Genomic DNA, 72,089 nt, shown 5'->3' with positions numbered 1-72,089 from the left:
GATACCTGCCTTGTGTTTCCTTAATATGCTGTATAAACATCACATGAAATATTTATGGGATATACAAATTTCAGCATAATGCTACCAAAGGCAAAAGAGATAAGAGACCAAAAACTTGAATTTCAAACATAAACCATGATACAGTTTAAAAAAAAATAAAGAAGTAAAATTTGTTCTTAAAGTGTGAAATAAATTGGAAGAGCAAGAAGATATTTTTCTTTCTGCCATGCTAGAAGCATTTGGGGGCATTTATTTTTAGAACAGCATGCATACATGATTCATTTCACAGTACAATATTCAAATATATGCCTGTATGCTTAATGAACAGTTCACTAATAAAACTATGCAGATTAACAACAGTATGGTAAGCACTGATATAGGGGAAATTCCATTGAGACCTAGAGGTCAGGGCATTTAAATAGAGATTATCCTCCATTCAGCTGTGTTTACCCTTCATCTAAGCCATATACAATTGTGTGTTACGTACAATACTGCAGCCTCAAAATTCCATTTATCCTGGAGGAAGGAAATGTCTGGTTCACAGGAACACAAAGTGTTATTATTGAGATGCCATGTTAAGGTCATGATACCATAGTTAAGGTTGTGTTCCACGTCAACAGAATTCACCTAGAAGGGCAGGCAATCCCCTGTAGGAGAGGTAGAATATTAAGGGCTCAAGACTGCATATGCCATAGGATAACTCAGAGACTAAGCAAAGAGAAAACACAGTCCTGTGATTAAAGCATAGCACTAGCATTGAGGAGACGGGGGTTCTTTTCCAATCTCTGCAACAGACTTCCTTGCACAACTCATTCTGACATCCTGATGCTTCAGTTTCTCTATCTGTAAGTTTTGTACCTTTTACAAATGTTGTAACCCTTAACTGATTTTATGTTCTTTGCCAGACATTGCAAAACATTATAGAGAACATGTGGCAGATTATGAAGTTCAAGAAATACCTTTCATATATAAACTCAGACAAATATATAGCTAGAATGTCCCATATAATAATTAAGCAATAAAGTTGAATGGGGGATATTGGATATCACCATGTATTCTTGCCTTTAGGGAGTTGTGTGACACAAGACAAAATGTCTAATCCTTCAAAGTGTGATTACTTCATGATAACCACACCCTACTGAGCTGCCTTATTGCTGTTATAAAAAGTCTTTATTATATTAAGTCCTTTTATTCTGGGAGAAGATGTATTTGGCACTTTAGAATGTTAAATAGCAGTTTTCATCAGAGCTGTGGGGTTCACAAAAGATTAATCTACCCCTTTGGAATATTCATGAATCAATAAGAATGTTCCTTAAATCCAAGCAATTTTACCATTCAAATAACCTAGGTACTGTATATTCTGATGAAAGGCAGTTTAACTTATCCCTTACAAAAGCTATTATTTTTAATGTATCTATTTTTAAGAGGGAGAGGTGAACAGGGGTTCAATGTTTCATTCAAATTATTCTGGTTCCTGTTATACAAAGAACATACTTCTGTTGAAACAGTCTAGTATAAACTTTGCTTCTCTTAGAAATGCCAAAATATTAATCAAGTACCAGTTTCCAGAGAAGACCATTGCTAGTGCAAATCAAATGAACATTCTTTAATTATAATTGTGTGCTGAAAAAATGGGGATTAGAAACTCTGGCTCTTTGGTGTAGAGTTAGGCTGAGTAGTTTTGTAAATTACTTATTCATTAGTTCTCTACTTTTGTTCTCAAAGTCCACTTCCCTAAAATTGGCTTTATGCCTGCATGACTGAAAGTAATGTATCATATTAATATTACCATGTTAACACAATAAAAAGCTAATTAGAAATCCAGCAAATACATGCTAATCCAGATAGCTGCTGCTCATTAACTGGGCAAGATACCTCTGTTACTCTGCATTCATTTTGACAGACAATTTTGAAAAAGTATACTTCATTCTGCTCCCTTTTCTGCCCACATCATCCAGTTTGGGTTCTTATTTCTTTCCCCCTAGCCCCAAATATGTGGACAATGTAAACAAAAGAAATATATCCAAGGACACCCTCTCCTCATATTCATATTAAATGGTGATTGTGGCACAAACCTGTTTGGAAACTCCTATCTAAGCTTTACTTTTATGACAGTGATTCTCCATAGCCTCACCTCTCCCCCAGTTATCTGCAGAGTACTTGCCGATGGTCTGCAAAATGAAAGATTTTGAGAACCAAGAAGTGGGGAATCAAGGTTCCACAGAATGGAATAGCTGGGGAACCATTGCTTTAAGGAAAGGAATCTTGACTACAGATTGTTCCAAAAATTTTGTAACAGTCAATCTCACAGAGATGCCACAGAAGGAAGACTGAAGGGCCAAAAGACTCATGATGTTTCCAGGAAATTACCATCTTGAATGAAAAAGATTTTAGGCGTGGGGCAGGGACAGCTTCCCAATCATGTGAATCACCAGGATCCATGGAAAGAATCAGGAGATGGCCAATGGAAGGGCTGCTTTTCTCTGCTACTTCTTCCTCTCTGGCAGCATGGAGCACTATTGGAATTGGGTTGTGTAGGGAACCATAGGCTAAATTTCAAAAGGCTGTGAAGGAGAAACATCCACCTCCAGTCATGGAAGGGACTCCAGAGGAATCAATGCTGCATGTGATATCAACACAGTAATCCCGGGGGCTGCCTAGGCACGATACGAAAAGCAGCTATTGCCAGACTCCATCCACTCCCACCCAACCGAACAGAGCACATTCCCCATGGTTCTCCTGTAGAAAGGCTTCCACTTTATAGAGAAGGAAATGGCCAAACCCACAGACTTGGAAAACTCTCCCTTCCAGGTCCTTTAAGGGAATCCTTCCCAAGCTGGTTACCCTCTGCTCATGTAAGTGGAAGGGATAATCTGGATCCACCTGTCTGATTCTGTTATTTCTGAACTTCCTTTCTTGTTATTCCTTCAGAGAGAAAGGAAAGCTAAGCAGGAGATGGAGCTGTTCTGAAGGCTTTCATCTGGTTTCCAGGGAAACAAATTCTTCAGTTATGTTCATGTTCAGCACATCTGGATCATTTGGAATCTGGCTGTCAGTGATGAATGAGTCATAGGAAAAATGAATGGGAAAACAATTTAAAGGATTAATAGGAAAGACTATAGAAATCTTTTAAAAAAAATTACAGCTATGGTTTTTGTTTGTTTTGTTTTAATTCCTTTGGGTGATTTTTGTGTATTCGTGGGCCTCACGACAGTCATGTAAGTCAAATGCACTAAGAGAAGTTAAACGTTATAGCTGTAGAAAACTTACTAGATTTATTATTTCCCATTAATGTACAGGATTTAGGATTTCCAGGATGTAATGATGGATGACTTACAGGACCACTATCCAAGCTCCAGGAGAAAATATAGCAGGAAGAGAAACACAAACTGTACATGAGTGTAAGCGTATAGGGATTTATATGCATTAACTACCATGCTCTAATCAGAAACAAGTTGCTGTTTGTGAGGATGGAAGCCCTGGTTGCATAAAAGGATACAACTGTGGTTCTAGGAGTAAATGAGTGTGGGGGGGGAAAGACTGCTGCATAGTCAGTTGGTCTAATATAAGGATTACTCACATGAGTAAGCTATACATTATGGTGATTTTAGCAATAGCTATTTATGTTGAATAGCACCTGACTCCTTTCCATTCTGGACCTCATCCAAAGCCCATTGAAGATTAAATGGAATCTGAGGTCATGTTATTCTTTTTCTCAGGAAATTGGTAAGCTTCTGAGAGGGGGTGCTAAATGCTCCTACTAATTGTTGGCACTAAAGCTGAATGCCTCGAGAGAGATTTTCGTAAAAAGGAGACCCAAGAGTCAGGCTCCTAAATCAATTATTAGGCACCACCTAACGTCTGGTGCTCAGAACTATTGAAAATCAGGTAGGTGTCTAAAAATGGATTTAGGGAGTTAACTTTAGGTCCCTATTTTTGAAAATCTTGACCCGACTGTAGGTGACAGAACATTGCCATGCTCCATCTCCATAGTACAGCAAAGGGAGTTCAGATCTAAAGTGTGTAAATAATGCTTACCCCTAGTATTTTAGAATTTATCATCCTGACCATTTGAACCCAAATTATTATCTATTATTTTTTAGGACCCAAATTCTGCTAGGTGCAGCACGCTAAAAAGACAGCCCCCACACTGAAAAACTCAGTCTACAGCAGATATGTTAAAATCATTGCTTTTGGTCTGCAACATAACTTTGCATAGATGTGACATAACTATGCTGATATACCCTGTTGCATGAACAGTGTTGGGAATTGCTTTCTCCAGTGGGAGCAATCATTGAACAAATGTCACACTGAAGTGAAGGATCTTAAAAAATGTTACTTGTGTGCTCACATACTATATATTTCTTTTATTAAAGGCAGGAGTAGTATGTACCGCTTTAAGTCATACCAATATATCATGGTAATGCTGGTTGAAGAGATGAAATACAGCACAAGAGACCAATCCCTTTTTTCTCTCCTTTTGATAGCATAGATTTTAGCCTTTCATAGGGTTTTTTCCCCTTGTGTCTGTCCTTTTTCTCAAAGTTTAACATACATTCCCATTGGGGATTCCTTGTCACATTTCCCTTCCCATGATTTGGGGAATTTTCCCCTCATTTATTTTATTTTTGTGACTCCCAAGGTCATGGTGGGCTTGAAATATTCTAGGAAAAGTGGTGAAAGCTAACAAGGGAATAAGTGATAGTGTGTTCTATCCAAAACTCTTCATGTCTGCACAATTAGGTGGATACCTTACAACAATAGCTTCTTTCTCACTGTATTTTGATCAAAAGTGGAAATTAAAAAAATGATTCATAACATACAAAAACCATCAACAAAATTTGAGTACTGTTTGTTTCTAGAATTAGGTGAAACTATGGATGAGAAAAGGTTTTTTTTTTCTGAACCAGTTTGACCATTGATATTAATATTGTATAGCATAATTATCAATTGATGCATATTGTTGCATAAATATTACATCAACTACTCCATATTGTCATATTAGGGATGGATTGAGCTCCACGGAAATCAGAAGGAATTTTTCATTAGACTTCAGTAAGACCTGTTTTGGACCATAGTGAATATCTGATTTCATTAGTAGCAGGTGTGTCTTGAATGAGTTAGTAGATTGGATAATAGGATTGGAAAGTTGTTAATATATTCCTTCTGGAAATTTTTTTTACCAAGGCTCTTGATACCAACAGTCAGACTTGCTGAGACATATCCCATTCAGAGGTATAGATCAGTAGGACCAAAGAGTTAGATTTTTTTTCTGACTTATTTTCACTCAAAAAAAAAAAAATGTATGGAGCCTTTATATTGGAAACAAGAGCTTTCCAAAAAATAAAAATAAAAAGCTAGTCAGAAAAAATAGTGTTGGGTTGGTAATTAGGATGATGAGAACCACAGAGATTAATCTAAAACAAAATAAATAATAAATTGCTGGGTAAATGTGGCTTTAGTCATCTTAATAAATCATTACATTTAGATAGATTTATAAGGATGAACAAAACATTATGGAGAAATGGGGCATGTTGACGGGGGAGTGAAATTTGATCTTAATAGTCTAAAAAATTACAAAACCTTTTCGAACACTTTGTAAGTGGTAAGATGGTGATATTTAAAGGTGGAGAACAAACAGAATGGATAGTGCTTGTGGCTGGGTTAATACTCATATGATCACTCCTTATAGGAAGGCTAAAGAACTCACTTGAGCAACTACTACTCATGCTTTATTAATCATTTTCTAAGTCACAACAAATAAAAGCATGTCACCAACACCATGTTATAATAATTGGGCCAAGAAATTTACCCTAACTGAACTCAACTGTGGGAAAGTGGATAGAAGTTTATGAAATGTTTTAAATACATAACAATAAATGGTGCAAAAGGGAGACAAAGATAGAATTGGTCTAAACAAAAAGGCTTTCTGATATAATTCAAGAACTGTGTTAAGATTATGCCTGGTAAACAAGAGAAATGTGGGACCAAAATTGGTATGTCAGAAATCAGGCTTATCAGTAAACAAAATAATGAGAGAATGGGCTATGTCACCCATCACTCTCCTTTTGGGCTTCTCAAAAACAAGAGACTTTGGGGTGAAAATTCAGATGGATGAATGTGAACACTGGCCGACCAAAAGACGAGAAAAGAAGGAGTGAGTTTCCCCATCATGACTGCCACCCTCACCATCTCCTGGGATCCTGAGATCCACCATAACAAGGCTGGGCCTTTGCCATCCTAATCCCGAGAAATGTCCTGGCCAGACCAGCAGGAGACAGGGTCCCAGCTGGCACCTTCACCTCCTCCAGCTAGATCCCAACCACCACCCAGGATGTGTGATTTTGTCACCTCACTGCCTTTGTGTCTCCCTTTCATTCCCCACCTTATATATTCTCTTACCTATATGTCTCCTTTTGCCTTTTGTCTAATAAGAGTCTGGCTTGTCCAGCCAACACCTACATGTTTTGCAACACTGCCATAAGCCTGCTACCATAAGCCTGCCCGAGCCCAGAGCCCCCTCCCATACCGTAAACCCCTCATTCCTGGCCCCACCCTGCAGCCCTCAGCCCCTCCCATACCCTAAACCCCTCATCCCCAGCTCCACTAAGTCATGGGCATCAACAATCAATTTTCTTCAACTTAGTCGCCAGAAAAAAAGTTTGAAAACCACTGCTCTAAATAGCTCAATGTTGATACAACTTTGCCAGGTCTTGGAGTGGCTAACAACACTGGTTGCCATGCCTGTATTTTTCCAGCAGTGAAGTTGTGAGTGAAAGTCAACACCTACGATTGAAAATGCAGAGAGAGAGAGAGAGATTGATTAAGAAAACAGGATCAGACTTCAACAACTGCTCCAGCCCCTTTCAACCAACTTCTCTTTTCCCATAAAAGGACAGTTACTACACAAGAGACTGTCAAAGAAGGAGGGCTTTCCTTCTAAAGACTCCTTACAGCCAAAGGGAATGGGAACAAGGTATGTTAAAATAAAAAAAAAATTATGCAATACTTTACATTTCAAGCAGTTTAACTGTTTTTCCTTCCTTTTCCGCATCTTTAGTTAAAAGATTGTTAATGGTGTTTGTGCCATGGTACTAAGCAGGCTGAGGTCTCTGTATACCAAACCCTGTTTAAAATTGGTTAATATTGGGCAGTGAGAGGGCCAAGTTGACACCTTTGACTCTTTGGGTCCATATATTCCACTGAAATTAATACAATTGTGTAGGCAAAGTATCCTGAGTATGAAGGGAAGCTTCCTAGGATTTTAAATTGTTGATCGAGTCAGCCCCATGAGATCATAGGCGACTTCAGGGTGTAACAAACCTCCTTTATTTAAAAGAAAATACAAAACTATACTCTCACATATCCTTTTACAGAAGACTGCAGAGGATAATCACCATAGATTAAAGCAGTTAAGAAACTGCAGTTTTTATCACTGGAACATTGTACATTTCAAAAGATGGGGATCCACTATAGATACAAAATCAAATTATAGCTTTAAGGCATGGCCTGTGTTGGGGAGGAGTGGTTGCAGAGGGGCCATCCTGGGGAGGGAACCACAGGAAGAAATCAGCCATCATTTCTTCTGTAGCTCTGGGGAAGTACAAAATGTAATGATCCTTCCACCGCTGATGGAAAGGTTTCAGGTCATACTCTTCCTCCAGCCATCCACCTGCTGTGTCTTGGCCAGTGCAGAAGTGGATGGGGCCATAGCTCTGCATACTATTACCCCACCATTCCTTGCTTGGGAACAATTCTGGCACTTGAAGGAAACGGAGCCATTCTGGCTAGCTCTCTTTGCAGGGCCTCAAGAAAAGGAGAAGATTCTGTGTATGCTCTCTCATTGCCCCTGTTCAGCCGTGCAAGGCCAGAATTTGGATCATTTTGTATATGGCAGCATGCTAGAAAATTTATGCATGTAGAGCATCTAGCTCTATTGGGTCGTACTGTCATTTGGCCACATGTGCCATTGAAAATGTCAGCAATCATACTTCTCAGTTCTTCTGGTCTCAACACATATCCCAAACTCAAGGCACTATTCTAAATTCTCAGAAATGTCCAGCTGAGTAATAATTTTCATTTTTGTTTTAAGTTTCCTTCATGTGTTAGTGATTCACATTAGGCATCTGACATGAACATTTAAAACTCTAGCCATCTAATTTGCAGTTGCATAGCGAGATGGATTTTGACAATCCCTGCCCGCCCTTCCCTTTTCGGTAACTATCTCCAAAACACTCACCAGATGATTTAGAGACCTATAAAAAGCTATCATATAGCGTATACATTCCTAGAACACAGAACTACTTTTTAATCCTTTTCAATTTTCTTCCTGATGTCACTCCCTTGATCATTTTGCTGATGCATTAGAGACCACGGTGGGCATCTACCTAATCTCTCAAGCAAGAGACTAACACTCAGCTTTGAGCTATGAGATAAACTAGGGTTAAAACTGGGAACTAAATATCACTGTCCATTGAGGTGATTCAGTTTCTCAGCTTTAATACAAATCTCATGCGAAAATGCTACTCAGCTCCATGCAATTTCTGTGGCTCTTTTATAGAAGTATAGGAATGAAGAAAGAGTTTAATTTTCATTCTAAAAGGGAAAAAGTGACGCTCTAACCAGAAGGATGTGGAGGTTTGGTACAGTCTGCATGAATCTGGTTTAGCAATTTGTGAGCATGTTTTAAGAGTGTGCTAATGTGGCTTAGTGGTTTATACTTTCATCACTACTCACCTTTGAGATTTTTCTGTCCTTTTACAAAATCTGGCAGCTCATAAACAAACAAAGCTGCACCAGATTTGTATTTAAAAAACAAATCGTAAAATCATCAACCAAGTGGAAAAATGTGCATGTTTATCATGCATCAATATTTACTTTAAAATTCTGATCTATAAAAGGGCCAGTGCTTCATAGCATCCATGTCACTGAGCTGCTTTATAAGGAACCTGTGTGTTTGTTATGTGTAACAGAAGCTGCAATGATTCATATCCATTTTTCTAAAATAGTGAAATAAAAATGTGCATATGTGTACTGTACCATTGTATTTCTCTCTAGGAAAGGCATTATTTACTCAGTGCCTTTACAAACTAGGAAGAGAAGATTTTTGCATAAATCCTATTAGTTGGGGTGAGGGTTTTCTGGAGGGGTTTCTTTGGATATAAAACAATCAATCAGAATGTAGTCATACTTCTCACCATTTTCGTGCCCTGATTATCAAAAACATGTAATTTACAGATAAAATAACCTTTTCTAAATAAGCCCTGCAATAAGATGGGAGAAATCCTGCCTACCTCCATTGCTGCGAGCTCCCTCTTGACTCAGAAGAGGTGTGGTTCCACTGTTCAGGTTTTGGAAGGGACACTCACTACCTCCTTAGCATGAAGGCCAGCATTATGGAGGCTATTTCCACTCTCTGTGCACAGGAGTAGTTTAAATGTTTTTTTTTTTGGTCAAAAACTGGCATTTATTACGTTTACCCAGTGTCTAGCACAATGCGTCCCAAACCAATTGTGGCCTTCACTTGCTATTACAGTAACTCCTCACTTAAGTTGTAGTTATGTTCCTGAAAAATGTGACTTTAAGAGAAACGATGTTAAGCGAATCCAATTTCCCCATAAGAATTAATGTAAAAAGTGGAGGGTTAAGTTCCAGGGAAAATACATACACATACACACACACACACTAACTATACGTTTTAAACAAACAATTTAATACTGTTCACAGCTATGATGATTGTGAAGCTTGGTTGAGGTGGTGAAGTTAGAGGGTGGGATATTTCCCATGGAATGCCTTGCTGCTAAAATCAGTGGTTCTCAAACTTTTGTCCTGGTGACCCCTTTCACATAGCAAGCCTCTGAGTGCAACCCCTCCATATAAATTAAAAATACTTTTTTATATATTTAACACCATTATAAATGCTGGAGGCAAAGCAGGGTTTGGGGTGGAGGCTGACAGCTCACGACCCCCCCCATGTAATAACCTTGTGACCCCCGAGGGGTCCAGACCCCCAGTTTGAGAACCCCAGTGCTAAATAATTAAGTAGCACTCGGCTGAGCCCTCAAGGGTTAACACATTGTTGTTAATGTAGCCTCTACAAGGCAGCAGGAATGAAGGGGAGGGGAGATAGCATAGCAGACAGACAGAGACAGACACACACCTTGTGTGTGGGAGAGAGAGAAATGCACACTGCCCCTTTAAGTAAGCTGACCCACTCTTAAGTGCATTGTCATTTTTAAGTGGATCAGGAAGTTGAGACAGCAGCTGCTGTCCCAGGCTTCCCCTGTCTCTCTCCATCTGTGTCCCCACCCTGCTCTATATGGAGAAGAAGTGGTAAGCGGGGTGTAGGAGCAGGGGGGAGGGGGGCACCCTGACATTAGGACCCCTCCCCCCCCGCATAGCAAGCAGGAGGCTCGGGGAACAGCCCCAAGGCAGAGGGCAGGAGCAGCACATGGCAGTGCGGGGAGGGACAGCTGTAATTGCTAGCCTGCTGGCAGCTGCTGCACAGGGAACTTAGGGGAGCAGGGGGAGCTGATGTGGGGGCTGCTGGTCCACCCTTGTTCCAAGCCCCCACCAGCTAGCTGCAACAGGCTGCTCTTCCTGCAAGCAGTGGACAAAGCAGGCGGCTGCCAAAGACATTAGAAGGGAGCATTGCACAACTTTAAACGAGCATGTTCCCTAATTGATCAACAACGTAACAACGTTAACCGGGACAACTTTAAGTGAGGAGTTACTGTACAACATAAAGGTAAAATAGGGTGGGTGTAGGTGTAGGATCAGGTTGTCTGTCACTACATGGATACTCCAGTGTTCTATCCGTGTCTCCTCCATGAAGAGAGGAAGGGTGTGCAGGTCAGATTTCTACTACGTTATTGCTCTGCAGCCTGCAAGATGTATTCCTTCAGCTTTTCCCTGTGGAGGTTCCCAGTGCCTGGCTGAGTTACTTGCACCAGGAGCTGTGGAAATGATTTTGGCCATAGCACTTTTATGAGTTGTACCTACAGTGGAGAACTTTATGGCTGAAACTATTTCTAATCCTTACTATTGCCTTCCTTAGCTATTTTACATGCACATTTAATCTCATTTGGAACTGGCTTGTGCTCTCTTGTGTACTGGCCGTGAGCTGATCTTTCTGCATAGCAGAGGAATGGGAACATTGGCCTGGACAGAAGTCTCCCATTCAACTCTTCCACAAATTAAATGTTGGTATGTTGGCCATTTAACAGTGAAGTAAGTGAGTTCTACAGGAGACCAAGATTCAGGATCCCTTCCACTATGGATTATTACTCACAGCTTTACAACTCAAGATATATCCATCTATCTATAGATATATAGAGGGTGTGGAGGCGGAGAGGGAGGCAGAGAATCAGAATAAAGTATTTTTGGGAGTAGTCTCAGTTTAAAAGAAGACAAAGAATTGTTTTACCTCAGACTTTTTTAGAAACACCAACTAATAAAACATTTTACACTACACAGAAAACTCTAGCAGCTTCCCTACTTTTTATTGGTTGCTCTCATATATGTGACAAAGATCCCATGCCCCTCTATATGCCTCAAGATAATTTCAACATTTTATATAGCTGTTTTCAGAATCTCTTTTTGATGTACAGCAGTTTTATTTCTGTCTAAAATATGCATTACTCAAACAAAGGTTACAAAATGCTGACAAAAGATGACCTTCTCTCACACAGGCACTGAATAGCTGCAAAGCCTTACTTGCTCTATAAGGAAGAAAATGCAAGTCAGTTCACTAGATTAACTATGGTAAGTAAATAAAATGTATATAAGGCCTTTGCCAAGTGCAAGGAGTCACTTAACAGCAGTGAATATTTGAAAATTATTGGATTTCTGTAGCCACAGGAACTCTAATTTTTGCTTTTATGTTTTCAGGACTAAAGTTGGACTTTACTTTGTTTTTAATTGTGTGAGAGTTACATTTGGCATCAGTTATGATTAATTTATTTTCAGTCATCCCAAAGATACATCTATTGTGCATCACCTCTTGGTAGGTTACACCTGCTCTTAGAAGTTGATCTGAAGCCACCCCTAATTGATCACTTATTCATACAGGAGTCTATTACTCAACTACAGAATACATAGCACAGATTTGACATGTGGATGAACACAAGTGCTATCCAGAGATGAAGCATAAAAGGAAAACTGTAGAGGAGCCAGAACAAGAAGAAGAAAAAAAAAACTGAGTATTGTGTTGGCTGTGCAATCGCAATCCACATTATTATGGTGAATTGACGGTTCCATATGCTTTCAAGATGTCACTGAAAGATGTTAAAAAGTTAGTCCGATGGATTTTACTGGTGGGAAGTATTATGTAATATCTGAAACAGGCACGTTTTCGGGTCTGCAAAATGCAATATAGAATATTTGACTGCAGTCTGTAATTTCAAATACCACCACAAGTAGTAAAGAGTGTTTAACAAGAGAGAAATGGAATTTCTATTTTTCTCCCTTTTAAAACTTACTGTTGATGTAAGAAAGCAGTATGTGCCTTTCCGAAATCTCTAAAAAAGCTTTAGAGGGCATCGTAGAAGGTGGAATTTAAGCACCCAAAGTGACTATTTTGTGACCACAGTAGAGTTTATTTTTGGCTTAAATGCTTACAAAAGGCAGAAGAGATTCAGGTAGGCTTTTAGTGTACATTGGATATTGCATCTCACTTCTTCCGGGTCCAAATTTCCATTATATAACTTAAAAAGTCAGCCTAGGATTCTGACATTATCATTGGAAAAGAGGTGAGTGCTGAGAAGAAGTTGAGGAAAGGCAAAAAAGATCTCTTTTCAAATTATTTTATCGTGATCTGTAAATGCTCAGGATTCCTACCTAAACAAAACACTCATAAACTTTATGTTTCCTGACAGCTGCAAGAACAAGAATCTAAAATGGCAGTAGCCAATACTATGCGACATCAAACTATGTAATTTACTTCCTAGAGAAATTAAACATCCTATCGTGTCTTAGCTGTCAGGCAACAATACTATTACATTTTCTGTAGCAGATTATTACATCATCTGACACCCCAGGATACAAACCACAATAGCTGGCTTGAAAGTGTAATATGTACTGCTGTTCTGGTTTGCTTTTCATTTAATTCATTGCAGGGATTGTGTTTTATTTCCAGTGACCGCACTTGCCATCAGTCACTGTGGTTGTGGCTCACAGATCCAAAATGATGTCATGCAGCAGGAAGAGAAATGATGTATTGTGGTTTAATGATTTAATATCATAATAGGTTAGGCCACTATGTGTTACATATGTAATAGGCTCTACACTGGCTTTTCTTAGCCAAAATATCCTTTTTCTTTACCAACATTAACTGGCTTGCCAACATGTGGTTTTGAAGTTACTTTGATGTTTAGTCAAACCCAAATGTATTTAAAAGGTGCAAACACAAAGAAGATCTTGGAATAGTTTACAGTGGTATAAGGGGATACAAAATGGAGTAAGGGGGATGAAACTAAACAAAACACAGTTCAAGGAAAAAACTGATTGATGGTGAGATTTGTATGAAGATATCCTAAGGGAAACTCTGGAGCTTCAATAATTTAAAAACAGGTTGGACAAAACACTAGATATGACACAGTACTGCAGTGACAGGGAAACTGATTCAGGCCTCAGTCCTGCAAATGCTTACACACAGGCTTAACTTCAAACATTTGAGTTGTCCTGTTGACTTCAGGGGAACTGCGCATTTGAGTAAATTTGAGCCTCAGAGTAAGAATTTGCAGAATTGGTGCCTAGAGGACCTAACAGGCCTTTTCCATCTCTAATTTGTAAGGGTGGAGTTTTCAAAAGTATCTAAGAGAGCTAGGTGACCAAGTCATTGAAATTCAATGGAAGTGCCTAACTCCCACAACTGTTTTAGGAAATTCCATTCTAAGGTATTTTACTTTACTGTCCATCACAGTTCAGAAATTGAATACCAAGGAAAATATACACACAGGACCTTCCAGTGCAAATCACCTAAGGTCATCTCAACAGTGCAGACTAACACTGGCTGCACAAATTTTCTGTGGTTCCTTCTGTGCAACCATTATATGCCTTTCTTACTTAAGTAACACTTCTTCATATCTTTTGGGCCCAAGAGATTGGACAGAAAAGCTCACGGAGCTTCCCATCAAACCCAATCTAGCATTGTCCTTTGTCCATTAGGGTAGATCCTGTAACCACAGGTCAGCCTGCCCCCCATCAGGGCCAGCTTTAGGCCGATTTCCCCAAATCGGGCCACACGCCTAAGAGGGCCCCACGCACTAAAGAAGAGTGCCTAACTTAGGTGCCTTTTTAATTTTTTTACTCACCCGGCAGCAGTCCAGGTCTTTGGCGGCACTTTGACGGTGGGTCCTTCACTCGCTTTGGGTCTTCGGTGGCATTTCGGCGGCGGGTCCTTCAGTGCCCCAGAAGACCCAGAGTGAGTGAAAGACCCGCTGCCGAAGTGCCGCCGAAGACCCGGACCGCCACCCGGTATTTTCGAATTGGGCCCTGCACTTCCTAAAGCCAGCCCTGCCCCTCATCTGATCACTGAAACCATCTCAAAAGGTATCGCCATTTTCTGATGGCCTAACATGTATGAGGAGGTAAGGCCAGATGTCTCTGTCCTCCCAAAAAGGAGCATCAGTCAGATAGGTGTGCATCAGATTTCACCAGATGTTTCTGCAAAAACAATTGATCATAGCCTGAATCTACCATTCCTTGAACCTCAGCCCTATTAGCTAAGGCATCAATCACATACTCTTCAGGTACAGGAGGGAAAGTATGCACCCATATAAAAGGGTACCACAGATCCACACTCCAAGCAGGCACAGAAACAACAGGTGTGGCCTTCATTCCACAAGAAAAAAAATCATTGGTTTTCCTATCCCAAATGCAATGCTAACCTGTTTTTAGGTCTCTGCCATATGGACACTATTACCACACCCAGACTTCCCTGGAGAATTCAACCCAGTCCTTGGCCTATCCCCCAGTGGGATCCCATAAGCTCTCAACACGGGGTTGTGTGGAGTCTCAATCTGGAGAATTGCCTGGTCTACTAATCATCTATGACATGGAAGCCTTAAGCCTCTCATTGTCCCTTCACCATCTGGCTTGAATGCCCTGACCCTCAGTTTCCCAGACAGGATTACAGTCCTGCACATATGGAACTTTTGAAGTTCTCCACCAGTATTAAATGGCTACTAGCTACCTCCACAAAGGAAAATACCCACTCTTTACATTCAGCCAACAGTATTAAAGAAATTCCACTTTCAACTGCTTGTGCAGATATCCCAGAGCTGCAGTGTCCTACTTGAGGTAGATAGCTTGGAATGAACCTGTCTGCTCTGAACCACAGTCAATAGCCCACCTCAGAGAACCCCAGCAATCCAAAATGGCTGCTTTGAGAAGTGAGTGGAAGACATTCAATCCTGCCTGGTAGGCCACTTAAGGCTCCTCTGTCAGGCATACACAATCCTAAGGGTCACTAACCTTGGGTCTACTGGTGTGATCTTGTCTTGAGAATTGCATCAGTCATCTTCTTCCCCCCTTTGTCCAGGGGTGCTGGAACAATTTGTGTAGGGGGGGGTGCTGAGAGCCATTGAACCAAACTGTAAACCCTGTATATGATGGAAACAACTTCAAGCCAGGGGGTGCGGCTTCACCCTTAGCACACCTAGTCCCAGCATCTATACCTTTGTCTACTTCCTTGCTGTCCCCTTACCTCCCACCCCAGCATGGGGCATCTTCCCCAAGCATAGTGTGATAGACCCAGACCAGTTGGGAACAGCAGAGTAGCAGAAGGGAGATATACTGGCCACCAGATAAGTAGTTTTCTGTTCCCTGAGTGACCAGAGCAGGGGCTGCTCCAGGCTAATAGACCACCTGACTCCAATTAACCTGCTAAGAGTCAGGTGAGGCAATTAAGCACCTGACTCTAATTAAGGCCCCTCTGATGCTATAAAAGGGCTCACTCCAGTCAAGCCAGGGGAGAGCTAGGGAGCCAGAGAACAGGACGTGTGAGAGGGAGGGACACTGGGAGTAAGAAGCTGAGAGTGAGTAGGTGTACTGCTGGAGGACTGAGAAGTACAAGCGTTATCAGACATCAGGAGGAAGGTCTGGGGGTGAGGACAAAGAAGGTGTTGGGAGGAGGCCATGGGGAAGTAGTCCAGGGAGTTGTAGGTGTCGTGCAACTGTACCAGGAGGCACTCTAAACAGCTGCAGTCCACATGGCCCTGGGCTGGAACCTGGAGTAGGGGGCAGGCCTGGATTCCCCCCATACCTCTCAACTCCTGATCAAACACAGGAGGAATTGACCTAGACTATAGCTTCTACCAGAGGGGAAGGTCTCTGGACTGTTTCCTGACCCACAGGGTGAATCTGTGAAGCGAGCAAATCCGCCAATAAGCGCAGGACCCACCAAGGTAGAGGAGGAACTTTGTCACAACAGGAACAGTTTGTCTTCTCCTGTCCTCCAGTGCCCTACTGTTACTGATGTTGCTGCTGGCATCATTGTATAAATCATTGTAGCACATTTCTTCTGCTGTTTCATCACTCATATCATCAACTTATTTGGTTTCTACATAGGTATGAAATCCCACAACTCCTTCACATTTTATGTAAACTGGTGGGATGAGTCAGAAGCAACAAACACTACAGGAATCAGAAAGAGCAAATCTTTAATCAGCCAAAAATCAAAATCCAAGTGAACCTGAAGCAAAACAAACAAGAAAAAGATTCCCAAAACTGTGATTCGCCCAGCTCTCCACACCTGGCTATCATTTCTGCCCCTTCGGTATCTCCAGCAGCCGATACCCAAAGCATTAAATCCAGTTGCATTGCCCCCCGCCTCCCTGCACCAACCAAACACCCGCTCAAGAAAAGAGGAAAGTGTAACCGGATTAGCCTGGAGTACTGTGGACCACGGTAGTGCCCCCACAACCCGTCACATAGATGCAGAAATTGCCACAGAAAAATGTGATTAGCAGCAGAATTCAAAAAATTTAGAAGGGGTTTGACTGACAGTTGGCTTTTTAGATCATTGTCCATAAAGGGATTTTTAATGCATTCCCTTCAGTTACCAAACCCAAACAATGATGAATGGTGGGAAACTATAGCCATAAGCTTGGCCCAAAGGAATCCATCAGTGAACACAGTGCCTCACTTATGGCAAGCAACACACTGCACGCTTGAATCACAGTACTAATGCTCTGATTTTTTTTTTTTTTTTGCTCTTATTCCATTTATTCTTTAATAGCCATCGGTACTGAAACGGATGTTTGCAAAAGCGAGTGAGTTGATTAATAGGTATTTTATACATCTGGTATTTTCTCATAAAAGACTGGTAAACTTATTTCAATTATCATACCACCAACAAGGATGCAATCTGTTCACAATGGCTGTTTACGAATGGCTGCTTTGGGTAATGGCTGTTGTTTTACCATGGGAAATGAAATATAATATTATTAAACAGAGATATGCAGAATGATGTGTCAACTTATCCATCTCCCTGATGTTTATAGGCTTCATTTTTTATAATGTTTATTTTATTTTATGAGACCAAACGTTAAAGTATTTCTTATTTGAAAGGATCTCATTTCTTTTATTTTTGTTTTAATGCCCTTGAATATTAACATCCACAAATTCATATGCAATCAGTGCAGGAAACCTGCAGTAGGTACTTTATTAATTCAATTTAGATAAACATGCTATAATGAAAGAGATATTGAAGCAAAACATTTATCTTCGTACTAGGAGGTAAGCTGCTCCTGGCCAGAGCGCTATGCATTTTCTTCTTTAACACCCCACATGTGACAATTTCATGAAAAGGGTGTTCTGTTTTTTTTATAAACTCATAACTAGTCTCATAATTTCTGTGTACGTTAGGGTTGTGAGAGGTTTATATGTATGGATGTGAGGGAAGAGATGAACTTTCTAAGCATTTTATACAGCTTTGATAATTGCAAAGAACATTTGGGTCATATGTAAGAGAGATAAAGAAAATATAATGTAATATGAAATCTTATCAGTTGATTTAAAAAAAAACACTAAATTTCCTTTTTGGAAACAGAAATATGAACTATCCTCCTCCCCAATCTATCACACCATGCCATGCCATAATATCCCATTATGCAAAATAATTTTCAAGGCTAAAAATGTCAGGACACTGCAATATGCCCTTTGCATGTCACTTTGTTCCAATTACCATATACTTAATTCAGTAAGAATAAAAATTTGAGATGTTCTTCAAGTTCAAAATTGGTAAAAATGGATGGGGGGGAAATGCCTTAAATATATGCCTAAAAAATGACGCCGACACATTTTGTAAGACCAAAAAATTGAAGAGTAGCGATCAGAGTAAACGCGCACAGAGAACCCAGCCAACATAGTTTCCAATAAACACAAAATGGATGATCCTGCTGGGGAAAAAACACTCACTGCCTGGCAACAGAAACGTCAATATTACTAAACAGCTGACACTAGTTTATATTTACAAGCTATTAAGAGTATAAGATTCCTTTCATTCCTCCTCACATTTCAGGGGATTGGTGGTGGGTTTTTTTTTTTTTTTCGGTGCTCATTTTCCCCAACCTAGCAAGTACACTCCAGACTAAGTAATTACACTCTGTCTACCTTCTGCAATTTCTTCCTTTCTTGCACCCTAAAACTATGAGTAGCTTTACACTGTACTGTGAAACAACAACTTCATTTCACCCCAGACACAGTGGCATTTCCTCAGCAATTTAAGTAATCCCTGTTCATGGCCTGTATTTCACCTGATTATATTTGTGAAATGCTTTTGGAGATCCTTCATGATTCCACTGAATATTTAATTTCTTGTTAGGTCTTAGGTTCTCACTAACAGCTTGATGCATAAGTAGCAGCAGAGGGCCAATATTTTTCAAAGTCTCTGCTGACTTTGGGTAGCTAAGATGAGACAACCCTAAGAGGGACCTATTTTGGAGACAATGGTCAACACCCAGCCTCTGGAATCAGTCCTCTTTAAAGTGTATTAAGGACCCAAAATTACTGATACTTCTGAAAATTTTGCAAACTCCTCCTTGTAGTTGGATCTTTGAGGTTGCATGAAGTTCCACTGACCTCACTGGCACTCCATGCAACAACAAAGGTTCAGCCACAACGAGTAACTTGCAAGGTTGGGGCCTAGAAATGTAAGTCATCCATTCTCTAGGCAATACTAAATTTTATTGCTTCTGTTTTTGATAAGAGATGAATGTGAGTGTAATACTGAAACGGGGGCGGGAAAGTGAGGAACAACTTTTAAACTTTAAAACAGGCAAAGAATTGAATTCATTAAATCTATTGGATATAACAATTTAATGGAAGGGAAAAATACTAATTAAATTATTAAAATCTAGATTGCACATAGTAATTAAAAAGATGGTTGCTATGCAACGAAACAAGATTTCTATGAACACTGTGCAAAAATATATTTGTTAAGTATGCTGGTATTTTGCCTTGACCTTTTTCAGGCATACACCTGCCCAGACTGTCTACAAATATGTTTTGGAGAATGATAATATTAACTGTACTTGGTGAATAAAAACAAAAATCAGCTATTTGATTGGGTGTAATGATTTTTATTATATTAAAAAGGTTAGGAATAAGGAGTTCATATGCTTTTTTTAAAATGTAATTTATACGGTGATGCCATCAGTTGTAAAGGATTCATTACCATCACAAATAAAGGGCCTGATCCTGCAGGCCCTCTGTGCATAAGGCCATGAGCTAAATATGGTAAGTTGTAAAGGTTTTAAGCAACAGTAATTGGCTGTCTTAGATATTAGACATGAGGCTGTTTGTTCAATATACCTGGTGTCATTAGCAGCTTTCACTTTTTCCATGGACACCAACCCAGATGATGCCTTACCTATACGCATGCTAAAATTTGCATGGTAGAGTTTCTTCTGCAATCAGCTTACCACTGGGTATAGCAGAGAGTGGGCTGTCAGGGAAGTGGTTACCATACCCAGCTTCTCTACTTCAGCCCTGATGCAGTTTAAAGCCATCTGAAGGCTATTCTCAGTTAGCAGTTCTCAAACAGGGGCATGTGTACCCCTGGGGGTATGCAGAGGTCTTCCAGGGGGTACATCAACTCATCTAGATATTTGCCTAGTTTTACAACAGGCTACGTAAAATGCACTAATGAAGTCTGTACAAACTAAAATTTCATACAATGACTTGTTTATACTGCTCTATAGACTATACACTGAAATGTATGCACAATATTCATATTCTAATTTATTTTATTTTATAATTATATGATAGAAAGGAGAAAGTAAGCAATTTTTCAATAATACTGTGCTGTGACACTTTTGTATTTTTATGTCTGGTTTTGTAAGCAAGTAGTTTTTAAGTGAGGTGAAACTTCGGGGTACACAAGACAAATTAGACTCCTGAAAGGGGCACAGTAGTCTGGAAAGGTTGAGAACTGCTGTTCTTAGTGGCGCCAGCCAGCTACAGTCCTGTAGGGATGATACCTAGGTGGGCATTGCTGGAATGCTTTTCACTAGAGCTGGTGAGGAATTTTTGGTCAGAACGATTACCCAAAATTTTCAATTTTCCATTGGGATAAATTAAATGACAGCTCCCCAGATGCCAACATGAAAAGCTCTCATCAATTTCACTTTAAAAAAATAAAATCGACAAGAGGCAGCAGCCAGCTAGAAAATTCAATTTTGGTTCTCCCAAAACCAATTTTTTTTTGGAAATCCCTTTTGGAGGGGTGTGGGGAAAATCACCATTCTGCCTGTGTCTCAATTCAGGATGATTTTTTCTTATAAAAATATTATTATTATTATTGCTAGAAGAGATTTCTGTTTTCCGACAGATCTTCTATACACTTCAGCTTTCATTGTCCATGACATGACCCTCTCCTCCAGGGACTGCAGGAAAGGAACCATAAGAGCCAACTCTGTGGTGCTCTGTGATGACTCAATGATCACCACAAACTCCACTGGCCCTACACATACTGGGGACTTCACCATGCTGGAGGCATGTCCATCAGGAACTGTGGTGAGGTTTCTGCACCTGTGAATATGCAAATGTGCGTAAGCTACACATGCACAGGTGGAGCCTAGGTTTAAGCTCCACTGAAACCTACTTTTGTCCTCCATTAGATATACGCTATTGACGGTGAGCATTCTTATCCTTTTACACCTGTGTGTATACACCCAGAGACATGATGAAATGTTTGACTAAAAACGAGATTCATTTATGATTAAATTTATCTACTCAAATAACCTGTCTTACCATAACAGAAAACATATGTATTTTTTTCCTCCCTGATTCTATCATCATATGTTTCTTCACCTGGGGTCTTGGCCTAAATATCATCATTATAATTGTTGGTCACAATATCTGTGGTTCAGGATTTTCTCACATGGTGTCTGTGGAAATGGCTGCAGAACTTGCATACACAACTCAGGCATTCACGTTTTCTCTGATGTATTTGTAAAGATTCTGGATGGATGTTTGGGTATCACTGTGATGAGGACATATTGATCATCTTACTTTTTGATTCATGGTATAAGAGGTTACCAAATGGCAATTGTAATTAGTTAGCTCCTTTGAAAAAAATATTATAGGTTCTATATTTCTTTGGTAAATATAAGGATCTATTAAAATAGAGGTAGGGTGTATTTTAGGGGCTCATTTCTCTCATCTAGAGGGACTCAGTCCTGTCAACATCAATCAAAGTGGCAGTACACACTGAATTTCTGTAAGAAAAAGATTCATCTAGTAGACAAGGATATCCCCAGGCTGCGAGTAAATGCGGCTGTGTAAACTGCACATGCCATATGTTCCAATAAAAAGAAAGGTTGGGAGAATTGTGAGAAGAAAGAGACCAAAATTATATTTAATACAAAAAAATTCCCTGAGACAGTCAAAGAAGTTATCTTTGCCCACCAGGGGCATTGAATTATGGATTCTCTAGCTGTTCTCTGCTAATTTGATTATACCCTGCTTAATGTTTACATCTAAATGCAGTCTTTTCAGTGGATTAGGTCTATACTAAACATTAATCTTATTATAGGAGGTAATTTAAATTGCATTGTGACAGAAGACAGACACACCAACACAAACGCATCCTAAAGGCCTCTTGATGTCACCAACAGCCAAATATAAATATCTAACCAATTCTATACTATTTTATTAGATGATGTATTGTTAGGATAATGATTATTGCATTCAGCAACACAGCATGACCACCAGGGAACCTAGTTTTCTATAATAAAAAAACAAAATTCTCCAATAAAAAAAATAACCGTAAAAATCTGAGTTTTTCCATGATTAAAATGAAATGCTGAACTTTAGTTTCCCTAGCCACAATATACATTGGTATCAGTTGAACACAATATTTTAATGATATATTAACTATTTTTAAGCAAATTTGAAGCCTACCAATGCCATGAATCATCATAAAATAAAATTAATATAATTGCAAGTTGTATTTCTTACATATACAAATACTTCTGTATATAGTCTATATTTTCAGAAATTTTTTTTAAATGCACAAAAAATAAAGTGAAAATTACTTTTATATTAACATTACTCACTTTCTAAGTTAGCCCTGGTTGTTAAAATAGAGTTGAAGCATTCCAGCCACATTTTCTTCTTTCAGACATTGGCGCTGATCACAGAAAAGAACCCCAAATTTGCTGGAACATCTTTTGTTGTCAGCACCGGGCAGCTTCAGCTGAAATCTGAGCCCACCGGCCAGCGCTGTCAAGGTGAACTGCACTGCTCAAGGCTCAGGCTGTCAACTCTGGTTCGGTTAATACGGATAGCCAGAAAATGGAGGCTGGGATGAATGGGGTCCTCCTATATACATTTTTATTTTTTCACAAAATGTAAAAACTGAAGTTACTCTGTAAAAACGCAACTCCTGTGTTTTTCTGCATTTTTTCGTGGCAAACATATTTCCAGGATCCCTGATGATCACCAAAAACCTGAGGGTTACACTTGAGGATACATTGCAAAGCTAACCCCTTCTGCACTCCATTTCATACTAACAATTGGGCTTCTAGCCATTGAATATGGTAGAACAAGTTGCTGTAAATTTCCAGTATGGAAGATGAGGTACAAAAATACCACTCTAACTCACAAAATGTTAATATTACTTCATAGGCCCTGATTAATTCAGTTATACCAACTAATCTTCTGTAGTGAGTAATACAGTAGATAATCCAGATTCAGAAATAATTACCATGAATCTGAATATTAATTGTACTGCTGTGAGGCCCCTTATTTCCTTATACATAAACTGCCTCTCTAAGCTTCACTTATGGTCTTTCGTTTTCTTTTTCTCCACTTGGGCCTACATAGTCTCACTTTATTTTTCTTACTGAAGACAAAGAGTTGGGTCCAAAGCCCAGTGAAGAAGTCAAAGAGACTCCCATTGACTTCAATGGGCTTTGGATTAGGCCCAAGTTTACTATAAAAGGCAAATAAACATTATAATATGGCAATATATTTCACAATTAACTGTATACTTAATATATGAAGATATACCTATCTCATAGAACTGGAAGGGACCTTGAAAGGTCATCAAGTCCAAGCCTTCACTAGCAGGAACAATTTTTTTGCCCCAGATCCCTAAATGGCCCCCTCAAGGATTGAACTCACAACCCTGGGTTTAGCGGGCCAATGCTCAAACCACTGAGCTATCCCTCCCCCCAGATACTTAAAATCTTATTATTGTTTATCCTTTGAACAAAACTTCCTTAATTAAACAATTGATAGCGTGAGTCTGAAAGAAATTAGTTCTTGCCATCATGCAAGGAGGTGCTATACCAACTATAACTGGGCAGCCTGAATCATAGAGAACTACACACTAGATACACATTGATCTGAATGACAGCTGGTCACATACTGAACTACTTTGAGTACCTCCTATTTTCCCATTCTGTACACATACACATAAAGACAGTGATAGGAAAGAACTGCTAGTGTAAGCTCCGTGGGGCAGAAAACATCTCTGTTGTGCGTCAGAAGAGCACCTAGCACTGTGGGGCTCTGAGACAGGATTACAGCCTCTAAGCACTACAACAATATTACTACCACCACTAAGAAGGAGATTATACTTTCTGCTAGTATAGTCAATCTTTTATGGGCTTTAGAATTTACAAAGACACCTGAAGCTGCAACTAAATGCAGAACACAAGGTTAAGTAAATTGTACATTCCTCACTTCTTCTGGTAGAATGGAGACTATTCTACAAATATAAAATGGGCATAATAATATTTCCCTACCTCACAGATGTGTTGTGAGGATTGCTAAAATCAAATTTGTAAAACTCTTTGAGATACTTGAATGATAGGCAAAATAGCACATAATATTACTAGTGTTATTATTAGACCCAGCATGATAACAAATTAGATTAATACTTTGTATTTATAACAGCACCTTCCAGTCAAAGATCTGAAGCAATTTAAAAGCATTAAATTTATTATACACAACACATTTGTGAGGTAGGGAAAGTGTTATTATCTGCAGTGAACAAGACACAAAGAAGTTAAGGGTCACATTTTTTAAAGTGTCCTAACAATTTTGTTCCTCTCTGTTTCCTGGTGCTACATTTTATATACCTTTGGCTTGATTTTCACAGACACTAAGGGGTGCAGAGCCCTTTGGCTTTATTTGAAGTTGTAGGTGTTCAGTGCTACTGGAAAATCAGGTTCACAGTGTCTGAAGGTGGGCAATCAAAACAGAGCTATCCAAAATTGGAGAGCACTTTTGAAATCCTTTCCAATATCACATGCTGAGTCAGTGGCAGAGATACAATGGAGTCCTGCTAATCCTCAGACAGCCCTGCTTGCAGAATTCATAAACAGATAAAGAATCGAAGTTCCTGTCCAGTTTTGAAGAAAACAATTCTCGTTTTCATCAGTAACTTAACAACAAATACTACATCCCTGGAAAGACTGTGATGCTATTTTGTTTTCTTCTACTTAGTCTACTTAGTGTTAATCTAGTAATGAAATTGGTGTTTTACCTCAACTTTGTGAACTGGAGCGCCTGTTAAAAAAAGAGAGAGAGGTTTTCAGCAAAAGGGGCATAAAGTGGAAATCTGGGTGCATTCATTGGTAGTTCTTGGAAAGCAAACTGCTTTGATATTGCACAAAACCAACTAAGAAATAGTTCAACCTGTAATAACTGAAGAGTGTGAAGAAAACTTCAGAATTAATTCAAATGCTAAGTTACAAGATTGTTTTGGCACGCAGTATTCAACACTAAAAGTTGTCTGGAACAGCTTATGAAGAAGGGAGAGCATTTCTGTTTTGGTACCAAGTATCAGAGGGGTAGTCATGCTAGTCTGTATCCACAAAAACAATGAGGAGTCCTTTGGCACCTTAAAGACTGACAGATTTATTTGGGCATAAGCTTTCATGGGTAAAGAGGAAGTGGGTTTTTTACCCACGAAAGCTTATACCCAAATAAATCTGTCAGTCTTTAAGGTGCCAAATGACTCCTAATTGTTTTTCTGTTTTGGTGACTCTCTGGTATGTAAAGTCAAGTATCTTTATTTTACCAGGGAGATGGAGGTCAGGGGCAGGACAAAAGTGGGGAGGATCTATGACCCAGCTTGCAAATGATGACTTGAATACAAGATTTATCCAAATGCTAATTCAAGTTAATTAGTCCTTTGGGGAAAGGTTGGCTGCCTGGAATTTTATCCCTAGAGTTGAAACAGTACAAATCATAAATTAAAGTTTTTCAATATTTCAATATTGAAATTTCTTTTTCAGCAGCCATTCTGCTCTCAACTTCAGAGATGCTTCGAGTTCCATTATTTTTGCTGCTCTTTTTGACCTGAGCAATTATCTGAAAATTCAGAGTCTTGTAGGTTGTTCCAATTAGGGGGAGAAACTTAGAGTAAGGTATTTTTTGATGCAATCTTCTTTATTTACAAAGATTTTACATGAAGTCCTGTTTCCCTGAACATAGTAGAAATCAAACAGCAAAAGGCAGTTTCTTTGCTCACTGTGCCAAAACCTGCCTTTCCAGCCAGCTTTCTCTCAGAGCTACAGCACTATCGCTTCTGTTACTGTCTGCCTGGCTTTCTGGCTGCCTCCTGCTCCCTACTCCTGGGGGAATTTTGCACTACTGCGTGCATGTAAAATTAATGAGCCATGCATATTTTTAATTTTTTGCACAGAATTTTTTTGGCTGAGTGGGGGTACAGAGCCACATAGGGACAGGGGAAGGAGGTGCAGGGCTACAGGGGATGGGGGGGAATGGATGTCTGAGTGGGGGTGGAGGGACACATGGACAGGTGGTGCAAGGACACACAGGGGTGCAGGAATACACGGGGAAAGGGGCAGATGTGCCTGACTGAATGGGAGAGGCTAGGGGTCAGCCCGGTTCTGTATGGTGGAAACTCCCTAACAATCCTCCCTGCCCCCCAAAAAACCTGTTCCATACTTTCCCCATGCATACCCAACAACCCTCCAAGTTCACACCCAGGCTCCTTCCCAGTAATTTACTTCCCTCTCCCTCAGCTCCTCTGTTACCCCTGACTCCCCCAAACCTTTGCAATGCTTCTGATGGGTGTGGGAAATACGGTTCTGTATTGTAGTTTAAATGAATTATTACCCAGAGATCTGTATTAATATACCTAGTAAAGAATCTATTTGTCAAAAAACATTTCCTGAATCTTTTTTGTTATCTGTATTGTTACAGACCTACTTGCTGAAGTAAATGACCAAGAATAATTGAAACTGGTATGATTATACTGTGTTATTTTGACAAGTAAAATATGCAGAATTTTAAAGTATTGTACACAGAATTTTTAATTTTTTGTCACAGAATTCCCGCAGGAGTAGCTTCCCCAACACACATACTCCCATCAATCCAAACCCTAAACTCGTCATTTAAAACCTCATGGGCCATATGATTCAGCTTCTACTCAAGCTTTTACATGTGCTTTTCCTTTGGGTGCTACTACTTTGCGTTAGCCTTTTCTTTACAATGGCTTCTTTACATTTATCCTGAATGAAAGATTATGATTATGCTTGATGCACAAGAGTAAGATTTAACTGATCCCATAACATTGTTCTGTATTTGCACTAGCATCCACTAGGTACTAGACACTTTCCAAAAACTTCAAAATGGTCCCTGTTCTGAGAAGCTCACAATCTACAACAAATGAGAAGAAGTCAGAGAAAGGGGAATAACAACAGTCCATTTATATATAAGTGAACTTGATTCACTGCAGGCAGCATGGCAGAAGTGGGACTCAAATGTAGACAGTGTGGGGGCCTTCTGGATAAGCTCAGGGTAAGAGGGTCATGCCACACATAGGGACTAGATATGTCAGTAAGACCCTGTCCACTTTGCTTTTACTGCAGTCACATGCTAATCCCCCTTTCCTTGCAACTGGGCAGAGGGAGGGGACAAAGCTGGGAGCATGGGTAGTGGCTCTCATTGTAAGATAGTCTGACCAATTTTAGGACAGCAAGATGAGGGTCCCTGCAGGAAGGAGTTCCAACCCGGCTTTTCTTCCCTGTGTCCACAGACACCACCCTCTCGCATGGCACCAATACCGAGTGGTACTTTCACAACCTTGTAAATTAGTTAGTCCATAAGATTATGTCCCCCTGGGATACGGGCAGTTTCCTAGTGGTTGAACATGGTTAATTTACCTACATATAAAACGTAAATTTCTACAGGATGAAACCTCAACATGTGGAACATTTAATTTGGCACATCTTAAGAGAGATTTGGGAGTGTAGTGAAAGTGAATTGCCTAATATGTGTTTAAAGTAGATAGTAAGGAGCTAGCTAAAATCCTTAAGCAGGCAAATAACATGGCATCTGGGTTACAATTATTTTTGTTTTGTAATTCCATCATGAATTTGTAGGAAACTGTTACTAACCTTCTGTAACTGTTGTTCTCCAGGATGTATTGCACATGTCCATTCCACTCTAGGAATGTGAGCACCTTGCACAGAGTTGTCGGAGATTTTTCCCTTAGCAATACCTGCCAAGGCAGTCAGAGAACCCCTTTGGTGTCTCCCACAGCTACACCCAGGTATAAAGAGTGGAGCTGTCCCCAAACCCCCTCAGTTCCTTCCTTCCAGAAAGACTCCAATACAGTAACTCCTCACTTAAAGTCATCCCGGTTAACGTTGTTTCGTTGTTATGTTGCTCATCAATTAGAGAACATGCTCATTTAAAGTTGTGTAATGCTCCCTTCTAACGTCGTTTGGCAGCCGCCTGCTTTGTCTACTACTTGTAGGAAGAGCAACCCGTTGCAGCTAGCTGGTGGGGGCTTGGAACCAGGATGGATCAGCAGCCCCCACATCAGCTCCCCGCTCCCCTTAGTTCCCTGTGCAGCAGCTGCGTCCCTCCCCTCACTTCCATGTGCTGCTCCTGCCCTCTGCCTTGGAGCTGCTCCCCGAGACTCCTGCTTGCTGTGCCTGGGGGGACGGAGGCTAATGTCAGGGTGTCCCTCTCCCTCCTGCTCCTGCACCTCTCTTATCCCACCTTTCATAGAGCAGGGATCAGGATGGAGGGAGCTTGCAGCAGCTGAGGTTTCAGCAAGCTGATCTAATTAACAAGGCAGTGTACTTAAGAGAAATGCGCATATCTCCCTCCATTCTTGCTGCCTTGCAGAGTGAGAGAGTTAACCTTTGAGGGCTCAACAAATTGCTAGTTCATCATTTAGCAGTAAGAGAAATATCCCACCCTCTGACTCCACCGCAACCAAGTTTCACAGTCATCATCACTGTGTACCAGTATTAAATTGTTTGTTTAAAACCTATAGAGAGAGAGAGAGAGAGTGTGTGTGTGTATATTATAGTCTTTTGTCCAGTGAAAAAAATGTCCCTGGAACCTAACCCCCCGCCCCTCGCCCTTTTAAATTAATTCTTATGGGGAAATTGGATTCGCTTAACATTGTTTCGCTTAAAGTCGCATTTTTCAGGAACATAACTACAACGTTAAGTAAGGAGTTACTGTACAGAAGGGAGGGTTAGTAATGATTTCTTCAAGTGATTGCACATGTCCACAAGCAGTTCAAAATGGAGAAGGGCTTGGAGTTTACTTAAACAGGGATTGTAGGACCACCCATCCAAATCCTGCATCCTCTAGTCAGAAAGGTTGTGAAAGCTGCCTGTGAATCTGGATGAATGAGGCAACACTGTATCTTGGGAGCATTTCCAGCCAATTGGTAACATAGAAATACAGCTCAAAATCCAGGAACAGATCCTTTGTGTGGAGACTGGATGATCCTTTATTCTGTCCGAAACCAGAATGAACAGTTGTGAGAGACTTAAATGAACTAGCCCAAATCCAGGTAAAAAGCTTAAAGCTCTTCTAACATCAAGAGAGTGAAACTTTACTTTACTGTTAACTGAATGAGGCTTTGGAAAGAAAGAAAGTAAATTGCTTAGTTAATGTGGAAATGGAAACCACTTTAGTCAGAAACTTTGGGTGAGGCTGAAGTTAAACCTTATCTCTAAAGAAGATCATATAAGGAGGTTCTGATACTAAGATTAGCAATTTCCCTGCTCTTCTGGCCAAAGCAACAGCAACCAAGAAAAGCACATTCACAGAAAGATATTATAGAGAACAGGCTCAAATGAGGAACTCATCAACTATGCTAGAACTAAATGTAAGTTTAATGGGGGAAGTGGGCTATGTATCTCTAGATAGCTGTCCAAAACTTTCAGAAACCTGATGGTCATAGGATTTTTTTTTTTTGGGGGGGGGGGGGGAAATAGCATTTAGCCATGGCCGGGTGGAAAGCTGAGATAGGTGGACTCTGATGGAACTAATAGCTATTGTTTGTTGTTTTATAAACAAGAGATATTCACCATATATTGAACTAGGAGCTCAAGATGGGTAAATGCCTTTCTGTATGGACCAAATGGAATCTTTTCTATTTAGCACAGTAAGTAGTCCTAGTTAAAGGCTTTCTACTATGCAGAAGAACTTCCTGCACTCCCTTAGAACAACAAAGATCTGCCTCTTGACTCATTCAGATCAGGGGGTGCACTCCTAAGAAATGTGCACATACTTGGTACCCAGTCTGAGTGGGAAGGATCCATACTATGCAGAAGAACTTCCTGCACTCCTTTAGAACAACAAAGATCTGGCTCTTGACTCATTCAGACCAGGGGGTGCACTCCTAAGAAATGTGCACATACTTGGTACCCAGTCTGAGTAGGAAGGATCCAATGGGCAAAACAGACTCCATGAGCAGATATTTGCATCGGTCTGCCCTTTCTTTTGGTGGGGTTTGAACCCCCTACAAATGTGATAGTTATCACTCACATGTTCCTCCCCCAGACACTTAAGGCAGCTGGGGTGATGGTCATTCACTGGCATAGACTTGTTACATGAGTAATAGAACTTGAAGTCAGGAGAACGAAGCATGATTCTGCTACTGGTACTGGTACCCAAATGGGAACCAGGGAATCCACACTACCAAATACTAATCTAAAGTTACTCATATCTAAACTAGCCTCAAACTAACACAAAAGGTACTCTTTACACTAAAGAGTGTAGGACTTACAAACACAAGGATAGCAGCTCCAACACCATCAGAGGTGGTAGGAAGGAACTGAGGGTGGTCGGGATAGCTCTGCATTTTATGCCTGTATGCATTGGCATGAAGCAAACGAGGCCCTCACACCATCTGGATGAGTATTGCTGAGGGAAAAATCTCCAACAACTGTGCATGAGGCATGCATACACCTACAGTGGAATGAACATGTGAAATCACTTGAAGAAATTATGCTTCTCACTTCTTCAGATCCAACCTTTGCACTGTAATTTACAACAAAAGTTTCTGTTTTAATAAGGCCTGTGTCCCTTACAGAAATGCTCTACATAAGGTTGAGCTTTCTGCAGAAATCTTGCTTTATATTTACATATATATAAATCAAGTGAAAATTGTCTTCTTTCCTATTAGCACCTCTGCAGGAGACAAATAAAAATATCTCTTCTTTGTATCTACTCACTGATTCAATTAAACTTAAGGGAAAGTCATGTCAGAAAAATTGTCTGCAGCTTGAGAAAAATAAATTAAGAGAAACCACAAGTGTGCAGAAGTGGGTTTCCATGCAACTGATATCACTTGTACAAAGAGCTAATCTTGTTGTCCTTACAATTACATCTTGCAGTCTTTACTCAGACAAAATATTGCCTTGATTCAACAAGTTTTGCCTGAATAAGGGCTGCTCAGAGTATTTAACTGAGGGCTATGAACCCTTGAAGGATACTATATATTACATTCTGTGGCTTCAGTCGTATCCAAAAAACGTCACCCCACACCCCAGCAGACTCAGAAGGGGGGAGGCACTGTCTGAGCCAGCCAGCAGGGGAAGAAAACCTGGGACCCCTTTAGGGAATATACTTTTTCCAACCCTTGAGGCCTGGAATAGCAGAGAGTTGAGGACTGCTTGGTTGGGTAGAAAGGTCCAGTATAAGACTATTTGGCTCCACCAAAGGGAAGATTTGTAAGTCCTTTCCCCGGCCCAAAGGGTGCCATTCTGTGCTTAGAAGAAAATCCCCAAGCCTTTGGACCATGCTGTGAGTATCATGCTAGTCACCTTTTGGGGTCTGGGAAGTAATTTTTCCATCACTACCATATTATCCTGGGCATGCAGGTTTTTTCCACCTTCCTTTCCGAAAGACATGGGGGGTAGATTAGATTGTTAAGATTCATTTTTGTTGCAACTTGGCAGGTCAATAAGGGCTCCAGGTCACTAATAAATTGGGATTGGACACAGATTAGGAGATGGAGGAGAATGGGGTTGGTGCGCCTAAAAGAGGAGGGGAATCGGGTTAGAGCTCCTAACATCTGGTACAGAGAGGTGACAATGCCATCTTTCACACCCCCTTAACCCTCATAACCAGGGGAGGGTGGTTAAGTCCCAGCTACAGTTCTGGGAACAGGTGGAATAGATGGGTGGGGAGCTGACAGCAGCCCTCCCTATGTTGAACTGTTTACAAAGTAAGGATGGTCTGCACTGGATGAGTCATTGCTTGATACTTCCCAGATGTGTTAAGTAAAAAAAAGTTACAGCCCAGTTAAACCACATTGCTCATGTCCTGTCTGTCTTACTCTGGTGGTCCAGGACAACTATCTATATAACTTTGTATGTGTATTATTATATGTGATTATAGTTGCAATGACACAGCAATTAGAGGGGATGTGTGACAATTAGAGACAATGGGGGGCGGGGTGGAGACAGAGAGGGAATATCTTCCTATTGAGCCACAGTTGGCTCTTTTATATGTATTTTACCCCCATGTGATTTCAATGGAATTACTCTTGATGCAAACAACAGTAGAATCAAGCCCACTGCGTTCTCTCATGTATCATCAGACCAGCCATGATGATAGAGCTGGAAAAGCACAAAAGTCATGCTTTGTTTCAAGTGAACTTATTTCTTGACATTTCCCCCACAGCATGCAAGTTTCCAATTTTCAAATCCTATATCATTCTAGATATTCACAACAATGTTTGTTCTGGTTCATTAGGACACTGCAGTAACTTCAGAAGAAAAGTTGCTTTTCTAGGCATTCCCTGGCACAATTTTTATACACTTTGTCTCTGTTATTAGCATATTGACTACCACAGCTTCATTACCTATAAAATTGGATAAAGATTTTGGAAATGGAATTAAAAAAAGCAGTTTAAAATTATAAGGAGCTTCAGTTTTTTAGATAATGAAGACTTGGACGATCTCATCTTGCACGTTTCCTGACTTAAGTTCAATACCTAGATTATGAAACCACCAATCTTGGCTGGTTAATGGAGTTTAGAGTTATGAAACAGAATAAGTCCTGTGATTAAAACAGGGACTATAAAAATCATAGAACTGCTGGTTCTGCACCATGAACTTGTATTTCTATCAGACTCCAGGTTTATATTCTCAGTTTACCACCTTGACTTTATATCTCCTTGAGACAAATGTTTTCTCATGACCTTTAATTATTATAATCACAGTGAAATTTCAGAAATGGATATCAGTAGCCATCTTATTAAAATAAATTCTCTTGGGTAATTGCTCCATTATTATTTCTCTTTATCACTTTTTTCCCCTATAACTGAGGTGGCCATGTATTCAAATTCTATGCAGATAATGTGACTTTTTTCCATTAAAAATAAAACACCCTACACTATATAGGGATTTTCCTGCTTATTTAGGCCAATTCCATAGTCTCTGTAATTGAACTATTTAGAATTCAACTCCTGGTGTTTGTGCATGTCAGTGACGAGGGAATGGAGTGGACTACAGGTTTTCAAATGTAGTTCTGATTACCTGACATTAAATAATGAAGAGGTTTTCTGTGTTATCCAACTGCTCCCCAGTGTTCATGGAAATGAATCAAGATGATATCGCGCAGTGAATTTAAATAAAGTTTTATATTGCCTTTTATTGTCCAAGTGGGAGTCATAAAGCAGCTGATGGAATGAAGGATGTGGGATGCATTGGAAGACTTTAGGATATAGTGAAAGATTAGTGATATGGTGATTTGTTTTAGCAGCTAAGATAAAGTAAGTGTACGTCGAGATTTTTAACTAAGCATTATCCTTTCACTTCAGCTTTGATTGCATCTCTTTCTTGCTATTGGCCTCTCAGCACCAGCTCCTCATAGATTCATAGATTCTAGGACTGGAAGGGACCTCGAGAGGTCATTGAGTCCAGTCCCCTGCCCGCATGACAGGACCAAATACTGTCTAGACTAACCCTGATAGACATTTATCTAACCTACTCTTAAATATCTCCAGAGATGGAGATTCCACAACCTCCCTAAGCAATTTATTCCAGTGTTTAACCACCCTGATAGTTAGGAACTTTTTCCTAATGTCCAACCTAGACCTCCCTTGCTGCAGTTTAAGCCCATTGCTTCTTGTTCTATCCTTAGAGGCTAAGGTGAACAAGTTTTCTCTCTCCTCCTTATGGCACCTTTTTAGATACCTGAAAACTGCTATCATGTCCCCTCTCAGTCTTCTCTTTTCCAAACTAAACAAACCCAATTCTTTTGGCCTTCCTTCATAGGTCATGTTCTCAAGACCTTTAATTATTCTTGTGGCTCTTCTCTGGACCCTCTCCAATTTCTCCACATCTTTCTTGAAATGCGGTGCCCAGAACTGGACACAATACTGCAGCTGAGGCCTAACCAGAGCAGAGTACAGCAGAAGAATGACTTCTCGTGTCTTGCTCGCAACACACCTGTTAATACATCCCAGAATCACGTTTGCTTTTTTTGCAACAGCATCACACTGTTGACTCATATTTAGCTTGCAGTCCACTATAACCCCTAGATCCCTTTCTGCCGTACTCCTTCCTAGACAGTCTCATAGAAGAAGCGCAATACAGCAGGTGTCCATATGACTTCTTCTCCTCGACCATAATGTTGATGGTATATCTGCTAACCTGCACAACGCTGCCTAAATTGCCAGTCTATTGTTCCTCTACCTCAGGAGGCTGATACCCTCTCACCCGAGACTGTTAATTACAAACTGCTGCCCTATCTTAAAAACTGTTATTGCTGGGCACAGTGTTTATCGCCTTGATTAATTTCAATGGGACTGTTCAGAGGAGTAGTACTGCACCACTGCACGTAGGTGGTTGCAGGTGAACTCCCTGTATGTGGCTGGCATGACAGCTTATCCTTTAAATGCAATTGAATACTCTGTCATGTATTTTACAAGACCTTTCTTGATATTCAGTATTTTAAACGTCACTGAAAGGGTTGCTTGGAAAAAACAGTCAATGTTTTTGTTTCACTTCATTCCGATAGAAAATAATCGTTTAATGTCATTTCCTGTTTAGAACTTGGCCACTGCTTACGAGTTTTACCTTCCAAGCACAAAAAATAACCTATTAACATAAGCAAATAAAACAGAGTTGAACAAAATTGCTGACGAAGCGGATCAGCACTAGTGGTGACAGAATGAACATATACTGTATGGTTAATAGGGCTGGAAATCAAAGATAATGTATTAGGGAATTTTCAGAAACAGCTGATTTTATGTTTTGTATCTAAACCAGTATAAAAATAACTTCAGTTCATTTTAACTGATACTTTGCTTGCATTAGAGATTAAAAAATAAAATAAAATAAATCACTCCCTTTCAGACTAAGAACCTCAGACCAAGAAGCTCAAAAGGTAAACTATATACTGATTGAAGATACAGTTAGACTATTTAGAAGCCATGTTTACATTGTTTCATATTTCCATTTATATAGTATGTGCTCATGTTAGTTGTGATAAAGATCATGATCATTTTTATTGTGTGTGAATAATGTAATCATAAACAAACAAGGCCATTTAGATTTCTAACTGATTACTGAAATGTACATTATGTGTAACTATATTGCATTAAACAACTAATGGCAATTTAATTAGTTATATCAATAAGAAATAAAGTAGTATAATAGAGTGTTGGCTGTAGTGAGAGCCATCTATGTAGGGAAAATAAACAAATATGTTATAACATAGTAATGACAATAGACCTTTCGTTACTGTGTCAATTATTTAAAAACTGCACGCACTGTAATTTATGGCTGTTATAATATAGATCATCGGCATGTATGGTAATATAGTCTAATTGACATTGCATAATTCTTCACACAGCATACAGTTAACTTCTTCACACAGCGCACAGTCAACTTGTGGAACTCCTTACCTGAGTAGGTTGTGAAGGCTAGGACTATAACGGCGTTCAAAAGAGAACTGGACAAATTCATGGAGGTTAAGTCCATTAATGGCTATTAGCCACGATGGGTAAGGAATGGTGTCCCTAGAGTCTGTTTGTCAGAGGGTGGAGATGGATGGCAGGAGAGAGATCACTTGATCATTACCTGCTAGGTTCACTCCCTCTGGGGCACCCGGCATTGGCCACTGTCAGTAGACGGGATACTGGGCTAGATGGACCTTTGGTCTGACCCAGTGCAGTTGTTCTTATGTTCTTATGTGAATGGGCTACACACACAACTGCAGTCAGCTACTGCATTTCACTTACAAAAAAATGCTGCATATAGTGAGAAACATCTGTCAGGGCAACCTTGCAAGAAGCTGGAACATCAGGTCTGAGGATGCCCTATTTTTTCCACTTTGATTACTACAAAAAATACTTATTGTACCTGAGTGTGTTCCCAGAACCCATATCTGCTTTTTAAATACCAATTTGCACTGAGTTACAAGTGTTAACACATAAACAGGATAACAAAGTAACCGAGGAATTAATATTAACTGGAACTGTAAGTATCAGAGAAGGTGTCTAGAGATCATAAATAAGATTCAGTAAGTGCTTTAAGTGGGACTATTTCTCAGATCTGGCACCTAACTAAAGATTAGCAAAGCTAATCAACAGTATTTCTAAAGGTCTGAAACATTGCTCCTCAGAGTGCATTTGTTTTTATGAACTAGTATCATAATGGTCTTCATAAGTAAATGCAGTAACTAAGAAGTTTTGATCCCTTACAGAAAAAACTGTTGCATTCCTTTGAACAAAAATAGACTTTCATATGAATTTTATGAAAATAATGTGTGTCAAGTTAATATCTCAGCAGTTTTGTAGCATCATCCTGCTTTTCCAATATTTTAAATATCAGGTATTAACATCATTCCTTAAAAAATTGGTGGAATTTCCAGCACTTACCAAGTACTGTATCTAGTCCAGCTCCTACTTAATTACAAAGAAAGAAGGTTTTTTAAGAAAACTGATGTGAGGTTTGAAATAGACCCTTTAATTGCCAGACCAACTAAGACAGTGATCAGAAGTTCCCTGGAACAGAGAACCATTCAGACAGAGAAGACTGGGCAAGATAACCCATAGCTTGGTTAGTCTGACTACAGAAAAAACACTTCAGGAAAAGACTATAGATACTGTCCTAATAGAATATGAATGAAATAAAGCTGCTTGTGAAGAGTTATTTTATTAATTATCTTTGAAACATGGATCCTTCTCCAAAAGCTTTGTCCCCCCCCCTGCAAAATTCAAGTAGTAAAATACTCACTAGACTTTTTTTTTTTTTTTTTTTTTAAGATGCCATCTGCATCCTGGCAATTCCCATTGTAAAATAAATGTTTAAACACATGGAGTGTCCAGAGAGTCTTGTAAACTAGTTCATAAAAAAAAAAAGTAACCTCTGGAGTTAAACCCCAGCCCAAATCTCAAACCCAACCCAAATATTTTTTTTCCTAATACAAAGATTTCAGACTAGTCTCCCTCAACTCTCCCATCCCAGTGTGCCACAAGCTTCCCATCTTTGCTGACATTCACTTCTGGTCTCATATCAGACAGACAATCTCTGCTAGAGCAGTTACAGTTCTCCAAGAGAACTGCCTCACAACTCTCTTAGGAGTTGTGAAGCTGGAGTATTTGGAAGTAATTCTGATCTCCAAGAAGGGAGATGGGTGGGAGGAACCCTAAAAAGAATCTAGCAGAATCCCTGATCCTTACCATTCAAGTCAATGGGAGCTTTGCTATTGTCTTCAATGAGCATAGACGCAAGCATAGGCCTTATGGGGATTAAGATGAAAAAGCAGGAGATTACAGAAATTGAAAACAGGAAATGAGTCAGGAAAAGGGAAGGGAAAGGCACATGGCTGTGTTATGAAAAGGGAAGCATATAGACAGGAGACCAGCTAGCCCTCTGAATTTTAGAAGAAAATAAATCTTTCCATCTAGGAATTTATACCAAGGCTCATTCACAATGATCTACAACAGGGGTCGGCAACGTTCAGCACGTGGCCCATCAGGGTAATCCACTGGCAGGCCGTGAGACATTTTGTTTACATTGACCATCTGCAGGCATGGCCCCCTGTAGCTCCCAGTGGCCGCGGTTCACCATTCCCGGCCAATGGGAGATGCAGGAAGGTCTTGTTTGAAGATGCTGACACTCAGTTAGTAAACGCAGCATGTTCCACAGTGATATGGAGTTTCTCTCATCAGGAGAACCTGGAGATTTTTCTTTAGGGCCTGATCTGATGCCTACTGAAATTACCTGAAAGACACTCATTGACTTCAGTGGGCACTGAATCAGACCCATAGTGAAAGTGTCCAACCTTACCCCAAACCCTATTGCATACATTTATTGAGGAAAACCTCTAACTGTAGATCACATGTAGATTTAATCGAAGGAACTAAACATAAATAAAACAAGAATAAAGTCTTTTGTCAATAATACAACAGGAAATGAGAAACGAATGGCTCACAGAGAGGTCAACACACGAATAAGTGTATACACACTTCTGAACACATAATGCAGGCATAACTCAGGGGTGTTCATGGGGCCCGTAACTTTTTCCTCAAACATACCTAGTCATGGGCTTAATCCTGCAAGGCACACTAAGCACTCCGACCCTGATCCAGAAAGCATTTAAGCATCTGCTCAACTTTAAGCATGATAGTCCCAGTGAAGTCAAATGGGATTATTACCTACTCAAAGTTAAAAACTTAAGTATTTTTCTGGGTAGGTGCTTGAGTGTACCGCGCCTTGCAGCATCGAGATCAGTGAGAGTAAATCAGTTTGCATTTATTATTTATAACACAGAAATCAGCAGTGTCCCCAGCAATGGACAGGTGATATGGTAGGCCCCCTTTATTGAGCAGACTGAGGGCCTAATACATCAGAGCACTTAAGCATATGCATAACTACGAGCAGGTGAGAACAGCTTAACATTTCAAACAAACTTTAAGTTCTTTGCACAAATGTTTACGCTCCTTTCAACGCATTTCTCTTTATCCCATCAGGATCAGATATATCAGTTATATATATAGTATATATACCTAGAGTGATATTCACTTCCAGGAATAAACCTGGATTTCTAGACAGATGTTCCAGCAAGGGAAGTTAAGAGAATACACTGGTTTTGCAAATCCTCACTACCACCAGTCCAAAGACCAGCATTTTCACTAGCATCAGAAGAGTTCCCTGATCTTTATATGTTTGGTGAGAGTCAAAGGTAGGAACCCTCAGTGATATGTTCATTATGAAGTTAAACAATATATTCAAAAATGAGTAATCCCCAAGTTAATAAAATATGGGAAAAGTCTAATAGACATTGACATTTGATAACCTAATTGTCTGCCTGAATATTGAAACATTTGCATTAATGTCCACTGGCAAAACATTAACAAGACTGATCTTAGATTACTTTTTCCCCCTTAGTAACAGTAGCTGTATTGCATCTTACATATGGAACTGCATTGTTTGAGATACTTATTTGTTTTATCACTGAAAAGGGTATAGCTAATGGATTCTGAATAGCATTATCTTGTATTTACCTCTGAGTGATGAAAATAATCATCTAATTAAAAGTTTATTTCTTCAGATTAAAGCGTTATTAAAATGGATTTTTAATGTGAATTTGAACATAATATATTCTACAGATGAAAGAATTGTTTTTCATCCTGAATTTTTTATCATTTGAATTTATTTGAACTACAAAATTTTTGTAGGCTATGAAACATGCTGTGTTAATTAGCATTACTTAGGGAGCAAAAAAGAGAGCAATTTATACTGTTTAATGTATAATTCTTTAAAACTGTATTTTCGGTGGGATTTATGTACTACCAGAGTCTTTATGAAACATTCTACAATACTTCATGCCATAAGAATATATAAAAATAAATGTATCCTGAATGTAATCTTAATCTTTAAGCAGAAGACTCAATGTAATAAACATTAATCTACAAAAAGGGTGAGGATAATTCCGAAGACAGCTCCTAAATTTAAATAACATCTCATGCTTTCTACACAATTGCGCTTTAAGAGCTCCATTATTACCTCTCTTCCTAAAGCAGCAATATAGATTTGTAATTTTCAGATTTTATATTTATATAACATTTCATTCTAAGGACATAAAAGTGCTTTGGAAACTATAGGCCAAATTTTGTAGTCACGTAAGCAAGTATAAATGGATTTGCACCCTGGCTGAATTTGGTCTTGTGTACATACCACTAAGATGTCAACATGCATAGCACTCCTCAGAACAGCTGGGAGCAAACATATGAAATTGTTGCCTCTACTGTTACAGAAAATGCCACTTGATCTTTCAAGCCATGCAGAGCAGGCAGGACCTTGGTTTAGAAGGTCTCATCAAACACCACATATAGTAAACTGGATTATGTTTCATAGCCTCAGAAGGACAAAGGACTAGTCAACCGCATGACGTTTCAATATATGGTTCTAGGGAATCCCAGGATTCCAAATTCTTCTGCATCTACTTTGGCTTGGGCTGCCATACGAAGCTGCATACTGGCCTCTAAGTGGGATGGTGCAAACCAATATTAGAATACAGTGATGCCTCGCTTAACATTGTAGTTATGTTCCTGAAAAATGTGACTTTAAGCGAATCCAATTTCCCCATAAGAATTAATTTAAAGGGGGGGGGGTTGGTTCCAGGGAAATTTTTTTCACCAGACATAAGACTATAATTAATATATATATATATATATATATACATACACACACACAGAGTATAAGTTTTAAACAAACAATTTCATACTGTACACAGAAATGATGATTATGAAGCTTGGTTGAGATGGTGAAGTCAGAGGGTGGGATATTTCCCAGGGAATGCCTTACTGCTAAATGATAAACAAGCACTCAGCTGAGCCCTCAAGGGTTAAGGCAGTCTCACACTCTACAAGGCAGCACAAATGAAGAGAGGGGAGACAGCATGGCAGACAGAGACACACACTGTGTGTGTGTATGTGTGTGTGAGTGAGAGAGATGTGCATTGCCCCTTTAAGTACACTGACCGCACTCTAAGTACATTGCCTTTTTAAGCAAGTTGAGACAGCAGCTTCTGCTAGCAAGCTCTCTCCATCCTGAGCCACATCGTGTCCCCCCGCTGCTATGGAGATGGGGTAAGCGAGTGGCAGGAGCAGGGGGGGCAGGAGCAGCGGGGAGTGGGACACTCTGATATTAGCCCCCTTCCCCCTCCCCTCACAGCAAGCTGGAGGCTCCTGGGAGTAACTCCAAAGCAGAGGGCAGGAGCAACACATGCTAGTGAGGGGAGGGACAGCTGAACTGCCAGCAATTGATAGCCTGCTGGGTGGCTGCTGCACAGGGAACTTAGGGGTTTGGGGAGCTGATAGGGGGCTGCCGGTCCACCCTGGTTCCAAGCCCCCACCAGCTAGCTGCAATGGGCTGCTCTTTCTGCGAGCATTGGACAAAGCAGGCGGCTGCCAAACAATGTTATAAGGAAGCATTGCACAACTTTAAATGAGCATGTTCCCTAATTGATCAGCAGCGTAACAATGTTAACCAGGACGACTTTAAGTGAGGAGTTACGATATAGCAAAGAGGCAAAACTTGTCCGGCTGTTGGCCTAGTTTCCTTTCCAGCCTGGGGTTTCAATAAATTTGCTCTGAGGGGCGAATCCTCAAGTATCTACATGGAGAATCAAAATTGCCCATGAATAATAGCTCTATTTGTGTTTGCTTACTTCAGTGCAAAATTTGGACTGGGTTTCCCTATATGTGAGATGAGGATATTGGACCTGCTCTTGATCTCAATAAACTCAATAAGAATTTTAGCATTTACTTCAAAGGTTGCAGGATCTGACCAACTTACCATACTGTGCAGCTTAGTTAATTAATGTTTGCAAAGCACTTGGAAATAAATCCTTAGATAGGCGGTGTTATATAAATGGCATTATTTGTAAATACTGTTTTGAATTTGGAAGGTGATAGTTCTTGTCATTGGTATGTTTAAAAAGTAACTTGGCTGAGAGAATGAGCCTCATTACTTGATAACACTTTATCACAGTGTTTTAAGTATTATTTCTCAAAAGGCAGCTTTGTTCAGACCTAACAGCCCAAATCCAGTATGATCCTTTGACAAAGAGAGCACAGGAGAAGATGCCAGATTCCTTGAAAATGTATTTTGCAGGTAGATGTTTGTGGTGTCTGAAGATAATGCAGTGCTTTTAAGAAACTTCAAAATATTTTAAAAATAGCAATATTTTTTTCCTAAGGACTCAATTTATAATACACTTTCTTCTTGATTGTCATCTGAGAAAAGAGTGTAGACCATTTCTTTAAGCAAACAGTATGGGTTGTTTTTTTGTTTGTTTTGGTCTTTTGTTTTTGAAAGGGTTCACTATTATATTTTTCCCTAGTGGACTGCTTATAAATGGCTGCCTTCTGAGCATACAGACCTAATCTCAATTCCAAAACAGGTGAAATCAGCCAAAAAAGAGAAATACCTAGATGAAAACAAATACAGGAAATCCATAAAAATATGTAAATAAAATAGAAAATATTGTCAAAAACAAAAAGGAACAATGATTCTATGATTATATTTCTGAAGCCTTAGGCAAATTATGCTGTGTACAAACAAATATTGTATGTTTCATGTGTGTGTGTTTTGCGTTTCTGATAAGTATTTAAGACTGTCAAACAACAGGCTCAATTGAAATTATTTAATCAAAGATTATCACTCAGAGATTAATACAGCATACAGAAAGAATAGATACATTACCACCTTTGTTGTAATGTAAAGACTGGTCTCTGTTTCTCTCTCATGTGTTTCAGGTGGGATGTTAGAAGTTTTTTTCCCCAACCTAACTTCCAACCCCCCTGTCTTTTTAGAGGGAATGAGACAAAAACCCCTTTCTGGAAGGAAAAACATTTTCCCATGGTTAAATTTACCATGTGTTCTGTTCTCCTAATTACTGATGGAGTGTCTCCTATGGCAGGCAGTTTACCTGAAATTAATCTCTAATCTGGTCATTACTACTAACAATTGTTAAAACCAACAGTTTTTAATGAGTTAAAATACTTCTTTCAATGGAACATTATTTCATCCATTACAGAACTCATCTGTAATAACAATTATTCCTTATTGATCACCCAGTTTTGTTTATAACATACTTCTGTAGACACTTTTAGTAGTTTGAGGGTGTCTTTTCTCTGGACACCTGGATTCCCACAGACCTGAAGACGCTGAGGCCACAGTCCAATACTCAATCATATTAAATTCCTGTATACAGGTCACTCACAGATTAAGAACCAACTTTGGGTTGTCTTTAGACTGGGCTTTAGACTTCAAACAAACACTCTCTTTACTAATACCATAAAGATTTTGGGAGAATAATTCAGAAAAAAAGGACTAAAAAGGTTACTACTTACTATACATATGCACTCACCCCCCTTAATCCTTGTCAGGTCTGTCAGTTGCCCTTTTAACCTATCTGAGTATGGTCTGTTTCAAGTAGATTTATAAAGCTTTGTTATAATTACTTATCATGGCTTCTGCTCAAACCCTCTGGCTAACAAGCCCAAACTGGGAGACAACTCAGCACTGCTTTTCACTTTCAGTAACACAGCTTTACCTGGTCAGATCAACTTATGATTTGTGCTTTCTAAGCCAAAACAATAGGAAGAAGAGCATATAAATTTCAACCATTTTGTATAGAAGACCTCCTATGCAGAACAAATTAAAAGATCATAAAAACTGTCATGCTTGCAATCATTAGTCTTAGGAGGTGTTATTGAAGAGAAAATATAACTCATTCTAAAATGACTTCACCCAAGATGTTAAACCTACCTATAAAAGCACTGAAAACGGCAATTATCAAACAATATTTGTATAAGTTATACCTCCCCTTTTGCATACTTTTAGCTTGTTACATAGCCCCTAACTAGGTCAGACCAACTGGAAGGATTGACTCCCTCACTTTCCTTCATGCCTCCAAAAATTTGAAGACAGCTCTACAAAAGATGTATCCTGGTTAAGCCTACCAGAGTTGTGTGTGAGTAAAAGCTATGTAAGCTGCCTAGAGCTGTGTTATTAACTCTCCTCATGTCCAGGAGTAGTCATTTTTGCACTCTAGTCCTGAAATTAGAAAACAAAGACAAAGAAACTTTGATGGACCAAGGAACTTGGTGATGGTGGTGAGATCTGCAGTAATATTTTCAAAAGCATTTAAGTGACCTAGGAGCCAGAAGCCTAAATCCTATCGACTTTCAATGAGATTTAGGCTCCTCCGTGACTAAGTCACCTTTAAAAACGAGACTTTGGCCCTGCAATGCAGTGCCTAAATATCTTTAAAAATCTGGGCCTAAGCAACTTGCCCAAGGTCACACAGAAAATCTGGGGTACAGCTGAAAAGAAAACCTGGTTTTCATGTGTCCCGGTACAGTACCTTAAGCACAAAACCATCATAAATGTGTCTCAGATTTTATCTTCCACTGTTCTAAGGCCAAATGAGTACAGTATCTGCCAAAGAGAAAGGCTTAAAATTCTCTGTTTCTGAGAAGGGAAAAACTGGTGGTGAGGAACCAATTGAGCAGATCCCTATATCAGGCCACCTCACCTTTGTTTTAAGCTAACTATTTGAATTGAATGCCCCTCTAGTGGTCTGTTTGTTATGGGAAAGGATGGAAAGAGAAGATTATAAGTGTTTACTTTAAGGGCTTTTTAACAGATTTAGAACATTTGGACATTTCTTTGTGCAAGATGTAGCTCAGGTACTGCATGTGATATGAGTTACATGACCTGAACAGCATTCAAAATCGCTAGCAATTTTGAAACAAACTTGGGGGTGAAATCCTGGCTCCAATTAAGTTAATGGGAGTTTTGCCATTGACTTTAATAGGATTCGAATTTCACGCACGATCTCTCTAATGTTATCACCAATGCTCACCATTTCCTTAGCATGTTAAGAATTTATCTGAAAAGATACAATATGCCTCTGACTGCTTTTGGGACTCAGTTATTCTTGTTGTGGTCTTAAAAACCACTTGCTGCCTGAGGGATACTGCTGTACATTTGCTTCTGATGTGCTTTTACCTTAAGAGTTTTCCTTTTTTAAGATTAGGAGTGTGTCTTGAACATAATAATTGTGCTGAGCTAAACATTTGTAAGTTATAATTTTAAAGAGTGTACAGTTACTTTAAGTACTCTTTAAAAAGAAAGACATCTTTTCTTTGTCTTCAGGTATGTTTTCTGTTAACTCCTATTTTATTTCAACAACCCACCCTTTCATTTAGGGGTAGGGAGACCTACCAAGGCACAGCTCTGAGGCATCCAAGAAAGACCTTCAGCAAAATGGCAGTCTTGACATGCCCAAACTTTCTAAAGTTAAAAGGTAAGCATATTTGTGGGGGGGTGGGAGGGAGAAGAGGTTCTGATGAAATCTTTTAAACTCTTATTTACACATCATAAACACAATTGAGAAAATATACCATTTACATTCAGAATTTATTTCCCCTCAGGAATCAGATAAATGTATGATTTTGGTTTTGCCAGCAGTTCTGATTTTCTCCTATAGCGTTAATGATAATGTAATCCCCACTTTGAGTTTTCCAGCTCCTGGAACCCTGCACTGAGCCTCTAAGTGGGTCCTACGCTATGGACTACAACAATAATGGCTACCAGAAGTGAGCGGTGGGGACAGAATGGATTAGAAACTTCTGCTGATGTCACTGGAGAGCTTTCTACATGGGGCAATATGGACAAGCAATTTGCTGGGTCAATGATGAGCCAGGGCTGCTCAGCCTCTCAGTGGGAAGGGACAAAGACAAAGTGTAGTTTTAGTTGAAGTTTTGAGTTTGGGAGCTGAGAGAGAAGCAGAACAGCTCAGGGAGTTTGATTAACTGCCCCTCCCCACAGATGGAGGGAGACACTGAATGCTGTGGATCCAGGGCGTGGGACAGGTAGTTCCAGCCCTGCAGAGACCAGCGTGGCAGAGACACAACATGGCACCAATTACCAGGAGCCAGCTGAGACCTCCACAGCCTGGACTCCAGACCAAGAAGCCAAGAGAGGAGCTTGCCCCACCCAGGGGCAAAGACAATGTATGAAGACTTCCCCCACCCCCCCCACACACACTTTCTTTTTTTTTTGGTAAGCCAGCCAACAACCACAGTACTGCAACGTTTGTCTCTGGACTCATCCCCAGCATCTGCCTGGGAAGGTGCCAGAAAGGGAAGTGGAGGATTAGGCATAGTTGTGAATAAAGTCCATCTTTGTTATATTTTTTTGGCGGGGGGGGAGGGGTTGTCATTTTTTGCTGGGGTTTGTGTTAACATATTTGATTATTTGCATACTGAGTTTTATATCCATGGTATTCACTTTCCCCGAAAGACTGCACCTCTTGTGTCTCGGGCACAGTGAGCAATCACCTTGGGTGGTGGCACCAGGCAACACAGAATCCATGGACCCAATTTACATGAGAAGAGGGGAGAAGCCACTCCAACCAGCAAGCACTGGAGAGGAAGCTTGAGACACTCGTTGGGAGAAGGAATACTATAATGATAATAAATCACTTTATCCAGAACAATTCCCAAAGCACTTTACAATCTCTAATAACTGATGTATAGAATTCTATTTGCCAGGATCATTTTATCCACTACTGAAATGCAGCCAATTCTGTGGTGGAGTTTGACAATTGTTAGACAGTGTTTAGCAGTACTACCCAATAGTTTAGAACAAGGAAATGAAGACTATTTTGTCTAACTGAAACTAAAAGATAATTTAGGTATGCAGAATGTAATTACCATAAATAGAATTTAGCCAGAATACTAAACCTCACCCCTCTGTTCTTTTAAAAAATGGATAGTGAGATGGGTGGTGTAGGTCATTTGAGAGGCAGCACCTGCAGAAGATGACCGGTCCCTAACACCAAGATGTGGGATTTGTTCAGTACTGATTCACAGGGATACCTATTGAATCACCAACACCTACTGCCATGGCAACTACTGCAAGTGTTTCCTGGACATCTCTCCTAAACTGACCTGGCCTGACCCCGGGATCGCAGCATAGGGTGATATGGCTGTAGGCCAGCAACTTACATTTTATTCCCTCTAGTTTTGCTGTTTGAGTACTACACAATACATTTTCTTTTACCCTTTTTCTTACAAAAGTGAAATTATACTGAAACATACATGCCAATGCTACTGAGGGGGAAGCAGCAAGTAATGGGTGATACTATTTTACTGAATAACCATTTGCTTCATAGCCAGCCAAACAACAGAAACAGTTGGCATGAATCCACTTAAACTCAGTCAACAAGCTACTATATAGTAAATCCTATATGCATTAAATCCAAATGTTCCTTCTTGAACTGAACATAGAATCTCAATTCTAATTCACTAGATTAAAATATCACTGCAGCAACATGAACCACATTATATCAGGAGTTCATTATAATGCACTGCTGGATCTAAGTAAATAAGCAAATATATGTCATCGGCTCACTGTAAGCAAGAAGAATAGTCTTCTTATTAGGGAACAGGGCTTTGAGTTAGAAGAACTGGGTTTTTTTTTCAATTCTGCTACAGACTTCCAGCATGACCCTGAGCTGGTCACTTCATTTGCTTTAGCACTGAGTTGAAATTTGGTTTCCAATAGGCATCCAGAGCAAAATACTGAAGTTAGTCTTTGGACAAATATTGTTTCTAAATGTCTTCTAAAAGACAAATAGATGCACTGCTCCTCTCCATTATACCCAAGTTATGGCTGCTTTTTTTCCCCACTGCCTTAGGTGCCATCACACGTTAAGGGGACGTTTGAGGAACCTCCAGTCTTATTTGGTCCCACCCTGTGGCATAAGCCTCTTTGACCTTCCTCTGTAAGCCTCTTTGACCTTCCTCTGTATGACTACTCCTGTTCCCTTCTCTAGTGGCAAACACATTTCTCTATCTCATGTTTATTCTTCTCCCCCCGCTCTTTCTCAGAATAAAACCCTTGACAGGAATAAACAGAAGAATCATGGAAAACAGAGCCCCTGATTCTCCATTGCTCACAGTAGTCATTTACATCTGTACAAAGAGAGTATAAAAAGCAGGTGTAAAGCATTCCTATTCTGAGTTGGTGTTATTTTACCTGCTCTTTACACAGGTGCAAATGACCATAGGAGATGCAAGAAGGTGGAGAGCTAGGCCCTAAGACTTAAGAGGTTTCAAATATTGTAAAAAACAAACAAACAAAAACACCTTAGCATCACAACTGTATACAATGTAAATGCTTTACTTAGTCTTTGGATTTATTCAAAGAACATAGAATATGAAAACTTATCAGAATGTGATCAAGTTATGTGTTCAGAAAGACACTGAGATCCAGGTATTAATAGCTGTTTGGGGGAAAAAATACCTTGCAATTCATCGGTCTGTCCAAACAGCATAACAAATTTGGGGTTTCATGTGTTTAAATAAATTCAAGCAGGAGAAAGTGAGAAGAATATTTTTCTTCAAAAAGAGTGAAAAATACCCTTTGTACTATTTCCTGGCTGTTTTCATTATTAGCTCCACTTTCACTATTATTCGTTGTTTGGAGGGTTGTGGAGATATTAGCATGTGCAGCGTTAAGATAGTCTGAATATGGTAATTTCTATAATGAGATTTATTATATACTTCTCTCCTGAAATAAAAACAGGACTGCACTATTCCAACATATTTAAATGGCTGCAGAATAGTGAGATTCCATTATTTGTAATGGCATTGAATTGGTATTCTGAATTTGTTAGTGTTCTGAGAAACCTGGAGAAACAAGTTTGTCCTTGCATCACTCATTAAATGGCTCAAAAAATAAAGTGACATGGAACCAAAAATACAAATGGACTGCTTAATCTGAAAATTCATAACCAACGTGAGATTATGTTCTTCTCCTATCCTTTTTATTCAAACCATTTCATCATTCTGTAATGAGACTGATATTACATGTCAGCATGACAAAATACTTAACACACTATGAAATGTGTCAACTAAAATGTAAAAGGAAAACACATTCCAGTGTAGTAGCTTTCTCTGTGCCGGATGCCTGTTGTACTTTCTGTTAGTAGATATACAGTAACATTCTTCAGAGATAGGGTGACCAGACAGCAAATGTGAAAAATCAGGACAGGGTGTGTGCGGGGTAATAGGAGCCTATATAAGAAAAAGGCCCCAAAATCAAGTATCAGGGGGCAGCCGTGTTAGTCTGTATCTACAAAACTAACAAGGAGTCTGGTGGCACCTTAAAGACTAACAGATTTCCAAAATCAGGACTGTCCCTATAAAATCGAGACATCTGGTCACCCTATTCAGATTTTTTTTTTTTTTTTTTTTTTTTTTTTTTTAGAAAGAAGCCAGGTCTCAGAAATAAATGGTTACAGCCTGCACATTATTGGCCAAGATGTTTATATTTTGTACTAATGGTTCCTACAAAAGATCTCCAATCCCCAGCATTTGTGTGTGCACACGTCCATTTTATAAATAAAACTGATGCAATGTCATCAACTAAAAGAGAAATGAGAGTCTACAATTAGTTCCCTCTTTGTGCTACTACTTTACAGGACAGTAAAAACATTTATTCTAATAGTCCAGCTAGAAAACCTCAGCTGTATCATTTCTTTTTCTTACACATACCCTTTCAGAATGTTACCAGTGAGACAGTTATTTACAGCTCAACTCATCTATTTCATTTTGGCTCATATTTCAGCTAAGGTTAATTTTCAGTATTTTTTATTTTTGTTATGATGCATCATAATTGTACTATACATGACATGGCACTATGCTATTTGGTAAAGGCTCCCCCCCTGCCTTATTTCAAATGTCTCAATAACAAAAGATTTAAGGACATTTACGTTACAGGATCTTTGATTATAGTGCTAATCACCAGAGAATCTCCAAGGTGCTTATACATTTAAGCAACACATTTAGTATATACAATGCTATTGATCTAAGGAACAAGACACACACAAACCCCTCTTTGGAATGATCAAAACTGCAGGGGGGAAAAATATCATGTATTCATTCCCACAATTCCACATAAAGAAGAGTCGCTAAATAGAAACGCATGTTCAGAGGTGAAATCACAATGAAGTATTAAATTTAAAGGGAATGTATGCATTTTTTTTCTATAATTTTCACAACAGTGATATGGTTTGAGGGAAGGAAGTTATGTACTATCCCTGACATGGACATTTCCATTAAAGTTTATGATGTTCATCAGTCCACTGTGTTCATTTAACAGATAGGAGTCAAAATAAATTGATAGAACAATTTTATTTTTATTGGCCTCTATTTAACCCTTATTTAATGTCAGATTAGGGTTTGGGTTCTTTTACAACCATGAGAAATTTCCCATCTCTGCTAACTTTAAAATTCCTTTCTTTTCCCTTCCAATACCTGTATAACTGTCACAATCCTTTTTCCAGAAACCAAATAGGATCCCCTTAGAAACCCATTAACATCATTTCTCAAGAAGGCTGAGTGAATAGTCCATGCAGTATACCTTTTATCAGATGTCAGGTACAGAAGGGGTCTGCAAGTTGAGCTCTGGTCTCTTGCATGTCAGTGTTGAGAACTACCACGTGGCTATCAGGACAATGGAACTTCAACTCTTCTCATCAGTGGTTGAAACAGAGTCAACCACACATAAAGACCATGCAATGGTAACCGGTAATTTTAATGCATATTTGAACAACTTTGCATCTATCTGGGTGTAATCCTCAACTGACAGGAGATAAATGGTTTTAAACCACATTTCTGAGTCCTGGGGTTTATGGGAGCTTGGGGGCCAGTTCACTTGATAGAAATTCAAGCAACCACAGAGCTACCTTTTTATGCCATCTGGAGCAGCACCCTAGGGATTGCTTCACTGATCCAGGATTGCTCTGTTGCAGCCTACTCCAACAGCCATGGCCCCTTGTTCCCAGGCCTGCTCCATAATGGCTCCAAAATGGAGTGATGTGGAGTTGGTGACAAAACCAGGATAGTTGGCTCTAAGTCACTGAGACAAGGAAATCCCCAGATGGTGCTTTAGCTTTAGCAATGAAAAAGAGAATTAGCCTTGGCTGTCTGCTAGGAGGAAATCCCTTGCAGACTGAGTGGCATAGGTCCTACACCAGTACCAATCAAAGGCAACTCCATTAAAGAATTTAGCAAAGTGTTAGCACACCTCAAAATACTGTATCCAAAAAACCTATCAATGCCATCAACAATGAGAATGGCAGCAATTCAGATGGTGGACATTTCTATGAATGAGAAGCCTTTCCTCTTTGAGAATTTCTGAGATTATAAGAACACACTCTAATGACTGAGTGCAAGAGTTTAGAGATCAGAAATCAGTTACCTTTGGATTTACTTTGAGTAGATGTCTGGGATCTAGAGGACTAAAACTTTCAATTAGAAAATATAAAGGACATAAAATAATTGCTTTTATTTTTTTCCAATGAAATAAATTCTAGTATTCTCAGTGTTTTCTGGGGACACTTTCTCTTCCCCAAGGCCTGCATTAATCACCTTTTAAAACTCACCAGAGTATTGCTCATCTTATAATTAGGAAATAAATGCAATCATCTTGGCAAAAATCTGCCAGTCTGGCTTAATTTCTAGCCAGCTCTATAGGACTAACCTTCTTAAATACATTATTGGGGAAATAACAGGGAGAAGGTGGCGTGTGGGGTGCAGCTAGAAATTGTTCAAACAAACCACAAGATAATACTATGAATATGATTGTACTCACTCTGGTGTACAAAACACAGTCAATCTGCTTCGGATGGGCTTCCTTCTACACAACTCTTCCTCACAGACTGAAGCAAACACATGTATAAAGTGTGGGTGGGTGGATGGGGGAGGGAAAAAAAAACCCAGCTCATGTGGAGTCTCATGACAGGGGAACACTCTGACTTCCAAATGCCACGAGAATCATCTTTGAGAAACTCTGTACACTTCAGCCCACCTGCAGCTTCTTGGATTCACGTCTTGATTTGTGTCGACTGAAATTCTCTGAATTTTCATCAAGATGTTCAAATCTACAGAACCTTCATTATCTATCCAAGTTTCTGTCTCATTAAGTCAAATACAAGTCAACTAAACCATTCTCAAGCAGCAGTGATTACTTTTAAGCTCTGGTACATGCTGGAACAGGGTGAAAGGGAGGATTATTTTATCACTATTTTAATAGAGTCTTAATCTGTGAATCAATACACATTTTTCTCTCAATGGTGGTACAGGGCAAGTGACCCAATCTTTTGAGCAGAGTGAACTAATGCACTCTTTCTTGCTTCTCTCTCATTCCCTATGAGACCTACTACAATTTCCCATTGCCTGACATTTGAAAAGCTTATGATTATGAAATTCCTGATACTTCAGATTTAATATCAATGAAAAAATATTAGTTTTTCATACCTTCACTACTAATAAAATGAACTCATGTAGTATTTAATGACCAAATGAAAGACAAAATATAAACTTACAATTTACGTGTATTTGTAAGTTACCGTTCTTTTTATAGTTCCCAACATGATGCTGTAACATTAAACACATTCAATAATACTTTGCCTTTCCATGGTGCCTTCCACTAAAGGATCTCAAAGTAATTTTCAAATCTTCACTAATTTAAGCCTCCCAAACCTGAAACAGTACTGTACCACATCATGGCAAACTAGGAAACTTTTAGTTCATGCCTGCAGGGTCTACATGGACCAGGTAGCATGCAACACGTTTGTGTGCTTTAGAAATCAACCCCCCATAGTGTGCATTGCTGCTCTGTCTAGACAAGCCCTCAGGTGAAACTTAAACAGTTCCTTTCTTCTGTTCAACTGGCCAGTAAATAGCTTCACTAGCCAGGCAAACAGGATAAACTGGGTCTCCTAGAATAACTGGTCCAATCTCCACACCATTAATATCCATAATGATTCTGGGGGCAGACTATCCATTATTCATTAAGGTAAACAGGCGTGAGTTCCGAAAGATCCTAGCATCATGGACCTTTCCAAACTACCCTATATTTATGTCTATAAATCTTCCATGATGGTCAAACAGGCCTTGGAGCACCATGAAGAAATACCTCTTTCTGTTTAATAACTCTGAGGCCTCATGTGGTGGGCAAGTCCCATCAATTACACCAATACAGTTCAGAAACTGAAAGTGTGCAAGTCATCAATAACATTCTGGGCATTTCCAAATTTTATAATCCAGTTCAACAGTACCTTCTGCATGGCAGCAAGCACCTAGATGACAATGGCCACAACAGTCAATCTCCCCAGCCAAATTGGTTGGCAAGGAACTGGTAACAGCTGGGGGTGGATAGCTTCCAGATGGCAATGACAACCTGTTTCTCAATGGGTATGACACACAGCACTTCGGTACATTGCTGCTGCAGCTCCAGGGTCATTTCAGCACAGAACTCAAAGAAAGCTGCCTACGCCATCTTGAAACTCTGTTGACACCGCTGGTAATACCAGGTCTACAGGACGATCCTCTCCTACCAATCAATGCTGGTTTCCTGAGACCAGAAATGACACTGCACTGTGGGAAGCTGTTCCAGGAACGCCTTGTACTAGTACAAGTAGTTCCTCGGTGTCATTCCTCTCCTCACACTGCTGCTGCTGAAGGAACTGCTGTGGTAGCTATATCATCTGCTTGGTGATGTGACAGTTGAAGTCCAAAATGAAGCCACCATGTGCCAAGATCTCATATAAAGCACAAACAGCCTCTACATATTTACAGCTGCCAGCACAGCCACAATGAACCATTCTTTCATCCATGCTAGCCAACAGCAATTCAGAAATTGCACTATCCCACACAGAAAGAGAGGAAGCATGGGATGAAGGGAGTTTAACCCTGAATTCCTAGAATTCCACTGGCTTTCACTATGCATCCCACAATGCACATCAAGAAAAATCCCAGAATGCACACAGTTCAGTATCAAAGGAAAGGATGTGGGATACCTGTCTGATATGCCATATATTTGGTGTGTACCAAGCCCCAAACGTGAATACACGATGCAAATTGAAAGAAGACACAGCTGTCCTGTCTGCATGCTGTGAGAGCAGCTTATATATTGTGCACCAACTAGTGTGAATCAACTCAGTGTGACTCGAGCCCCACATGTAGACAAGACCTTGCAAATCAAGAAGACTGGATGTAATAAATATCGAAGGATTCTTTATTGAGGAAGTTGGACAAAGGCAAGCCCTGAATTGTCACCATAGAGGGTCTCCCTCTGACTCAGACTGTACTATTGTCTAGACTAAAGTTGTGTGTCAGCAAAAAGCAAAGATAGGCAAAGACTTAATTAGGATAACTGTGTCACAAAAGTATTGAACAAGCAGTTTTTAAAAATAACAGGGAAAAGTGTTAAATCGATGAAACAGTGAAAAAATGGCATTCCTAAATTTGAAAAAAAAGGGAAAATAAAACTCTGAAACGTTCATGAAGAGGGGAAAAAAACGAAGATTAGTTTTTAAAAATATATATTAAATGGCAGATGTTTAGAGAACTATTCAAGTGCTGTAAGAATTCACCTAACTGTTGTTTGTCCTGCTCTCTATGTCTAATAGTAATCAGATTGTCCATTTCTATTGTCTGAAAATCTAACTGCTTTTTGTCAGAGGTCTATCACTAGAAACTGGGATTCAGTCACAGCCATCAGAATCCCAAGCCATAGGAACCAGATGTGACAGTGTTTTGTCAACGCAGAGGCAAGAGAAAGATTTTCTGTTACCATTCTGGGAGTTAGAGGCAACTGGAAAACAGGATTTAGGAGTAAACTAATGAAGTCAAAACTTTGCTTGTGTTTACTTAAAAAGTCAATTCATTAAAAAAAAAGGTTTCACAATTTAGCTGGTGATATTTTGCACATACAACTTCAGGCAAACATAATATACAGAGTTTGCTGAATACTTGGGGAGTTACTAAACTCTTGGCAAAAATATTCATTTGTAATGAATGGAAGTGCAAAGATACAAACAACTCAACATGTAAATAGCAAAAATGCAAATGGAATCTGCCTGCAGCAACCTTACTTTATGCTGATGCTCCTTTGGAATACATTCTATTTTTGTCCTATATAACTTTATTTTAAAAAAAAATTAAATCAAAATGGCAAAACTCCAGACATGTTTATCTGAAGCAATTTGACACTGCATCTTTTTAGGTTTGCATTTCCCTCATTAACAGAAAGAGCAGGGAGCTTACATTCTATAGGGAATGGAAGGTATGCTGGACTGCAAAATTAGTTACTTAATAGCGTTTTAATGGAAATGCTATGAAAATCCTGTACACAGTGATTAGCCATAAAATAAATGTGACCAGATTATATTACAGGAACTGATGATGCAACTAGTCTTTCATTTCTGGGATCTTGGATTAAAATCTTCAAGTATAAGTGAAAGTGAGTTCTGTGATTAAATCATAGCAGTACTCATCTGTTGTTCCAAGCGCTTCAGGAGCTGCTTAAATGAACATACTGAAAACTAACATTATGCTATGGAAATCTGAACTATAATTATTACATCTTCACTACCTAGTTATCTGCATTACATTACATACATAAACTCCCATAGTCCTGTCTCAGAAGCATAAAATCTGGAATTGACTTGGGGTTTAGTCTCTCTTTTGAGTACTGTTTCAAAGTACTGACTGATACAGTGAGAATATAGCTGAGACATTACATTCGTCACACATTAAAACACTACCCAACCCATTAAACAGTATTTGCTCAGGACAGATGCAAAAATGAAGGGGGTCAGAATTGAGGTGAATTAGTGGAACTATGGGGAAAACTTCCCAATATCTGTAGGCATGTTAGCCAGTTCCAGTCATGTGTTTTGAGCCCTTCACTTCAATGTACATGAAGTGAATTCACTTTTTTTATGCAACCCCCAAAAAACATATCCATCTCCCTTCTTGCTGGTTAATAGATTATTTAGAAAATGATGGGGAAACTTTGTATTTAGTCTGTACATATTGCTGACATAATTATTAGACTGTACACTGACATACAAATAAATATTAGTTAAGTGATTTATTTAATTATCACAACAATTGTTATGGCTGCATCGTTACCCAAAACAGCAAATTCTTTAATTCCTTTAAACCTGCATTACTAGAAAAGCAACAAGAAGGCTGAATACCTTTACAGTATTGTATGGTTATGCATATTAGGCGTAAAAGTGCGATTCCTTATATTTACCACTCAGAATAGCTGCATCTTGCTCTGGTTATTTTAGCACACTTTGAGGACCTTTTAAGCTATTCCCATTGGATGATTATTTTAAATGATAGATGATTGAATATCTGAGATATTAAACTAAAACTGAGATTCAGCTTGGATATATGTGACACGTAATCTTGAAAAATATTCTACTGCAATTGCATGTGCAAACTTTATACCAGATTTTTTTTTAAAGATATACAACGGCAAATCTGATTTTATAATCTAGCCCACAGCTTGTAAACTTTATTAAAACAAGAAAAAATGCCTTCTCTCTCAACTCTAGAAAACAGCACTTTTTAATTGATTACTTAATTATTCAGCCCAGGCACAAATACAAATATTACTCTTCAGTACAGCTGGTCATGAACACAACACACATACTGTCTCTTCCTGCGAAAGACCAAAATAAGTGTTTTCCATACAGCAAATCAATGAAGTCACAATTCTTCTGATTTATAATATACACATGCTGCAATTGATAGTATGACAAGATATAAGGCAATTTTGTGTGTGAATATATTAGAAAATATTTCAATACAGAAACCCACTACCAAATTGCAGATACTAGGCACATTTGGCTCTATCATCTTAACATAAAACTGTATAAATGTAAGTGGAATTTACCACATTAGCGTAAAGGTAATAAAATTGATCAATCCTTTTTTTTTTAAATGTCTGACTGCTTTTTTTGTGTGGCATAACAAATATACTCAAGCAAATAATCTTATTTATAGTAAAATGTGGTACTGTTGTGATGTCAGAGAAAAAAATCACGTGTCTTATATTTGAAAGGGGTGAAAAGAAAGAGCTATCCAGATTATTTAGTACAGAAAAGTATTGACTAACTATTCCCCAAGAAAAGGGGGCTGTGAATAAAGCAGTGAGAAGGAAAAGGGAAAAGAAGAAATCCAGCAACGTATTAAGGGAGTACAGTGATCCCGATCAGTAAGGTTGTCTGAACATTCCCATTCTCAACCACCACACTCAACCCACTCATAACTTTCCTAAACTTGATTTTGCCTACCTGATTGTTGGCATGTCCAAACTTCTGATTACATATATGTGCAACTTTAACATTTCCTTAATATATATGTTTGTATATTGTATAAAATGTTATAATTATATACAACTGTGACTTAAGGTGCCAGACTTTAGCTAAAAGCCGTGGACACATTTTAGACATAGTATACTAACACAATGACTGAAAAACCAAGCAGTACTTATTAGAGGAGTCATGATTGTACTTTGATTCTGGTATTAGTAAAGAGCCTTGCTGAGAGCTGAAGGAGGAATCAAATAGGACTGTCTGGGGACAGCTTCATCCTTCTGACTGAGGAGTTTACCCACAACCTTCTCTAGCTGAAATTGCTCCCAAACTTACTTTATTATTTATTTAAGTTGGTGCAAAGACTCAGATGGCAAGAGAATGCACAGGAGTGCCATCAATCAGATTAGACAAGCACAGTAATTAGTAAAATGTGGATGTGCCTGGAAACTGGGTCATTCCTCTGGGGGAGGATGGAGAGGAGGTACAAAGAAAATTAATGCATCCTTACATTGTTGTTCTCCCAGTATGTCACACTCTCAGTAGCAGGACTGATCAGGATCTGCTAAGCATGTGTCAGCGGAGAACTGAATATGGATTGCTTTTATCCTCAAATACATGTATTCTGTTTTGAAAGAGCTATCATTATTTGTAACTCCTGGCATGCACTGGTCATGGTACTGGTGGCAAAGCACAGGTGCTGGATGGTAGTTACACTACTGTAATAAAACACAATACAGTCTAAGTGGGCTGCAGCCTAAAACCCCACTCAGAAGGGAGAGGAATGCAGGCCCCTTTCCAGAGAGAGGGACAGCTACAAGCCTGAGATTTTAAGGGACACCCTGGAGCAGACCACAAGGTAGGGAGGTCAGAGGTGTAGCTGCACATTGCAGTGTGGTTGCAGTCTGCTTTTCACTGCGGTGTGTAGTTACTACATGCTGCCACCAGTAGTGTGTAGTGAAGACCTAGCCTTACATTCCACAATATTTATGTAGTTCCAAATGGATGCAAATTACTGTTAAATAATCACCAGATGGCCTTTTACAGAGTACTAGAAGCTGGAAGTCTGAGCCAGTCAGATTACTAGCACTGCTCTGATTATTTCACTGTAACCGGACTGCTCATGAAGAAGGACAACAATATAACACTTGGATTAATTTACATCGATAGGTTTCATGACTCTGTGCCTATAGGAGGCGCAGCCTAAATGGTAAGTTGCATATGAATGGCAGTCTCAAGCCTTCTACACCCTCTCCCCTCACCACAGTGCCCAATGAAGACTTCCCCTAATGTTTCCTCTTTGGGTGGACTCTCTCCAGCTGACAGCCAGATGTGGGTTGACATTTACATTAATTTTTTTTTAAAAGACACTCAAAAAAGAGCCAAGGTGACTAACAAAGTCAAGTGAAACCTCGAAAGAGATGTGGGGAAGTCTTGTGGCTTCCATATTTAGGAGACTGCTGAAGTCAATGGCAACTGAGCACGTTTGAGTTATGTGCTGACTAGAGATGGATTATTTAACACCATGCTTAAGTGCTGTCATGAATTAAAGGGCTCATAGCCCTTCCAGGCCCAATGAGAATTGGTGTCCCTAGATTGAGGGAGTACATGGGCTGCTCCACCTCTGCTCCCACTGACAGTGTCTGGTATTCCCAAAGGGGCAAAAAAAAGTTGGGTCCATGGCTCTGACCCTCTACATATCATTCAGCAGAGCTAGCAAGCTGTACAAATGGTAGAAAACTTCATTTGATGAAGCGGTGGCACAACAGGCATGCTTGCCTCTGTGTTCAGGAGCTCTGAGTAGCATTCTGCTTCCCTAAAGAGCACTACCTTAGGCTCCATCCCCACCACAGGACAGCCCCTACAATCAAGCCCTTAATGTAAAGCACAATACATACATATTTTTAACTGTCATAATAATCTGTCCTCCCCAGTAGTTAGACTGAATAGCCTGTTATAGAAGGCAAGAGATAGGCTCTTGTGAGTATGGCTGAGTTATTGGTAACCTATCAAGTGATCCAGCTATGCTCCATAAGTGCTTTCTAATAAAGCCTATGCACCAAAGTTGGACAATTGAAATTCAAACTGAGAATTGTTTTGCTTAAATTCATTATCATTACACAAAAGACATTCAGACTGGCTTGCCAAATTTCTCAGCTTGTCTTGCATTTTCTCCATTTGAAATCACAGATAATAAAAGGAGAAGATTAAAATAAAAACTGAAAAAAGAACAAATGTCATTATCTGATAAGAGATGAAATATTTGACAATCTGCAGTTATATTTTAAGGGTACTTCTTCCATAAAATAGCTTTGTATTCTGAAAGTAATTAAGAGTACAAACATTGCTAAGAGATAGACTGATTTAAAACTGGTTGTGATAGAAATCTTATATTGTAAACTATTGCCACTAGAGATCTTTAATGTCTACATTTTAGAGCTTTTTATTCCAAACATCTATGTTAATTTACAATAGAAATATTATTTCCTGTGCAAGAAATGAGGCAGAGGTCCTCTGTAAAAATATGTCATAATGTAATTAAAGACTGCATGATAACACACATGCACAAGAAGGCCAAATTAAGGTTGCACAGGCAAACTTTTAGGTGCTTGATTTTGCAATCTTTACATTCTTTTAAGATAGGAAAACATGCATACACAAAACTGAAGTTCTTTAAAAGCTTAAAAATTGAAAATTTCATCCTATGAAATCATATTGCTCTCCCAACAAGGCCACCAGCAGGGTTGAGATTTTTAGCTCCATGGCACAGATCTCGGTCACTTGAGCCAATAGAGTAACTGGCAGCAGTAGTAAGCTGTTAGCTTCTCTGTAGACCAGCCACTTCAGGGGAATAGAGGCACACATTTTGCCAGTGGATCTGACAGCTAGTTAGTGGACAGCAAAGGAATTCTGAGAATCAGGATGTGACATTATTGACAAACTGTGATGGTATAGATCATTGTTGCAACCAGGGTCCTATGGTTGCACCAGTTTTTATGCACAGGAGGCCAAGTGGGGTGTCTATGGGATAGTTGTAGTTTGCTGGTTATGATTATGCTGTCTGTATGTGTGTATCATTTTTGTATTAAAAGTTATGAATATTGGCTATGTACTTGTTTGATTCTAAGTAGCCTCATTGAAGCATTTGGTCAGCTTCTTGAGAAAGGACTATTCTCAGTAAGTGCCCAGGCAAGAAACACTTAACTGACAATGGACTTTGGGAGATGCCAGTCCACATCTGAGCTTTCTTGGGAATGTTCAAACTAACATGTAAACAATGGCATTGGCCTGCAAAAAGCGGAATCATTCATACACATGTGATTTGCCCAGCTGACTGCAAACTCCATCTTGTTGAGGGGGTTTTACACAGGAGAACAAAGGGGTTTCCACTCACAAGAGAAAGACTATATAAGGCCCAGGAAACCCCTCCATTTTCTCTTCAACTGGCTCAAAAGATAGCCTCTCCACCCTAAAGAGATTCCCAAAAGAAACTGGAACAAAGAACAGTAACTACAGGGGGTGTGAGTGATTGTTGGACCCAGACTAGGAAGGAGTCTAGTCTGTAAAAGAAGCTTATTGGAACATCTCTGAGGTTGAGATTTACCTGCATTTAGTTTCCTACTGTATTAGGCTTAGACTTGCATGTTTTTGTTTTATTTTGCTTGGTAATTTACTTTGTTCTGTTATTACTTGGAACCACTTAAATCCTATTTTTTATACTTAATGAAATCACTTTTTGCTTATGAATTGACCCAAAGCAAATATTAATACCTGGGGGAGCATATGTCTCTATCAATGTTATAGAGGGCGAACAGTGTATGAGTTTACCCTGTATAAGCTTTATATAGAGTAAAACGAATTTATTTGGGGTTTGGACCCGCTTGGGAGCTGGGTATCTGGGTGCTGGAGACAGGAGCACTTCTTAAGCAGTTTTCAGTTAAGCCTGCAACTTGTGGGGGATGTGGTTCAGACCTGGGTCTGTGTTTGCAGCAGGCTAGTGTGTCTGGCTCAACAAGACAGGGTACTGAAGTCCCAAGCTGCCAGGGAAAATGGGCTCAGAGGTAGTCCCAGCACATCAGGTGGCAGTCCTGAGGGGGTCTCTGTGACCCAACCCGTCACACAGGAATTATTGGTTCATTTCCAGATTCTGTAGAAAAATGTGATGTAATGATTACAGACCCTTCTGCCTCTGTCATCCCTCCCTTGCTCCTTTCCATCTCCTCCCCAGCTCCTGACCCTGTCACTTCCACTACTGCTATCCCCCTGCTCCTTCCATCCCCCGCACACCTGACTACTGTCCCTGATCCCCCAGCTCCTATCCTTCCCCAGCTGCTACCCACGTCCCCTCCATTTCTCCCCCCTGCTCCTATATTCTCCTAGCCATGGAGCCTATCCTCACCCCATCTCCTTGCCCCTACCCAGCTCCTGCTCTAAACCATCTTCCCACACTTTCCTATTCCCTTCCCCTTGAGATCCTGCCTGTTACCTCACCATTCATCTGTTCCCCACTTCTCTACATTCTAGCCAGGCTGTTTCCTCCTTCCCCTCCATGCTGCCTGGATATTAGCAGTATGGGCATTAAGAGCTCAGGAGAGGGAGTCTCCCTGCTCTCCATACCACAGTGGACCATGGCAGTGAGGAGGAGAACCTGCAGGGGAATCCTGCTCAACCCCTGCAGCCCTGGGATGCAGCTTGCTCAATCGTGCACTCATGCACTCGGTCAGCGCAACAAGAAGCTGCTAGGGGACCAAGCATGCCCACTGCAGATGGAAAATTCAGGTAATTTAGATGGTAAATTAACAAGCCTCTACTGAGCATGCACAAACCAATTTTTCAAAAGCATACAACTTGGCCATATTTGGGTGAATTTTCCTGGGGACTACGAAGGGCACATCCCTGATACCAGGGCAACCTCCAACCCCCTTGCCATCACACATACACTCACTTACTTTGAGTACCTGCTCCAATGCATGGAGTTGCTCGACCTTCTCAACAAAATAATTGTAAGATTTTGGAAAATTCCATCCTGGATGATTAAAGTTTGGCAAACTCATATACAATAAAAACAGGATCTTATAATGCAAAGGGTTGGGCACCCATAACTACAGGCATCACTACCTCCACAGCCATAAGTTTAGGAACATACGGAGTCTAGTTTTGCCCTTTTTATTAGCCATGTTATTTCCAGTACTGAACAACTAAGAGAATCTATAGTAGGTACAGTTATGAAATAGAAATATTCTGCTATTAAACTAACAAGGAATGCATTCAGGACAAACCCTTTATGTTCTATTTATTAAGTGCTCAGCACTGTCTCTACAGCAGGATTGGAAAAAATACAGCCCACAGGCTGGATCCAGCCTGTCTAACATTTCTGTCCAGCCCATCAGGCTTTTTGGCTGCTTCCTCATGATCTCCGGGCCGCTAAAAGTCCTGCGGCACAGTGGGGCACTAGGGCAGGCTGCCTGCCTGCTGTGGCCCTATGCCACTCCTGGAAGTGGCCAACTGCTTCTGGCACGTCTCTGAGCACCCCTGGCGGAAATGGAGAGAGGAGGCTCTGTGTGCTGCCCCCACTCCATCCTGACAGCTTCCATTGGCTCGAAATCGGCCAATGGAAGCTGTGGGGGTGGTGCTTGTGGGCAGGGGAGTGCACGGAGACCCGCTGTCCCCCTCCCCCCAAGGGGCGCACAGAGATGTGCCACGGTGCCAGGAGCCGGCCGCTTCTGGGAATGGCGTGGGGCCATGGCATGCAAGCCGCCTGCCTGAGAGCCCTGCTGCACCGCCAGCTGGAAAGCGCCTCCCAGCCAGAGCCTGCACCTTGCACCCCCTCCTGCACCCCAATCACCTGCCCCAACCCGGAGCCCCCTCCTGCACCAAACACACTCCCAGAGCCCACACCCCTCACCCTCTCCTTCATCCCAACACTCTGCACCAGCCTGGAGCTCTGTCCTGCACTCAAACTCCTTCCAAGACCCCGCACCCCCTCCATTAATAAAGTAGAAATGTGCGGCCCATGACGACTTACCAACATTCATAGAGTGGCCCCCCTGCAGAAATCATTGCCTACCCCTGTTCTACAGCAAGCCTAAAAACTAATGCAGTAGGTATTGCCATAGTGGTAAAATTGCCAGTCCATCTCTTCTTTGGCACCAACCACTGAAACTCTATACTTGATTCTATAGGAGAATCAAGGGAGAGCTATTTGAATGGATGGTGCCAAATTAAAATGTATGAAATTTCTTTCTTCCCTTACTAACACACTGCTACTCCAAGTCATAATAGCACACAGCAGTTAACTATTAAAGAAACTAGAAATGAGCAAATATTTGGATAAACTAAGAACAGATCTGAACTTACCCACAGAACTCATATTTCTCTCCTAACATGAAACAGGAAATACTAGAAACCTCATGAGTAATCCTGTTCTAAATTAGTTTCCAGCTCAGTTTTCCAAGCCCAAGAGGTTTGGCTAATATAGATAAGCATCTAAAACTTGGGGCAGTTATCAGAACTACATCTCCAAGTCTTTTGAGATTTAACCCTCATGTCTGATCTCAGATGATGTAAATTAGCATAGTTCGATTGATTTTAGTGCAGCTGCGAAGATTTACATAAATTGAGGATGTGGCCCATTATATAGTTTCTAGCAAAGTAATTTAATCAATTGCAATTTTTCCACCAAAGAATCTAAATGGTTTGCAGAATATCCCCCAATTCTAGGGCCAGGTGAACTTACAGAATAAGAATCACTTTTTATTTTCAGTGATCTGTAGATTCTGTAGATATTCTTAATGGAGCTACTCCAGACATACTATTACAAGATATTATGGAATTATGACATAAGAGTGTAAACAAGGGCTTCTAATGGGATTGGACAAATTTGGGTCAGAATTTCAGCTGTCTTCCGATGCATAACCGGGAAATTTCTCCTCTACAGCAGATCTTCAGGCTAACACATACCTAAATCAAGTCTAATAAAAATGAATTTAATGGTGTTCAGTTTAGAAATTTCAACCACCAAATCCTCAGCATTCTGCATTTTTATTCAAAAATAGGAAACAGGAATGTTTAAGACTGAAAAGAAACAATAGGGTTTTTTTTTTGCACAGAGCTGTAAGAGGTAACAATTGCACATAATAAAGCAGAGATGAAGTGAGGGGAAAGAATGGTTCAATGATTCTCTGCTAAAGTAATTAGTGAGATATTGTGTGCTATTGTTTGGAAGTTCTGTTTCAGAAAGAGCCCTTGAACCTTGCCCTTGTTTATTCCAACTTCATAGCAAGCATAGTTTCAGAGTACAAAACACAATATTCATTACAGTTCATAATTTCCATCTACATCTAGAGTTGTTTCACTTACTGATTTGCAGAATTTCCCTCCTGACATTGTCATATCACTTTTACATTTTTTTGTTTAGCTAATAGAAAAGGTGCCCCAAGAATGGAAATTCAAGGCATCAATTCATTTTTCATGGACAGGGGAAAAATGTTTAATTGTTGTCACAGATATTCAAAATTTAAAAGATCTTAGAAAAGGCTTAAGTTTAAGACCTCATTATAGACTAAGACAGGAGTCCTCAATCTTCACTGCACTATGACCCCCTTCTGACAACAAAAATTACTACACAACCCGGGGGCGGGGGGTAGGGACCAAAGCCTGAGCCTGCCCAAGTCTCATTGCCCCAGGTGGGGAGGTCAAAGCCTGAGCCCCACCACCTCGGTGGTGAAGGGGTCAAAACCAAAGCCCAGTGGCTCCAGCCTCAGCCAGGGGGCCTGTAACCTGAGCCCTGCCACCCAGAACTGAATTCCTAGGACTTTGGCTTGGGCCCGAGCCCCAGCCCCAGCAAGTCTAAGCCAGCCCACTTTGGGGTCCCAACCCACAGTTTGAGAACTGCTGGACTAAGACAACATGGCCTGATTTTCATAGGTGATACTGAGATCTACAATTCTCATTGAAGGCAACATAACAATGGGGTCTCAACACTGCTGAAAGAAAAGCCAAGAATTTACTAAAGAAAATTATTATTATCCCCTCTTCCAATAGCAGGTTTTATGTGAAGATTATTTGGACATTTATTTTTTAACTGATATAAAAGGTTCCATCATACAGGAAAATCACATCTGCCCACCCCCACCCCCCCCGGAATGTTTTCCAGAATTAATGAGAAAACTTACTAGAATGTTACTGAAAAATGAAGAAAAGGAAAATAAATCTGCTAATACATATTGGAAGCGCTCTATCATTTTGAAAAATATTTAAATGGATATAGTTGTGTGTAAATTGTTTTCAGGAAGGGGGAATGGCTAGAAGTCTTTAGCAATACAGAGTCTCAGTACCGAGACAGATAAATGGCACTTCAGGATCAACTAGAACATAATAGGTCTGATCTTAGCCTAGGAACTCTAGTTAAGGAGTGTCTTTTGTCACAGGAAACTCAGAGGAAAAAAAGAACGAACAACTGAATAGACTAAACTGAAACTATCAAGGGCTGTTTATAGTGCTGGAAAAGAAAAGTGCTAATAGTTAATAGTCTAAATACAAAACCTTCAAATAAGGACATGACCAACTAAAGGGGAAAAAAGGCACATATACACTTAATAATAAGATGTTTCAATGAAATAACAAGATATCATTAAAGATCATAGGGGGAAAAGGGTCTACACCACCACCATCACCTAAAATAGAAGTATGGAAGGGTGAGTGTGGAGGATTAAAGGCCAGATCTATAGTCCATTGACATCAGTGGGAAGATGCCCATTTACTTCAAGAGGCTTTAGATCATGCCATTACAGAGCAGCACCTGGAATATTTATGAATGGATGCATATGTGGTTTGGGGGTATATTAAACAATAGCTATTATGTACGCTCATGCCAATTTTGTATTAGTTTTATTTGTACTTTAATTGAGAAAAACTCCTATATTGCGTCTCCAAGAAAATGTTTATTCCTGTATTATGATTCTGAGATATTGCTAAACAATGCACAAAACAATCATAATAAACAAATGTCTAATACATGTTATCAGAAGGGATTTCAGCTGTTGTTGATTATTGAATGGCATCTAGAACATTAGGAACTAATTATACTGGATCTCACCTAAACAAGAAACTAGTTACGTAAGAAAGGTGGTCTAGTGCCAGTATTGCTAATCCTAAGCATTTAAAAATCGTAAGATTATCTTAAATCATAAGATTTTTAAGAAAACACATTTTGGCATTCTTTTTATTTGACATCTGATACTGGAATATTTAGAATTCATGTTTTCAAGCTTTTCTCCATAGCCATGAGGGCTAGAAACTTATGTTTAGTTTTTAAGGTGAAAGCTGAGGTTCTCAGATAATAAGCTGATTCCAGCAACTAGGGCTGTACAAAAAAAACCCAAAACACCAATTATCACAAATCTCATGATATAAGTGAGAGTTGACAACACTGATGATGTGATTACAGGAGTTCTAATCCTACCTCTAAAACTGATTCAATCTGTGTTTTTGAGCAAGTCAATGAATCTAAACCCATGCTGAAAGTTACTAACATACTTACGTGCTTTGCTGCATTAGGGCTTATGCCAATTCCTCCACTTGTAAAATAGGCATAATACCACCCTCAGAGGGATATTGTCAATTTTTGTTATTATTTGTAAGATTCTTTCATATTTTCCATTGTTATTTTTCATTATACCTCATTTTAGCTTTTTCATTTCTTATGTTTAGGGACAGCTTTGGGTGAGTTGTTTTGTTATGTTTGTCTTGTAATGTGTTTGGTTTTTTTGACGTTAACTAGACAGACAAAAATGTACAAAGATATCAGAAAAAAACACCACAATGGCAAAAAATAAAAACAGATCAAAGAAACTCCTTGAAACTAAAAGGATTACAGAAAAACAAATAACGTGACATATTGGAGAGAAAAAAAGGCAAAACAAACAAGAAAACCAAGCCAAAGGCATGTCTGGAATCTACAGCCCTTCTAAACAATAATGGGAAATAATTCATTTTTCTTTCTTGTGTAAATCAGTTTTAATTCCAAAAAATCCTCCCCTTTCTCCTAAATCTTTGACAAGCCAACATTCAATCAGCCTAAGGCTATGTACACACTACCACTTATGTCGGTATAACTTACAGGGCCAGCTCCAGGCACCAGCTTAACAAGCAGGTGGCTTGGGGCGGCCAAGGGAGAGGGGCGGCACCTGCGGCAATTTGGGGGCGGCAGGTCCCTCACTCCCTCTAGGAGCGAAGGACCTGCTGCTGAACTGCCACCACCAATCGCCGCTTTTTTTGTTTGTTTGTTTGTTTGGGGCGGCAGAAATGCTGACGCCGGCCCTGATAACTTAAGCCATGCCCTTGAGTGATGTAAGTTACACCAGTCTAAGTGCCAGGTTCTCTCACTGACATAGCTACTGCCACTCGCGGGGGCTGGACTAATTAAGTCTACAGGCTTAGAGAGTCTGCACTAGCAGCGCTGCAGCTGTGCTGCTGTAAACTCTGTAGTGTAGCCAGAGCCTAAATCAGCTCTTAAAAGGAAGCTATTTCTTGTGTTCATGGAAGCCAGACTTCTAATGTTAGCAAATCTAGATTTTGCCCTCTACATATTATTAATCTTTTCACATATGTAATCTGCTTATTTGCTTCTGGCAGGTTTTTAACAGCAATGGGAAAGCTGTTTCTCCTAGATCCATGTTATAATTTCAGCCCTCCCAGTTGGCTGTGATGGATTGCTCTGTCACTTTCCTCTACATTAGGCCTCATCCTCCACTTTTCCTGGAACCCATTTTGAGTCTGTTTTGCTACAATTTCCAATCCACTTTTGGATTTGGACAGTTCAGTTATGGGTTTGAACCAGACCTCTGAACCTTGTTCAGGTATTGACAGAAATCAGAGCACATCTAGTTACTAAGAATAAGTGCATCTAGAAGGTCTGCTACTATGTGGCCATAACCTATACTGCATTTCCTTTGTGGCATATAGTAATACTTAGAGGGCCAGATCGTCTCTGCATGTCTATGAAGGAGATTAAAAGATCTGAGGTCTAAATTCCCCTGAACAAGTTATCCACTTCATAGGTAAGAGCATAGTGAGGGGGCAAGGAGACTTCACAAAGCCTCTTCCTCCCACTCTTGTATAGATGGATGGGAGTGGGGTGAGGGTAGAGCTTTGGCTCTGCCTGCCAGTTTGATAGGCAGCACAGCTGTAGTGACATGTCAGGGGACAATATGCTGTGCCTGGTATTTGACTGGCACAAGGTTCGTCCCACCACACTAAGAGGAAACTAAGTTACCATCATCCTGTGCTGCTCCTGAGGCAGTACATGTTTCCCCTTACATGAGGCTTGTGGCAAAGCTGAACTCTCAGTGTTGAGAGTTGTGAGTCCCCTTGATCATTCAGTTTGTGTTCTCACTGAGTCACTGAGAACTGGAAGAGTGAAAAGTTTCAGGAAAAGATCCTTCTGAACAGATTAGCAAAAGAATTAATGGGTACAATATAATGTACCATCAGATGACTTGACTATAGGAAGTCACAGAGATTTATTGGAACACTGCAAGTAACAACTCCAGCAGCACAGGTAAGACTTAACTTCCTAATTAAATCCCTGATCAGATAAAATAAATTATTTTCTTTTATGTAAGGTTAACACTAAGGTAAAGATATATCATCATCAACAGGTGAAGGTTCTGTGAACACTGATCATTACAATATATTTAAAACTTGAGAACATTCTGAGATGAACATTTAAAGTCAGATTTTAAGATCAGAAGGGACCACCAGATCATCTAGTCTGATCTTTTGCATATCAGAGGCCACCAACACAACCCAGCACCATACACTAAACCTAGCAGCCAAAATAAGACCAAAATAAGACAGGCAGAGAATATAAGGACCTGATGTGCACCAATGCCTGAAACCCCTAGTATGGCAGGGTATTGATTAAGTGAGAGATACCCAGATAATCCTGGCAAGAGATCCACACTCCATGCTGCAGATGAAGGTGAATCCCACCTCTTGTCTTCCAAGGTCAGTGCCAATCTGACCAGGGGAAATTCCTTCTCAACCCCACAATATGGTGATCAGTTAGACCCTAAGCATTTGAGCAAGAACCAGCCAACTGAGCATGTGAGAGAGTGAATGCTTGATCCCACCTCAGACCACTGGCCTATCCCATCCATTGTCCTATTGTGAATCAAACTACATCAAAGTTTAGGCATATTTGGATCAAGAACATTCCATTCCAAAAGATCTTTGGAGACAAGGGGAGAGTGCAAGACACTTGAGAGAGTTTTAGTGTGTTTCCATTCACATAGGATTTCATACGGCTTTACAAACAGAGATCAGGAGAATCACTTCTCATCTACTGGAGCACATTGGCTTCTGAGATCAAAAGAATCATGTTACAAAGGTATAGTTCAGATACTGGAGGGACAGAAAGGAATAAAGAAAGAAAGATTAGAGATTATTTCTTATCAAATTAAAAAAAATGAGGAAAATATAGGTGGGACCAGAATAGGTGTCCAATATTGGAATTTTGGTTGAAACAAGACACTGAGTAGAACAATTTAAATAACATCATGAAAACTTTAATTTCCAGAGTAGTCAGAAACTGGATTGTCTCATCTCCAGAATGCATAGAACTCCAACAGCATACAGCTGTCCTAACCCCCTGCTGAGACCATAGCTCCATGCTGACTCAGGGGTAAGAGCGGCTCTGAGTAAACTACTACTATCTCTCTGTGGCACTTTATGTCCCTTGGAGGTCACCGAACCAAGTAATCAGTCTAAAGCTGTTTAGCTTCTTAGATTTAATGAGATCAGAGCCCAAGGTAGTGTGACTACAGGCCATTAGCGAAGCTAATGTAACACACACTGGTGACTTAGGGCTAATTTTACATTTCTCATGAGATCTCACCAAGAATATTTCAGGCATTACTGCAAATTGCTGCACAAATGGCTACAAGTGAGTGTTTCAAGAAAGAAAAGAAAATGTTGTGGTGCAGAGACCCACTGCACTACCTTAGTCGGCGTGAAACCAACCCACATCACATTTGTGTATCTATAGAAGAAAACTAAGGAACGTATTGGAAAAATACAAACTGGTGAGCAAGGGTTAAACAGAAATGAAAATAGTTGATTAGACATAAGAATCAGACTGGCAGAATATAATAGTGACTGACATATTTTTATGAGCTAACGTGTTGAATTTTCAAAACAGCACAAAGAAGAATGTGCTTTTTTGTACAAACCCAGCACCAGGCCAAAGTGGGTTAAGGAGCAGCGGTGGGCTCAGGCAGTCCCGCCCTGCTGCACCCATGAGGCACACCAATGTTGGAGGAGGAATCTTGAAAGGAAGAAGGCCAGTACAGAAAGGCCCAGCCCTTGGAGGTGAACAGACCTCTCCCCACTAGCTAATAGGAAGGTGACATCACTAAGACGAGTCTGGCTTGCTGAATCCACTGAACCAGGGGACTAACTGGGGAAAATAAGCTGGCTGAACGATCAGTAAGCTGAGGCCTAACAGTCCGGGGCGCCATTTGGGGAGAGCAGGAGGGCTCTCCCCTCCCTGTGTTTCGTACCACCAGCTGGGAGTAACATTGCTCGCTCCTCTCCCATCTCCCCTCACTAGCTGGAAGCAATGCCATGCTATTGGCTCTGCCAAATATACCTCTGCATTTGTATTTAGTTTAGCAAAGAATAAGCCAGTGAGAGGAGAGGAGCTCTGTGTCTACTAGTGTCACAAAGGGCTTGCTCCTGCCTTTTTAGCTGTCTCAGCTGGGACCCTGGTCTGGAACCCAGAAGAGAAGGTGGACCTGGTCAAGAATGACAAGCCCCATATGGGGGCTGAAGGCCTAGCATAGAGGCTACTAGACTTCGGGTATTTCCTGTATTGTGGACTGGACTCTGAATTATCCTGAAAGAGATGAATCTCAAGAGAGACCTGGCCAGAGGGCTAAGTCACAAGGCAAAGGGGACACCTAGTGGGCCAGGACAGCTGGGTCAGCAGAACAGTAGCAGAGAAAAGCCTTGCAATACCACACCTAGCCGTGAGGGGGCACCCTGGCTGGTTAGTCATTTTGCCACAGAGGAACAGGCAGTATATTAGTTCCTGAAATAAATACTGTCTAGGAGCCTAAACCATTAGAGGAAAATTTTCACTGGTTGTAGGACCAGGCCACTTTTAATAAATTAGTCAAATTTAATAAAAATCTGATCAATAAATCTGATTAGGTATTTGCAAAAACTAATGAGTGTTGTTGGAGGAGCTGGAAGGAAATCAAGAACACAAACATGTGATTATTTGGTTTTACTTATCTTTTCTAGATGAACCATATGGCAGATTACCAATATATGAAATTAATATTAATAAATCTGAAGCCATTTTGTGCCTCACTTGTGCTCCTTATAAATTGCCCATTAAAACTCACTCAATTATTTTAACTACTCAGCTGTTTTTCCACCTGTGGAGTAGAGTTCTTTTATTTTCATTTTATGCTTAGTGATATTACATTTCTTTTAACTGCTTGAAAAATATATTATTTGCCCTAAATGTGAAAAGTTTTTTTTTTCATATATTTCATGAAAATAACAAAATAATCCATTTTAAATGGTACTTCTTATATTTCCTGGAAGAGTTATTGCTTTTATTTGTATTACTTAATTGAGACAGTATGTAGTACTTATTATCCCAAAGGTTATGGTTCTTTGAAAAATTATGGTCCAATCTCACCATATAGTAAAATTATAATATATAGTCAACAGTGTGCTATGCAATTTAAGGATATATAGAAAGACAAGATCTCTGCCCCTAAAGAGCTTTCACAAAATATAAAAGTGAAGAGTGGGGCCTGAGATGTCCAGTCCCCTGCCCTCATGGCAGGACAATGCCTGAGGGCATTTTTTGCAATTTTATGTTGAAATGTTTTAAATTAAGTTGGTAAATAGAAGAGTACAATAAAACTCAATTTAGTTTTCAGGTTCGAGCCTCCAAGTTGGTTACAGAAAATTTATTTAGCAGAGGGCTACTAGGTGACACTTTGACTGATACAACTGGACTTTATTAAAAAGAATCATCATTTCAGTAAACAGGCATTCAGTTATTACTGACACTAGCGCTATTATACTCATACTCAGAAATGATA

This window comes from Trachemys scripta, chromosome 6 (assembly GCF_013100865.1).
Source record: "Trachemys scripta elegans isolate TJP31775 chromosome 6, CAS_Tse_1.0, whole genome shotgun sequence".
Lineage (NCBI taxonomy): Eukaryota > Metazoa > Chordata > Testudines > Emydidae > Trachemys > Trachemys scripta.
The sequence above is the reverse complement of the archived record's forward strand: the minus strand, read 5'-3'. Positions refer to the sequence as shown.